This window comes from Anas platyrhynchos, chromosome 18 (genome assembly GCF_047663525.1).
Source record: "Anas platyrhynchos isolate ZD024472 breed Pekin duck chromosome 18, IASCAAS_PekinDuck_T2T, whole genome shotgun sequence".
NCBI lineage: Eukaryota > Metazoa > Chordata > Aves > Anseriformes > Anatidae > Anas > Anas platyrhynchos.
In genome coordinates, this window is record NC_092604.1 from 914,143 (window position 1) to 986,231 (window position 72,089).

The 72,089-nt window shown below is 45.1% G+C and overlaps 1 protein-coding gene and 1 long non-coding RNA gene across 2 annotated transcripts; both read right to left on the reverse strand.

Moving 5' to 3' along the window:
- Window positions 1-33,142: 33,142 nt before the first annotated feature.
- LOC139999020 (uncharacterized) lies at window positions 33,143-41,572 on the reverse strand. The gene is made up of 2 exons (XR_011803992.1): window positions 38,068-41,572; window positions 33,143-36,064 (listed from the first exon to the last, which is right to left on the reverse strand). It is a non-coding gene; the product is annotated as an uncharacterized lncRNA (long non-coding RNA).
- A 7,878-nt stretch (window positions 41,573-49,450) lies between these two features.
- Window positions 49,451-52,949, reverse strand: LOC113841765 (peptidyl-prolyl cis-trans isomerase-like). Its single transcript, XM_072025283.1, has 2 exons — window positions 52,666-52,949; window positions 49,451-50,024 (listed from the first exon to the last, which is right to left on the reverse strand). The coding sequence occupies exons 1-2, from the start codon at window positions 52,738-52,740 to the stop codon at window positions 49,704-49,706; spliced, it is 396 nt and encodes a 131-aa protein (XP_071881384.1). The 5' UTR covers window positions 52,741-52,949; the 3' UTR covers window positions 49,451-49,703.
- Between the last annotated feature and the right edge of the window lie 19,140 nt (window positions 52,950-72,089).

A 72,089-nucleotide genomic window follows, 5' to 3' on the forward strand; every position in this document is an offset into this window, starting at 1 on the left:
ATAGGACCTAAGCAATAGGACCTCAGCATTGTGACCTCAGCAATAGGGCCTCAGAAATAGGACCTCATCTTTGTGACCTCAGCAATAGGACCTCAGCAATAGGACCTCAGCATTGTGACCTCAGCAATAGGACCTCAGCAATAGGTCCTCAGCAATAGGACCTCAGCATTGTGACATCACCAATAAGACCTCAGCATTGTGACCTCAGCAATAGGACCTCAGCATTGTGACCTCAGCAATAGGACGTCAGCAACTAGACCTCAGCATTGTGACATCAGCTATAAGACCTCAGCATTGTGACCTCAGCATTGTGACCTCAGCATTGTGACCTCAGCAATACGACCTCAGCATTGTGACCTCAGCAATAGGACGTCAGCAATAAGACCTCAGCAATAGGACCTCAGCAATAGTACCTCAGCATTGTGACCTCAGCAATAGGACCTCAGCAATAGGACCTCAGCATTGTAACCTCAGCAATATTACCTCAGCAATTGGACCTCATCATTGTGACCTCAGCCATAGGACCTCAGCATTGTGACCTCAGAAATAGGACCTCAGCAATACGACCTCAGCAATAGGACCTCAACAATAGTACCTCAGCATTGTGACCTCAGCAATAGGACCTCAGCAATAGGACCTCAGCATTGTGACCTCAGCAATAGGACGTCAGCAATAAGACCTCAGCAATAGGACCTCAGCAATAGTACCTCAGCATTGTGACCTCAGCAATAGGACCTCAGCAATAGGACCTCAGCATTTTGACCTCAGCAATTTTACCTCAGCAATTGGATCTCATCATTGTGACCTCAGCAATAGGACCTCAGCATTGTGACCTCAGAAATAGGACCTCAGCAATACGACCTCAGCAATAGGACCTCAGCAATAGTACCTCAGCATTGTGACCTCAGCAATAGGACCTCAGCAATAGGACCTCAGCATTGTGACCTCAGCAATTTTACCTCAGCAATTGGACCTCATCATTGTGACCTCAGCAATAGGACCTCAGCATTGTGATCTCAGCATTGTGACCTCAGCAATAGGACCTAAGCATTGTGACCTCAGCAATAGGACCTCAGCAATAGGACCTCAGCATTGTGACCACATCATTGTGACCTCAGCAATAGGACCTCAGCATTGTGATCTCAGCATTGTGACCGCAGCAATAGGACCTAAGCATTGTGACCTCAGCAATAGGACCTCAGCATTGTGACCACATCATTGTGACCTCAGCAATAGGACCTCAGCATTGTGATCTCAGCATTGTGACCGCAGCAATAGGACCTAAGCATTGTGACCTCAGCAATAGGACCTAAGCTATAGGACCTCAGCATTGTTACCTCAGCAATAGGACGTCAGTATTGTGAAATTAACATTGTGACCTCAGCAATAGGATCTCAGCTATAGGACCTCACCATTGTGACCTCAGCAATAGGGCCGCAGAAATAGGACCTCAGCAATAGGACCTCAGCAATAGGACCTCAGCCATAGGACCTCAGCAAAAGGACCTCAGCAATGTGACCTCAGCACTGTGACCTCAGCTATAGGACCTCAGCAATAGGACCTCAGCATTGTGACCTCAGCATTGTGACCGCAGCAATAGGACCTAAGCATTGTGACCTCAGCAATAGGACCTCAGCAATAGGACCTCAGCTTTGTGACCTCAGCAATAGTACCTCAGGAATAGGACCTCAGCAATAAAACATCAGCATTGTGACCTCAGTAATAGGACCTCAATAATGGGACCTCAGCATTGTGACATCAGCAATAAGACCTGAGCATTGTTACCTCAGCAATAGGACCTCAGCATTTTGACCTCATCAATAGGACCTCAGCAATAGGAACTCAGCTATAGGACCTCAGCATTGTGACCTCAGCATTTTTACCTCAGGAATAGGACCTCAGCATTGTGAACTCAATATTGTGACCACAGCAGTAGGACCCGAGCAATAGGACCGCAGCAATAGTACCTCAGCATTGTGACCTCAGCAATAGGACCTCAGCATACTGATCTCAGCATTGTGACCTCAGCAGTAGGACCTCAGCATTGTGACCTCAGCAATAGGACCTCAGGAACAGGACCTCAGGAATAGGACCTCAGAATTGTGACCTATGCATTGTGACCTCAGCAATAGGACCTCGCAATAGGACCTCAGCAAGAGGATCTCAGCAATAGGACCTCAGTAATAGGACCTCAGCATTGTGACCTCAGCAATAGGACCTCATCAATAGGACCTCAGCAATAGGACCTCTGCATTGTAACCTCAGCAATAGGACCTCATTATTAAGACCTCAGCATTGTGACATAAGCAATAGGACATCAGCAATAGGACCTCAGCAATAGGACGTCAGCATTGTGACCTCAGCAATAGGACCTCAGCAATAGGACCTCAGCCTTGTGACCTCAGCAATAGGACCTCAGCAATAGGACCTCAGCATCGTGATCTCAGCATTGTGACCTCAGCAATAGGACCTCAGCATTGTGACCTCAGCATTGTGACCTCAGCAATAGGACATCAGCAATAGGACCTCAGCAATAGGACGTCAGCATTGTGACCTCAGCAATAGGACCTAAGCAATAGGACCTCAGCAACAGGACCTCAGCATTGTGACCTCTGCATTGTGACCTCAGCAATAGGACCTCAGCACTGTGACCTCAGCAATAGGACCTAAGCATTGTGACCTCAGCAATAGGACCTCAGCAATAGGACCTCAGCAATAGGACCTCAGCAATTGGACCTCAGCATTGTGACCTCAGCAATAGGACCTCAGCAATAGGACCTCAGCATTGTAACCTCAGCATTTTTACCTCAGGAATAGGACCTCAGCATTGTGAACTCAATATTGTGACCTCAGCAATAGGACCTCAGCAATAGGACCGCAGCAACAGGACCGCAGCAATAGTACCTCAGCATTGTGACCTCAGCAATAGGACCTCAGCATTGTGATCTCAGCAGTAGGACCTCAGCATTGTGACCTTAGCAACAGGACCTCAGGAATAGGACCTCAGAATTGTGACCTATGCATTGTGACCTCAGCAATAGGACCTAAACAATAGGACCTCAGCATTGTGACCTCAGCAATAGGACCTCGCAATAGGACCTCAGCAAGAGGATCTCAGCAATAGGACCTCAGCAATAGGACCTCAGTAATAGGACCTCAGCATTGTGACCTCAGCAATAGGACCTCATCAATAGGACCTCAGCAATAGGACCTCTGCATTGTGACCTCAGCAATAGGACCTCAGCATTAAGACCTAAGCATTGTGACATCAGTAATAGGACATCAGCATTTTGACCTCAGCAATAGGACCTCAGCATTGTGACCTCAGCAATAGGACCTCAGCAATAGGACCTCAGCCTTGTGACCTCAGCAATAGGACCTCAGCCATAGGACCTCAGCATCGTGATCTCAGCATTGTGACCTCAGCAATAGGACCTAAGCAACAGGACCTCAGCATTGTGACCTCAGCATTGTGACCTCAGCAATAGGACCTCAGCATTGTGACTTAAGCAATAGGACGTCAGCATTGTGACCTCAGCAATAGGACCTAAGCAATAGGACCTCAGCATTGTGACCTCAGCAACAGGACCTCAGCATAGTGACATCTGCATTGTGACCTCAGCAATAGGACCTCAGCAGTGTGACCTCAGCAATAGGACCTAAGCATTGTGACCTCAGTAATAGGACCTCAGCAATAGGACCTCAGCAATAGGACCTCAGCAATAGGACCTCAGCAATAGGACCTCAGAAATAGGACCTCAGAAATAGGACCTCAGAAATAGGACCTCAGCATTGTGACCTCAGCAATAGGACATCAGCAATAGGACCTCAGCATTGTGACCTCAGCAATAGGACCTCAGCATTTTGACCTCAGCAATAGGAACTCAGCAATAAGACCTCAGCATTGTGACCTCAGCAATAGGACCTCAGCATTTTGACCTCAGCAATAGGACCTCAGAAATACGACCTCAGCATTGTGACCTCAGCATTGTGACCTCAGCAATAGGACCTCAGCAATGGGACCTCAGCATTGTGACCTCAGCAATAGGACCTCAGCCATAGGACCTCAGCAATAGGACCTTAGCATTGTGACCTCAGCATTGTGACCTCAGCAATAGGACCTCAGCAATAGGACCTCAGAAAGAAAACCTCAGCATTGTGACCTCAGCATTGTGACCTCAGCATTGTGACCTCAGCAATAGGACCTAAGTGTTGTGACCGCAGCAATAGGACCTTAGCAATAGGACCTCAACATTGTAACCTCAGCAATAGGACCTCAGCAATAGGACCTCAGCAATAGGACCTCAGCAATAGGACCTCAGGATTGTGACCTCAGCAATAGCACCACAGCATTGTGACCTCAGCAATAGGACCTCAGCAATAAAACCTCAGCAATACGACCTCAGCATTGTGACCTCAGAAATAGGACCTCTGCAATAGGACCTCAGTAATAGGACCTCAGCATTGTGACCTCAGCAATAGGACATCAGCAATAGGACCTCAGCATTGTGACCTCAGCAATAGGACCTCAGCAATAGGACCTCAGCAATAGGACCTCAGCAATAGGACCTCAGCATTGTGACCTCAGCAATAGGACCTCAGCAATAGGACCTCAGCAATAGGACCTCAGCAATAGGACCTCAGCAATAGGACCTCAGCATTGTGACCTCAGCATTGTGACCTCAGCAATAGGACATCAGCAATAGGACCTCAGCAATAGGACCTCAGAATTGTGACCTCTGCATTGTGACCTCAGCAATAGGACCTAAGCAATAGGACCTCAGCATTGTGACCTCAGCAATAGGACCTCAGCAATAGGACCTCCGCATTGTGACCTCAGCAATAGGACCTCAGCAATAGGACCTCAGCAATAGGACCTCAGCATTGTGACCTCAGCAATAAGACCTCAGCATTGTGACCTCAGCAATAGGACCTCAGCATTGTGACCTCAGCAATAGGACCTCAGCAACAGGACCTCAGCATTGTGACATCAGCAATAAGACCTCAGCATTGTGACCTCAGCATTGTGACCTCAGCAATAGGACCTCAGCATTGTGACCTCAGCAATAGGACGTCAGCAATAAGACCTCAGCATTGTGACCTCAGAAATAGGACCTCAGCAATACGACCTCAGCAATAGGACCTCAGCAATAGTACCTCAGCATTGTGACCTCAGCAATAGGACCTCAGCAATAGGACCTCAGCATTGTGACCTCAGCCTTGTGACCTCAGCAATTTTACCTCAGCAATAGGACCTCATCATTGTGACCTCAGCAATAGGACCTCAGCATTGTGACCTCAGCATTGTGACCTCAGCAATAGGACCTCAGCATTGTGACCTCAGCAATAGGACCTCAGCAATAGGACCTCAGCAATAGGACCTCAGCATTATGACCACATCATTGTGACCTCAGCAATAGGACCTATGCAATAGGACCTCAGCATTGTGATCTCAGCATTGTGACCGCAGCAATAGGACCTAAGCATTGTGACCTCAGCAATAGGACCTCAGCCATAGGACCTCAGCATTGTGACCTCAGCAATAGGACCTCAGCAACATGATCACAGCAATAGGACCTCAGCAATAAGACCTCAGCAATAAGACCTCAGCAATAGGACTTCAGCATTGTGACCTCAGCAATAGGAACTAAGCAATAGGACCTCAGCATTGTTACCTCAGCAATAGGACCTCAGTATTGTGAAATCAACATTGTGACCTCAGCAATAGGATCTCAGCTATAGGACCTCAGCATTGTGACCTCAGCAATAGGGCCGCAGAAATAGGACCTCAGCAATAGGACCTCAGCAATAGGACCTCAGCCTTGTGACCTCAGCAATAGGACCTCAGCCATAGGACCTCAGCCATAAGACCTCAGCATTGTGACTTCAGCAATAGGACCTCAGGAATAGGACATCAGCATTGTGACCTCAGCAATAGGACCTCAGCATTGTGACCTCAGCAATAGGACCTCAGCAATAGGACCTCAGCAATAGGACCTCAGAATTGTGACCTCTGCATTGTGACCTCAGCAATAGGACCTAAGCAATAGGACCTCAGCATTGTGACCTCAGCAATAGGGCCTCAGAAATAGGACCTCATCTTTGTGACCTCAGCAATAGGACCTCAGCAATAGGACCTCAGCATTGTGACCTCAGCAATAGGACCTCAGCAATAGGTCCTCAGCAATAGGACCTCAGCATTGTGACATCACCAATAAGACCTCAGCAATAGGACCTCAGCATTGTGACCACATCATTGTGACCTCAGCAATAGGACCTCAGCATTGTGATCTCAGCATTGTGACCGCAGCAATAGGACCTAAGCATTGTGACCTCAGCAATAGGACCTCAGCATTGTGACCACATCATTGTGACCTCAGCAATAGGACCTCAGCATTGTGATCTCAGCATTGTGACCGCAGCAATAGGACCTAAGCATTGTGACCTCAGCAATAGGACCTAAGCTATAGGACCTCAGCATTGTTACCTCAGCAATAGGACGTCAGTATTGTGAAATTAACATTGTGACCTCAGCAATAGGATCTCAGCTATAGGACCTCACCATTGTGACCTCAGCAATAGGGCCGCAGAAATAGGACCTCAGCAATAGGACCTCAGCAATAGGACCTCAGCCATAGGACCTCAGCAAAAGGACCTCAGCAATGTGACCTCAGCACTGTGACCTCAGCTATAGGACCTCAGCAATAGGACCTCAGCATTGTGACCTCAGCATTGTGACCGCAGCAATAGGACCTAAGCATTGTGACCTCAGCAATAGGACCTCAGCAATAGGACCTCAGCTTTGTGACCTCAGCAATAGTACCTCAGGAATAGGACCTCAGCAATAAAACATCAGCATTGTGACCTCAGTAATAGGACCTCAATAATGGGACCTCAGCATTGTGACATCAGCAATAAGACCTGAGCATTGTTACCTCAGCAATAGGACCTCAGCATTTTGACCTCATCAATAGGACCTCAGCAATAGGAACTCAGCTATAGGACCTCAGCATTGTGACCTCAGCATTTTTACCTCAGGAATAGGACCTCAGCATTGTGAACTCAATATTGTGACCACAGCAGTAGGACCCGAGCAATAGGACCGCAGCAATAGTACCTCAGCATTGTGACCTCAGCAATAGGACCTCAGCATACTGATCTCAGCATTGTGACCTCAGCAGTAGGACCTCAGCATTGTGACCTCAGCAATAGGACCTCAGGAACAGGACCTCAGGAATAGGACCTCAGAATTGTGACCTATGCATTGTGACCTCAGCAATAGGACCTCGCAATAGGACCTCAGCAAGAGGATCTCAGCAATAGGACCTCAGTAATAGGACCTCAGCATTGTGACCTCAGCAATAGGACCTCATCAATAGGACCTCAGCAATAGGACCTCTGCATTGTAACCTCAGCAATAGGACCTCATTATTAAGACCTCAGCATTGTGACATAAGCAATAGGACATCAGCAATAGGACCTCAGCAATAGGACGTCAGCATTGTGACCTCAGCAATAGGACCTCAGCAATAGGACCTCAGCCTTGTGACCTCAGCAATAGGACCTCAGCAATAGGACCTCAGCATCGTGATCTCAGCATTGTGACCTCAGCAATAGGACCTCAGCATTGTGACCTCAGCATTGTGACCTCAGCAATAGGACATCAGCAATAGGACCTCAGCAATAGGACGTCAGCATTGTGACCTCAGCAATAGGACCTAAGCAATAGGACCTCAGCAACAGGACCTCAGCATTGTGACCTCTGCATTGTGACCTCAGCAATAGGACCTCAGCACTGTGACCTCAGCAATAGGACCTAAGCATTGTGACCTCAGCAATAGGACCTCAGCAATAGGACCTCAGCAATAGGACCTCAGCAATTGGACCTCAGCATTGTGACCTCAGCAATAGGACCTCAGCAATAGGACCTCAGCATTGTAACCTCAGCATTTTTACCTCAGGAATAGGACCTCAGCATTGTGAACTCAATATTGTGACCTCAGCAATAGGACCTCAGCAATAGGACCGCAGCAACAGGACCGCAGCAATAGTACCTCAGCATTGTGACCTCAGCAATAGGACCTCAGCATTGTGATCTCAGCAGTAGGACCTCAGCATTGTGACCTTAGCAACAGGACCTCAGGAATAGGACCTCAGAATTGTGACCTATGCATTGTGACCTCAGCAATAGGACCTAAACAATAGGACCTCAGCATTGTGACCTCAGCAATAGGACCTCGCAATAGGACCTCAGCAAGAGGATCTCAGCAATAGGACCTCAGCAATAGGACCTCAGTAATAGGACCTCAGCATTGTGACCTCAGCAATAGGACCTCATCAATAGGACCTCAGCAATAGGACCTCTGCATTGTGACCTCAGCAATAGGACCTCAGCATTAAGACCTAAGCATTGTGACATCAGTAATAGGACATCAGCATTTTGACCTCAGCAATAGGACCTCAGCATTGTGACCTCAGCAATAGGACCTCAGCAATAGGACCTCAGCCTTGTGACCTCAGCAATAGGACCTCAGCCATAGGACCTCAGCATCGTGATCTCAGCATTGTGACCTCAGCAATAGGACCTAAGCAACAGGACCTCAGCATTGTGACCTCAGCATTGTGACCTCAGCAATAGGACCTCAGCATTGTGACTTAAGCAATAGGACGTCAGCATTGTGACCTCAGCAATAGGACCTAAGCAATAGGACCTCAGCATTGTGACCTCAGCAACAGGACCTCAGCATAGTGACATCTGCATTGTGACCTCAGCAATAGGACCTCAGCAGTGTGACCTCAGCAATAGGACCTAAGCATTGTGACCTCAGTAATAGGACCTCAGCAATAGGACCTCAGCAATAGGACCTCAGCAATAGGACCTCAGCAATAGGACCTCAGAAATAGGACCTCAGAAATAGGACCTCAGAAATAGGACCTCAGCATTGTGACCTCAGCAATAGGACATCAGCAATAGGACCTCAGCATTGTGACCTCAGCAATAGGACCTCAGCATTTTGACCTCAGCAATAGGAACTCAGCAATAAGACCTCAGCATTGTGACCTCAGCAATAGGACCTCAGCATTTTGACCTCAGCAATAGGACCTCAGAAATACGACCTCAGCATTGTGACCTCAGCATTGTGACCTCAGCAATAGGACCTCAGCAATGGGACCTCAGCATTGTGACCTCAGCAATAGGACCTCAGCCATAGGACCTCAGCAATAGGACCTTAGCATTGTGACCTCAGCATTGTGACCTCAGCAATAGGACCTCAGCAATAGGACCTCAGAAAGAAAACCTCAGCATTGTGACCTCAGCATTGTGACCTCAGCATTGTGACCTCAGCAATAGGACCTAAGTGTTGTGACCGCAGCAATAGGACCTTAGCAATAGGACCTCAACATTGTAACCTCAGCAATAGGACCTCAGCAATAGGACCTCAGCAATAGGACCTCAGCAATAGGACCTCAGGATTGTGACCTCAGCAATAGCACCACAGCATTGTGACCTCAGCAATAGGACCTCAGCAATAAAACCTCAGCAATACGACCTCAGCATTGTGACCTCAGAAATAGGACCTCTGCAATAGGACCTCAGTAATAGGACCTCAGCATTGTGACCTCAGCAATAGGACATCAGCAATAGGACCTCAGCATTGTGACCTCAGCAATAGGACCTCAGCAATAGGACCTCAGCAATAGGACCTCAGCAATAGGACCTCAGCATTGTGACCTCAGCAATAGGACCTCAGCAATAGGACCTCAGCAATAGGACCTCAGCAATAGGACCTCAGCAATAGGACCTCAGCATTGTGACCTCAGCATTGTGACCTCAGCAATAGGACATCAGCAATAGGACCTCAGCAATAGGACCTCAGAATTGTGACCTCTGCATTGTGACCTCAGCAATAGGACCTAAGCAATAGGACCTCAGCATTGTGACCTCAGCAATAGGACCTCAGCAATAGGACCTCCGCATTGTGACCTCAGCAATAGGACCTCAGCAATAGGACCTCAGCAATAGGACCTCAGCATTGTGACCTCAGCAATAAGACCTCAGCATTGTGACCTCAGCAATAGGACCTCAGCATTGTGACCTCAGCAATAGGACCTCAGCAACAGGACCTCAGCATTGTGACATCAGCAATAAGACCTCAGCATTGTGACCTCAGCATTGTGACCTCAGCAATAGGACCTCAGCATTGTGACCTCAGCAATAGGACGTCAGCAATAAGACCTCAGCATTGTGACCTCAGAAATAGGACCTCAGCAATACGACCTCAGCAATAGGACCTCAGCAATAGTACCTCAGCATTGTGACCTCAGCAATAGGACCTCAGCAATAGGACCTCAGCATTGTGACCTCAGCCTTGTGACCTCAGCAATTTTACCTCAGCAATAGGACCTCATCATTGTGACCTCAGCAATAGGACCTCAGCATTGTGACCTCAGCATTGTGACCTCAGCAATAGGACCTCAGCATTGTGACCTCAGCAATAGGACCTCAGCAATAGGACCTCAGCAATAGGACCTCAGCATTATGACCACATCATTGTGACCTCAGCAATAGGACCTATGCAATAGGACCTCAGCATTGTGATCTCAGCATTGTGACCGCAGCAATAGGACCTAAGCATTGTGACCTCAGCAATAGGACCTCAGCCATAGGACCTCAGCATTGTGACCTCAGCAATAGGACCTCAGCAACATGATCACAGCAATAGGACCTCAGCAATAAGACCTCAGCAATAAGACCTCAGCAATAGGACTTCAGCATTGTGACCTCAGCAATAGGAACTAAGCAATAGGACCTCAGCATTGTTACCTCAGCAATAGGACCTCAGTATTGTGAAATCAACATTGTGACCTCAGCAATAGGATCTCAGCTATAGGACCTCAGCATTGTGACCTCAGCAATAGGGCCGCAGAAATAGGACCTCAGCAATAGGACCTCAGCAATAGGACCTCAGCCTTGTGACCTCAGCAATAGGACCTCAGCCATAGGACCTCAGCCATAAGACCTCAGCATTGTGACTTCAGCAATAGGACCTCAGGAATAGGACATCAGCATTGTGACCTCAGCAATAGGACCTCAGCATTGTGACCTCAGCAATAGGACCTCAGCAATAGGACCTCAGCAATAGGACCTCAGAATTGTGACCTCTGCATTGTGACCTCAGCAATAGGACCTAAGCAATAGGACCTCAGCATTGTGACCTCAGCAATAGGGCCTCAGAAATAGGACCTCATCTTTGTGACCTCAGCAATAGGACCTCAGCAATAGGACCTCAGCATTGTGACCTCAGCAATAGGACCTCAGCAATAGGTCCTCAGCAATAGGACCTCAGCATTGTGACATCACCAATAAGACCTCAGCATTGTGACCTCAGCAATAGGACCTCAGCATTGTGACCTCAGCAATAGGACGTCAGCAACTGGACCTCAGCATTGTGACATCAGCTATAAGACCTCAGCATTGTGACCTCAGCATTGTGACCTCAGCATTGTGACCTCAGCAATACGACCTCAGCATTGTGACCTCAGCAATAGGACGTCAGCAATAAGACCTCAGCAATAGGACCTCAGCAATAGTACCTCAACATTGTGACCTCAGCAATAGGACCTCAGCAATAGGACCTCAGCATTGTGACCTCAGCAATTTTACCTCAGCAATTGGACCTCAACATTGTGACCTCAGCAATAGGACCTCAGCATTGTGACCTCAGAAATAGGACCTCAGCAATACGACCTCAGCAATAGGACCTCAGCAATAGGACCTCAGCATTGTGACCTCAGCAATCGGACCTCAGCAATAGGACCTCAGCATTGTGACCTCAGCAATTTTACCTCAGCAATTGGACCTCATCATTGTGACCTCAGCAATAGGACCTCAGCATTGTGATCTCAGCATTGTGACCTCAGCAATAGGACCTCAGCATTGTGACCTCAGCAATAGGACCTCAGCAATAGGACCTCAGCATTGTGACCACATCATTGTGACCTCAGCAATAGGACCTCAGCATTGTGATCTCAGCATTGTGACCGCAGCAATATGACCTAAGCATTGTGACCTCAGCAATAGGACCTCAGCCATAGGACCTCAGCATTGTGACCTCAGCAATAGGACCTCAGCAACAGGACCACAGCAATAGGACCTCAGCTATAAGACCTCAGCAATAAGACCTCAGCAATAGGACTTCAGCATTGTGACCTCAGCAATAGGACCTAAGCTATAGGACCTCAGCATTGTTACCTCAGCAATAGGACGTCAGTATTGTGAAATTAACATTGTGACCTCAGCAATAGGATCTCAGCTATAGGACCTCACCATTGTGACCTCAGCAATAGGGCCGCAGAAATAGGACCTCAGCAATAGGACCTCAGCAATAGGACCTCAGCATTGTGAATTCAGCAATAGGACCTCAGGAATAGGACATCAGCAATAGGACCTCAGAATTGTGACCTTAGCATTGTGTCCTCAGCAATAGGACCTCAGCATTGTGACATCAGCAATAAGACCTCAGCATTATGACCTCAGCAATAGGACCTAAGTAATAGGAACTCAGCAATAGGACCTCAGCATTGTGACCTCAGCATTGTGACCTCAGCATTGTGACCTCAGCAATAGGACCTCAGCAATAAGACCTCAGCCTTGTGACCTCAGCAATAGGACCTCAGCCATAGGACCTCAGCATTGTAACCTCAGCAATAGGACCTCAGCAATAGGACCTCAGCAATAGGACCTCAGCAATAGGACCTCAGAATTGTGACCTTAGCATTGTGTCCTCAGCAATAGGACCTCAGCATTGTGACATCAGCAATAATACCTCAGCATTATGACCTCAGCAATAGGACCTAAGTAATAGGAACTCAGCAATAGGACCTCAGCATTGTGACCTCAGCATTGTGACCTCAGCTTTGTGACCTCAGCATTGTGACCTCAGCAATAGGACCTAAGTAATAGGACCTCAGCAATAGGACCTCAGCAATAGGACCTCAGCAATAGGACCTCAGCAATAGGACCTCAGCAATAGGATCTCAGCTATAGGACCTCAGCAATAGGACCTCAGCATTGTGACTTCAGCAATAGGACCTCAGCAATAGGACCTCAGCCTTGTGACCTCAGCAATAGGACTTCAGCATTGTGACCTCAGCAATAAGACCTCAGCAATAGGACCTCAGCAACAGGACCTAAGCATTGTGACATCAGCAATAAGACCTCAGCATTGTGACCTTATCAATAGGACCTCAGCATTGTGACCTCAGCAATAGGACCTCAGCATTGTGACCTCAGCAATAGGACCTCAGCAATAGGACCTCGGCAATAGGACCTCAGCAATCGTACCTCAGTAATAGGACCTCAGCATTGTGACCTCAGCAATAAGACCTCAGCAATAAGATCTCAGCATTGTGACCTCAGCAATAGGACCTCAGCAATAGAACCTCAGCATTGTGACCTCAGCAATAGGACCTCAGCAATAGGACCTCAGCAATAGGACCTCAGCATTGTGACCTGAGTAAAAGGACCTCAGCAATAGGACCTCAGCATTGTGACCTCAGTAAAAGGACCTCAGCAATAGGACCTCAGCATTGTGACATCAGCAATAAGACCTTAGCATTGGTACCTCAGCAATAGGACCTCAGCAATAGGACCTCAGCAATAGGACCTCAGCAAAGGACCTCAGCAATAGGACCTCAGCAATAGGACATCAGCATTGTGACCTCAGTAATAGGACCTCAGCAATAGGACCTCAGCATTGTGACATCAGCAATAAGACCTCAGCATTGTTACCTCAGCATTGTGACCTCAGCATTTTGACCTCATCAATAGGACCTCAGCAATAGGAACTCAGCTATAGGACCTCAGCATTGTGACCTCAGAATGTTTACCTCAGGAATAGGACCTCAGCATTGTGAACTCAATATTGTGACCTCAGCAATAGGACCTCAGCAATAGGACCGCAGCAATCGTACCTAAACAATAGGACCTCAGCATTGTGACCTCAGCAATAGGACCTGAGCAATAAGACCTCAGCAGTAGGACCTCAGCATTGTGACCTCAGCAATAGGACCTCAGGAATAGGACCTCAGGAATAGGACCTCAGCATTGGGACCTATGCATTGTGACCTCAGAAATAGGACCTCAGCAATAGGACCTCAGCAATAGGACCTCAGCATTGTGACCTCAGCAATAGGCCCTCAGCAATAGGACCTCAGCAAGAGTATCTCAGCAATAGGACCTCAGTAATAGGACCTCAGCATTGTGACCTCAGCAATAGGACCTCATCAATAGGACCTCAGCAATAGGACCTCAGCAATAGGACCTCAGCAATAGGACCTCAGCCTTGTGACATAAGCAATTGCACCTCAGCAATAGGACCTCAGCATTGTGACCTCAGCAATAGGACCTCAGCATTGTGACCACAGAATTGTGACCTCAGGAATAGGACCTAAGCATTGTGACCTCAGCTATAAGACCTCAGCATTGTGACCTCAGCTATAGGACCTCAGCATTGTCACCTCAGCAATAGGACCACAGCAATGGGACCTCAGCATTGTTACCTCAGCAATAGGACCTCAGAAATAGGACCTCAGCAAGACCATCTCAGCAATAGGACCTCAGAAATAGGACCTCAGCAATATGACCTCAGCAATAAGACCTCAGCATTGTGAGCTCAGAAATACGACCTCAGAATTGTGACCTCAGCATTGTGACCTCAGCAATAGGACCTCAGCAATGGGACCTCAGCATTGTGACCTCAGCAATAGGACCTCAGCCATAGGACCTCAGCAATAGGACCTTAGCATTGTGACCTCAGCATTGTGACCTCAGCAATAGGACCTCAGCAATAGGACCTCAGAAAGAAAACCTCAGCATTGTGACCTCAGCATTGTGACCTCAGCATTGTGACCTCAGCAATAGGACCTAAGTGTTGTGACCGCAGCAATAGGACCTTAGCAATAGGACCTCAACATTGTAACCTCAGCAATAGGACCTCAGCAATAGGACCTCAGCAATAGGACCTCAGCAATAGGACCTCAGGATTGTGACCTCAGCAATAGCACCACAGCATTGTGACCTCAGCAATAGGACCTCAGCAATAAAACCTCAGCAATACGACCTCAGCATTGTGACCTCAGCAATAGGACATCAGCAATAGGACCTCAGCATTGTGACCTCAGCAATAGGACCTCAGCAATAGGACCTCAGCAATAGGACCTCAGCAATAGGACCTCAGCAATAGGACCTCAGCATTGTGACCTCAGCAATAGGACCTCAGCAATAGGACCTCAGCAATAGGACCTCAGCAATAGGACCTCAGCATTGTGACCTCAGCATTGTGACCTCAGCAATAGGACATCAGCAATAGGACCTCAGCAATAGGACCTCAGAATTGTGACCTCTGCATTGTGACCTCAGCAATAGGACCTAAGCAATAGGACCTCAGCATTGTGACCTCAGCAATAGGGCCTCAGAAATAGGACCTCAGCATTGTGACCTCAGCAATAGGACCTCAGCAATAGGACCTCAGCAATAGGACCTCAGCATTGTGACCTCAGCAATAAGACCTCAGCATTGTGACCTCAGCAATAGGACCTCAGCATTGTGACCTCAGCAATAGGACCTCAGCAACAGGACCTCAGCATTGTGACATCAGCAATAAGACCTCAGCATTGTGACCTCAGCATTGTGACCTCAGCAATAGGACCTCAGCATTGTGACCTCAGCAATAGGACGTCAGCAATAAGACCTCAGCATTGTGACCTCAGAAATAGGACCTCAGCAATACGACCTCAGCAATAGGACCTCAGCAATAGTACCTCAGCATTGTGACCTCAGCAATAGGACCTCAGCAATAGGACCTCAGCATTGTGACCTCAGCCTTGTGACCTCAGCAATTTTACCTCAGCAATAGGACCTCATCATTGTGACCTCAGCAATAGGACCTCAGCATTGTGACCTCAGCATTGTGACCTCAGCAATAGGACCTCAGCATTGTGACCTCAGCAATAGGACCTCAGCAATAGGACCTCAGCAATAGGACCTCAGCATTGTGACCACATCATTGTGACCTCAGCAATAGGACCTATGCAATAGGACCTCAGCATTGTGATCTCAGCATTGTGACCGCAGCAATAGGACCTAAGCATTGTGACCTCAGCAATAGGACCTCAGCCATACGACCTCAGCATTGTGACCTCAGCAATAGGACCTCAGCAACATGACCACAGCAATAGGACCTCAGCAATAAGACCTCAGCAATAAGACCTCAGCAATAGGACTTCAGCATTGTGACCTCAGCAATAGGAACTAAGCAATAGGACCTCAGCATTGTTACCTCAGCAATAGGACCTCAGTATTGTGAAATCAACATTGTGACCTCAGCAATAGGATCTCAGCTATAGGACCTCAGCATTGTGACCTCAGCAATAGGGCCGCAGAAATAGGACCTCAGCAATAGGACCTCAGCAATAGGACCTCAGGCTTGTGACCTCAGCAATAGGACCTCAGCCATAGGACCTCAGCCATAAGACCTCAGCATTGTGACTTCAGCAATAGGACCTCAGGAATAGGACATCAGCATTGTGACCTCAGCAATAGGACCTCAGCATTGTGACCTCAGCAATAGGACCTCAGCAATAGGACCTCAGCAATAGGACCTCAGAATTGTGACCTCTGCATTGTGACCTCAGCAATAGGACCTAAGCAATAGGACCTCAGCATTGTGACCTCAGCAATAGGGCCTCAGAAATAGGACCTCATCTTTGTGACCTCAGCAATAGGACCTCAGCAATAGGACCTCAGCATTGTGACCTCAGCAATAGGACCTCAGCAATAGGTCCTCAGCAATAGGACCTCAGCATTGTGACATCACCAATAAGACCTCAGCATTGTGACCTCAGCAATAGGACCTCAGCATTGTGACCTCAGCAATAGGACGTCAGCAACTGGACCTCAGCATTGTGACATCAGCTATAAGACCTCAGCATTGTGACCTCAGCATTGTGACCTCAGCATTGTGACCTCAGCAATACGACCTCAGCATTGTGACCTCAGCAATAGGACGTCAGCAATAAGACCTCAGCAATAGGACCTCAGCAATAGTACCTCAGCATTGTGACCTCAGCAATAGGACCTCAGCAATAGGACCTCAGCATTGTGACCTCAGCAATTTTACCTCAGCAATTGGACCTCAACATTGTGACCTCAGCAATAGGACCTCAGCATTGTGACCTCAGAAATAGGACCTCAGCAATAGGACCTCAGCAATAGGACCTCAGCAATAGGACCTCAGCATTGTGACCTCAGCAATAGGACCTCAGCAATAGGACCTCAGCATTGTGACCTCAGCAATTTTACCTCAGCAATTGGACCTCATCATTGTGACCTCAGCAATAGGACCTCAGCATTGTGATCTGAGCATTGTGACCTCAGCAATAGGACCTCAGCATTGTGACCTCAGCAATAGGACCTCAGCAATAGGACCTCAGCATTGTGACCACATCATTGTGACCTCAGCAATAGGACCTCAGCATTGTGATCTCAGCATTGTGACCGCAGCAATAGGACCTAAGCATTGTGACCTCAGCAATAGGACCTCAGCCATAGGACCTCAGCATTGTGACCTCAGCAATAGGACCTCAGCAACAGGACCACAGCAATAGGACCTCAGCAATAAGACCTCAGCAATAAGACCTCAGCAATAGGACTTCAGCATTGTGACCTCAGCAATAGGACCTAAGCTATAGGACCTCAGCATTGTTACCTCAGCAATAGGACGTCAGTATTGTGAAATTAACATTGTGACCTCAGCAATAGGATCTCAGCTATAGGACCTCACCATTGTGACCTCAGCAATAGGGCCGCAGAAATAGGACCTCAGCAATAGGACCTCAGCAATAGGACCTCAGCATTGTGACTTCAGCAATAGGACCTCAGGAATAGGACATCAGCAATAGGACCTCAGAATTGTGACCTTAGCATTGTGTCCTCAGCAATAGGACCTCAGCATTGTGACATCAGCAATAAGACCTCAGCATTATGACCTCAGCAATAGGACCTAAGTAATAGGAACTCAGCAATAGGACCTCAGCATTGTGACCTCAGCATTGTGACCTCAGCATTGTGACCTCAGCATTGTGACCTCAGCAATAGGACCTCAGCAATAAGACCTCAGCCTTGTGACCTCAGCAATAGGACCTCAGCCATAGGACCTCAGCATTGTAACCTCAGCAATAGGACCTCAGCAATAGGACCTCAGCAATAGGACCTCAGCAATAGGACCTCAGAATTGTGACCTTAGCATTGTGTCCTCAGCAATAGGACCTCAGCATTGTGACATCAGCAATAATACCTCAGCAGTATGACCTCAGCAATAGGACCTAAGTAATAGGAACTCAGCAATAGGACCTCAGCATTGTGACCTCAGCATTGTGACCTCAGCAATAGGACCTAAGTAATAGGACCTCAGCAATAGGACCTCAGCAATAGGACCTCAGCAATAGGACCTCAGCAATAGGATCTCAGCTATAGGACCTCAGCAATAGGACCTCAGCATTGTGACTTCAGCAATAGGACCTCAGCAATAGGACCTCAGCCTTGTGACCTCAGCAATAGGACTTCAGCATTGTGACCTCAGCAATAAGACCTCAGCAATAGGACCTCAGCAACAGGACCTCAGCATTGTGACATCAGCAATAAGACCTCAGCATTGTGACCTTATCTTTAGGACCTCAGCATTGTGACCTCAGCAATAGGACCTCAGCATTGTGACCTCAGCAATAGGACCTCAGCAATAGGACCTCGGCAATAGGACCTCAGCAATCGTACCTCAGTAATAGGACCTCAGCATTGTGACCTCAGCAATAAGACCTCAGCAATAAGATCTCAGCATTGTGACCTCAGCAATAGGACCTCAGCAATAGAACCTCAGCATTGTGACCTCAGCAATAGGACCTCAGCAATAGGACCTCAGCAATAGGACCTCAGCATTGTGACCTCAGTAAAAGGACCTCAGCAATAGGACCTCAGCATTGTGACCTCAGTAAAAGGACCTCAGCAATAGGACCTCAGCATTGTGACATCAGCAATAAGACCTTAGCATTGGTACCTCAGCAATAGGACCTCAGCAATAGGACCTCAGCAATAGGACCTCAGCAATAGGACCTCAGCAAAGGACCTCAGCAATAGGACCTCAGCAATAGGACATCAGCATTGTGACCTCAGTAATAGGACCTCAGCAATAGGACCTCAGCATTGTGACATCAGCAATAAGACCTCAGCATTGTTACCTCAGCATTGTGACCTCAGCATTTTGACCTCATCAATAGGACCTCAGCAATAGGAACTCAGCTATAGGACCTCAGCATTGTGACCTCAGAATGTTTACCTCAGGAATAGGACCTCAGCATTGTGAACTCAATATTGTGACCTCAGCAATAGGACCTCAGCAATAGGACCGCAGCAATCGTACCTAAACAATAGGACCTCAGCATTGTGACCTCAGCAATAGGACCTGAGCAATAAGACCTCAGCAGTAGGACCTCAGCATTGTGACCTCAGCAATAGGACCTCAGGAATAGGACCTCAGGAATTGGACCTCAGCATTGGGACCTATGCATTGTGACCTCAGAATTAGGACCTCAGCAATAGGACCTCAGCAATAGGACCTCAGCATTGTGACCTCAGCAATAGGCCCTCAGCAATAGGACCTCAGCAAGAGTATCTCAGCAATAGGACCTCAGTAATAGGACCTCAGCATTGTGACCTCAGCAATAGGACCTCATCAATAGGACCTCAGCAATAGGACCTCAGCAATAGGACCTCAGCAATAGGACCTCAGCCTTGTGACATAAGCAATTGCACCTCAGCAATAGGACCTCAGCATTGTGACCTCAGCAATAGGACCTCAGCATTGTGACCACAGAATTGTGACCTCAGGAATAGGACCTAAGCATTGTGACCTCAGCTATAAGACCTCAGCATTGTGACCTCAGCTATAGGACCTCAGCATTGTCACCTCAGCAATAGGACCACAGCAATAGGACCTCAGCATTGTTACCTCAGCAATAGGACCTCAGAAATAGGACCTCAGCAAGACCATCTCAGCAATAGGACCTCAGAAATAGGACCTCAGCAATATGACCTCAGCAATAAGACCTCAGCATTGTGAGCTCAGCAATAGGACCTCAGCATTTTGACCTCAGCATTGTGACCTCAGCATTGTGACCTCAGCAATAGGACCTCAGTATTGTGAAATCAGCATTGTGACCTCAGCAATAGGATCACAGCTATAGGACCTCAGCAATAGGACCTCAGCATTGTGACTTCAGCAATAGGACCTCAGCATTGTGACCTCAGCAATAGGACCTCAGCATTTTGACCTCAGCATTGTGACCTCAGCATTGTGACCTCAGCAATAGGACCTCAGTATTGTGAAATCAGCATTGTGACCACAGCAATAGGATCTGAGCTATAGGACCTCAGCAATAGGACATCAGCATTGTAACCTCAGCAATAGGACCTCAGCATTGTGACCTCAGCATTGTGACTTCAGCAATAGGACCTCAGCAATAGTACCTCAGCAATAGGACCTCAGCATTAGGACCGCAGCATTAGGACCTCAGCATTAGGACCTCAGAAATAGAACCTCAGCATTAGGACCTCAGCAATAGGACCTCAGCAATAGGACCTCAGCATTGTGACCTCAGCATTGTGACCTCAGCAATAGGACCTCAGCCATAGGACCTCAGCATTGTGACCTCAGAAATAGGACCTCAGCCATAGGACCTCAGCATTGTGACCTCAGCAATAGGACCTCAGTATTGTGAAATCAGCATTGTGACCTCAGCAATAGGATCTCAGGTACAGGACCTCTGCCATAGGACCTCAGCATTGTGACTTCAGCAATAGGACCTCAGCAATAGGACCTCTGCATTGTGACCTCAGCAATAGGACATCAGCATTGTGACCTCAGCAATAGGACCTTAGCATTGTGACCTCAGCATTGTGACTTCAGCAATAGGACCTCAGCAATAGGACCTCAGCAATAGGACCTCAGCATTGTGACCTCAGCAATAGGACCTCAGCATTGTGACCTCAGCATTGTGACCTCAGCATTGTGACCTCAGCAATAGTACCTCAGAAATAGGACCTCAGCATTGTGACCTCAGCAATAGGCCCTCAGCAATAGGACCTCAGCATTGTGACCTCAGCAATAGGACCTCAGCATTGTGACCTCCGCAATAGGACCTCAGCCATAGGACCTCAGCAATAGGTCCTCTGCATTGTGACCTCTGCATTGTGACCTCAGAAATAGGACCTCAGCAATAGGACCTAAGCATTGTAACCTCAGCAATAGGACCTCAGGAATAAGACCTCAGCATTGTGACCTCAGCATTGTGACCTCAGTAATAGGACCTCAGCATTGTGACCTCAGCAATAGTACCTCAGAAATAGGACCTCAGCATTGTGACCTCCGCAATAGGCCCTCAGCAATAGGACCTCAGCAGTAGGACCTCAGCAGTAGGACCTCAGCATCGTAATCTCAGCCTTGTGACCTCAGCAATTGTACCTCAGCAATAGGTCCTCAGCATTGTGACCACAGCATTTTGACCTCAGCAATAGGACCTCAGCAATAGGACCTCAGCAAGACCATCTCAGCAATAGGACCTCAGCAATAGGACCTCAGCAATAGGACCTCAAAATTGTGACCTCAGCATTGTGACCTCAGCAATAGGACCTCAGCAATAGGACCTCAGGAATAAGACCTCAGCATTTTGACCTCAGCATTGTGACCTCAGCAATAGGACCTCAGCAATAGGACCTCAGCATTGTGACCTCAGCATTAGTACCTCAGAAATAGGACCTCAGCATTATGACCTCAGCAATAGGCCCTCAGCAATAGGACCTCAGCAGTAGGACCTCAGCAATAGGACCTCAGCAGTAGGACCTCAGCAGTAGGACCTCAGCATCGTAATCTCAGCCTTGTGACCTCAGCAATTGTACCTCAGCATTGTGACCTCAGCAATAGGACCTCAGCATTGTGATCTCAGCATTGTGACCTCAGCAATAGGACGTAAGCATTGTGACCTCAGCAACAGGACATCAGCCATAGGACCTCAGCCATAAGACCTCAGCATTGTGACCTCAATGTTGTGACTTCAGCAATAGGACCTCAGGAATAGGACATCAGCAATAGGACCTCAGCATTGTGACCTCAGCAATAGGACCTCAGCATTGTGACCTCAGCATTGTGACCTCAGCATTGTGACCTCAGCATTGTGACCTCAGCAATAGGACCTCAGCAATAGGACCTCAGCAATAGGACCTCAGAATTGTGACCTTAGCATTGTTACCTCAGCAATAGGACCTCAGCTATAGGACCTCAGCATTGTGACCTCACCACAGCAATAGTACCTCAGCAATAGGACCTCAGCAATAGGACCTCAGCATTGTGACCTCAGCAATAGGACCTCAGCAATAGGACCTCAGCATTGTGACCTCAGCATTGTGACCTCAGCCATAGGATCTCAGCAATAGGACCTCAGCATTGTGACCTCAGCATTTTGTCCTCAGCAATAGGCCCTCAACATTTTGACCTCAGCATTGTGACCTCAGCAATAGGACCTCAGCACTGTGACCTCAGCAATAGGACCTCAGCAATAGGACCTCAACATTGTGACCTCAGCCTTGTGACCTCAGCCTTGTGACCTCAGCAATTGCACCTCAGCATTGTGACCTCAGCAATAGGACCTCAGCATTGTGATCTCAGCATTGTGACCTCAGCAATAGGACCTAAGCATTGTGACCTCAGCAATAGGACCTCAGCAATAGGACCTCATCATTGTGACCACAGCATTGTGACCTCAGCAATAGGACCTCAGCATTGTCACCTCAGCAATAGGACCACAGCAATAGGACCTTAGCAATAGGACCTCAGCATTGTTACCTCAGCAATAGGACCTCAGAAATAGGACCTCAGCAAGACAATCTCAGCAATAGGACCTCAGAAATAGGACCTCAGCAATATGACCTCAGCAATAAGACCTCAGCATTGTGACCTCAGCAACAGGACTTCAGCATTGTGACCTCAGCAATAGGACCTCAGCAGTAGGACCTCAGCAATAGGACCTCAGTATTGTGAAATCAGCATTGTGACCTCAGCAATAGGATCTCAGCTATAGGACCTCAGCAATACGACCTCAGCATTGTGACTTCAGCAATAGGACCTCAGAAATAGGACCTCAGGAATAGGACATCAGCATTGTGACCTCAGCAATAGGACCTCAGCATTGTGACTTCAGCAATAGGACCTCAGCAATAGGACCTCAGCATTAGGACCTCAGCAATAGGACCTCAGCATTGTGACCTCAGCAATAGGACCTCAGCAATAGGACCTCAGCATTGTGACCTCAGGAATAGGACATCAGCAATAGGACCTCAGCATTGTGACCTCAGCAATAGGACCTCAGCATTGTGACCTCCGCAATAGGACCTCAGGCATAGGACCTCAGCAATAGGTCCTCAGCATTGTGACCTCTGCATTGTGACCTCAGAAATAGGACTTCAGCAAAAGGACCTCAGCATTGTGACCTCAGCAATAGGACCTCAGCATTGTGACCTCAGCAATAAGACCTAAGCATTGTGACCTCAGCAATAGGACCTCAGGAATAAGACCTCATCATTGTGACCTCAGCATTGTGACCTCAGAAATAGGACCTCAGCATTGTGACCTCAGCAATAGGCCCTCAGCAATAGGACCTCAGCAGTAGGACCTCAGCAGTAGGACCTCAGCATCGTAATCTCAGCCTTGTGACCTCAGCAATTGTACCTCAGCAATAGGACCTCAGCATTGTGACCTCAGCCATAGGACGTAAGCATTGTGACCTCAGCAATAGGACCTCAGCAATAGCACCTCAGCATTGTGACCACAGCATTGTGACCTCAGCAATAGGACCTCAGCAAGACCATCTCAGGAATAGGACCTCAGCAATAGGACCTCAGCAAAAGGACCTCAACATTGTGACCTCAGCAATAGGACCTCAGTATTGTGAAATCAGCATTGTGACCTCAGCAATAGGATCTCAGGTATAGGACCTCAGCAATAGGACCTCAGCATTGTGACTTCAGCAATAGGACCTCAGCAATAGGACCTCAGCAATAGGAGCTCTGCATTGTGACCTCAGCAATAGGACCTCAGCATTGTGACTTCAGCAATAGGACCTCATCAATAGGACCTCAGCAATAGGACCTTAGCAATAGGACCTCAGCATTGTGACCTCAGCAGTAGGACCTCAGCATCGTAACCTCAGCCTTGTGACCTCAGCAATAGGACCTCAGCAATAGGACCTCAGCATTTTGATCTCAGCATTGTGACCACAGCATTGTGACCTCAGCAATAGGACCTCAGCAATAGGACCTCAGCAATAGGACCTCAGGAATAGGACCTCAGAAATAGAACCTAAGCAATAGGACCTCAGAAATAGGACCTCAACATTGTGACCTCAGCAATAGGACCTCAGTATTGTGAAATCAGCATTGTGACCTCAGCAATAGGATCTCAGGTATAGGACCTCAGCAATAGGACGTCAGCATTGTGACTTCAGCAACAGGACCTCAGCAATAGGACCTCAGCAATAGGACCTCTGCATTGTGACCTCAGCAATAGGACATCAGCATTGTGACCTCAGCAATAGGACCTCAGCATTGTGACTTCAGCAATAGGACCTCAGCAATAGGACCTCAGCAATAGGACCTCAGCATTGTGACCTCAGCAATAGGACCTCAGCAATAGGACTTCAGCATTGTGACCTCAGCAATAGGACCTCAGTATTGTGAAATCAGCATTGTAACCTCAGCAATAGGATCTCAGCTATAGGACCTCAGCAATAGGACCTCAGCATTGTGACTTCAGCAATAGGACCTCAGCAATAGGACCTTAGCAATAGTACCTCACCAATAGGACCTCAGCATTAGGACCTCAGCAATAGGACCTCAGCATTGTAACCTCAGCAATAGGACCTCAGGAATAGGACATCAGCAATAGGACATCAGCATTGTGACCTCAGCAATAGGACCTCAGCCTTGTGACCTCCGCAATAGGACCTCAGCATTGTGACCTCAGCATTGTGACCTCAGCAATAGGACCTCAGCATTGTGACCTCAGCATTGTGACCTCAGCAATAGGACCTCAGCAATAGGACCTCAGCATTGCGACCTCAGCAATAGTACCTCAGAAATAGGACCTCAGCATTGCGACCTCAGCAATAGTACCTCAGAAATAGGACCTCAGCCTTGTGACCTCAGCAATTGTACCTCAGCAATAGGACCTCAGCATTGTGACCTCAGGAATAGGACCTAAGCATTTTGATCTCAGCATTGTGACCTCAGCAATAGGACGTAAGCATTGTGACCTCAGCAATAGGACCTCAGCAATAGGACCTCAGGAATAGGACCTCAGCTATAGGACCTCAGCTATAGGACCTCAGCTATAGGACCTCAGCATTGTGACCTCAGGAATAGGACCTCTGCATTGTGACCTCTGCATTGGGACCTCTGCATTGGGACCTCAGCAATAGGACCTCAGTGTTATAAATGTCTCAGGATTCAAATTAGGATTAAATAAAATAATAGGATTTATTAAAAGAATATAAAGGAATAGAGGTAAGCCAACAGCGCTGGGTGCACCGGGAGTCTCTGCTCCACCAGGACGCACACCAGTTACATCAAGCAGCTGATTTTCATGTGCCTAGACTAATACATATTCATTACTACTTCTAAAAAAATAGATTATTATAATTAGCTTCCGGGGTCCAGTTCCTCCTACTGGAGCATGCGCATCAGTCTCCTCTGGGGGTCTCTAGGGGTCTTTCATGCTGAAGGCTCGTAGTCTTCCTCTCACCCTTTGTACTTACTCGGCACTATTCCAAGTTTATGGAACACTCTCTGTACACTCTCCGCAGGTCTTGTCTCCCAACCGTCCTTCAGCTTCTTTTTTCTTCCTCTGAATCTCTTGGCCCCCCTGGCCAGATACCAAGGATCCTCATAGTATCCCATAACAGTCACTAGTTGTTATCAGTTGTTCTGAAACTCCCAGACATCAAACACAAACAGCTTTCTTATTTGATGCTTCACGAGTAATTAAAACTTTCTTCCCCAGCCATTCACAGACACATCTATAGCAGTGTTAAGTTAATCTCGAAGAAGACAGGAAAAAAAGGCTGTAACTGTTAGAAATAGAAGTCCGGAATAACAAAAGCAAACAGGTTCATAAATTTAGGGAGTGTTTTCTGAAGACGTGATAAATTGACTGGAATGAGGGGGAGACTGGGATACACTGCATCTGTGGTTCAAGAATTAAATTGCCAGTGCAGGGCCCAGAGGCAGACAGGATTCAAACAGAATTGTTCTTTATGGACACGAATTGGAATTGTTAAAACATTCCTCACAATCCCTTATCTTCTTTTTACTATCCCCAATTCGTGTCTCTTCTGTTATTAATAATTGGATTTCATCAGTTTGTTCTTGGAGGGTCCAATCCTTAAGCATCATAATTGACATATTCCCTTCCTTTTTTAATGAAGTTATTACCAATGTACTATTTATCACCCGGTGTATTGATAATGTAAGACAAGGTATCATACAAGGTATAGACAATAACATCTTTACACCACATAACAATAAAAATAACACTCTTTTAACCCATGGTCCACCAGGCAGCCATGAAAATAAATCCCATTCCATATCCTTCCAGGTTTGTGTTTGCTCGCTCACCTCCCCCCTCTCCTTCTCTGGGATGGGAGAGAGAAATGGGAAAGTGAAGCCTGTGAGTTGAGATAACAAGAAAATAATAATAATAATAACAATAATAATGATGATAATATTACTACTAGTAATAATGTATACGAAACAAGTGATGCACAATGCAATTGCTCACCACCTGCTGTCCGATGCCCAACCCAACCCCGAGCAGTCCGGCCCTCCTCCCAGCCTGCCTGCTGGCAGGACAGTGAGAAGCTGAATTTGGCTTGGTCCTTGGCTTGGTGGAAGCACTGCTCTGTAACAATTCAAAACAATTAAAACATCAGCATATTATTAACATTCTTCTCATCCTAAACCAGAGCATAACATTCTATCAGCTACTAGGAAGAAACACCCTTTTTATCAATCTTTAAACAGCAATTACTAAAGCTAAATTTTCCACAGACTTCTCCTTCTTGTGCTAGTAAATAATCCAAAGCTAGGCAATTTTGATACAAAGCAGTTCTCATCATTTATAACTATTTCTATTACAGCTAATAACCTAATTATTCTATTAAGTATATATACTGGGGTCCTATAGTCCCACGATCTGTCTTCTGCCCACGTATCTGGATAATAATAGGCAAACACCTTCAGGGTTGATTCAGGCTTGTGTTACCGTTCGGCCTGTCAGGGTGATCCAGCTCCTGGAAAACGAATCACAAATTTATATAGGTTAAAATAAAGGTTCTTATGTTATTTTCTCAGGACAACCTAACCTTAGTGTGGGAGAAGTCCAGTCGAGGCCCTCTCACTCGGCAGTCAATACCCATAGGGGTTGCCTCCCTCGGTAGACCATACACACCACAGTGGAGGGTCCTGCCCTGGTCTTGCCTTCTCCCTTTCCTCACTTCAAGCTTGTCCCCTTTATTTGGCATCCTTAATTCATGCAGAGCCTCGTTGCCAGAATATTAGTTCTTCCTTAGCTTGAGTTTCAGTTTCCCAGGAGCGGACTCAACCCTCCAAGTTTCAGTAGTTACTGGTCCTTTTATTCTGGATGCATGGGTCCCTTTCTGCGGTTCTCACAGCTGTTTCAGTAGTCAGTAAAACAAGGTACAGTCCCTCACACCGAGGGTTCAGTGATTCTTCCCTCCCGTGGCTGCTTGTTGAAACACTTTCTTTTTTATCTTCTGACAAGTTAAATAACAGTTATCTAGTTTGCTTTGCCGTATGGCCCTTTCCAGGTTCCTGTAGCAGGATTCATCTGATAGCCTTTCAGGTTGATACAGATTTGACTACAGATACCAGGGTTTTGGCATTCATCACTAACTCCACAGTTTCCCAGCTGGACAGTCACATTCATTTATGTTGCATTCCTTCAGGGGCTTATCACTCCAGTCCTTGCAGTCTCTCTGCTGGTTACACACTTTATTGATATCTATGCATTCTCCACTTCTGCACTTGAATTTGCCAGGTCCAGAGCATTGAATAACATTGTTACAGTTTGCTTCATCAGTGCCATCCAGACAGTCTCTCACACCATTGCACTGCCTACTCCCATGGACACAGTTCCCATCTTCACATCTGAACTGGTCTGGTCCACAGGTCCAAGAAGGGCAGTTAATTTCATCACTTCCATCCTTGCAATCAGGATCTCTGTCACATCACCACTTCTTGTGGATACATTCACCTGAGCCGCACTGCACCTCACTCACAGAACACTTCACCGGAGGTGCAGGCTGGCGGCCACACTGCTCCAAAGATTCATCCGAGTGGTCGGAGCAGTCACCTTGACCATTGCAGACAAAATTTTTTTGTCTGCATTGCTTTTGGAAATACATTGTCCACTACTGCATGTGAACTCTGCTGCACTACAAGTCACATTGCCACAATTCTCTTCATCCTCTCCACTGTCACAGTCTCTTTCACCATCACATTTCCATGACACTGTTCTCATATGACACAGCTCAGCACTTTTGTCAGACCCATCTTCACAATCCAGATCCCCATCACACTGCCATCTGTTTAGCACACACTGACCACTGTTGCACACAAAATCAGATTCAGCACACATCTTTTTCACATATCTTCTTCACACAAGCACTCTCATCACTGCCATCTGAGCAGTCTTCACATTTTACTCTAGCACCGTTGGCAGCAGTGCACAGTCAGGCGAAGGCGAGCAGCAGGCAGAGCACCCAGCACCCCGCACCGTCACCTGTGTCACTTATACTACTCCTATTACCCATGCTGTTAGTGTCAGTGGCATCCTCCTTGTACCGTTTCTGTCTTTGCCTCCCCCCTTTTCTTTTTGCCACTGACCATTCACCACAAATGGATGAGACACATGATTACTAGTTAGGAAAGAGAGTGGAACGTCTGCTATACGGCTGCAGGCAGTGCCAGCTGCAACCTTAGGTTTGTGAAAGAGCCTGCCGGTGGTCATTTGGCAGTGTGATCTGCGTCTCTGCACTCCTGCCCTGCAATAGAGCTAAGTCGTCATTAGTAATAGTTATAACACCGATCTGGGGACGAATAGTCTTTTTTGCATTGCAAGATAAACCTTTTATAAAAAGAATGCTAGAGTGAAGCAGCACAGCCGCTGCTGCCGCTGCCTCCATGGTTATGTCAGACAGGCTGCAGGGTCCTGATGTCCGCCCCTCTGCTCTGTGCCGACTCGCCTCACGGTGAGGGTCAGCTACCGGTGTCCACTGACGCCTCTGGTCTCCCGTAGCAACTCGATCTCGGATGTTCCGCAATTACTTCAATTTCCCCGCGTTTTGCAGCTTCTGTCAGGTCTATTCTGTGTCTCTCAGAGCCGTCCGTGGCTCCGCAGCGTCTCTCAGGGCTCTCTCCGTCCAGCGGTAGTCCCTCCGTAGTGTCTCGGCTCTCCCAGCACTGCTCTGGTCTCGGCCTGTTCAGGTCTCAGCGAATCCAGGTCTCGGCCTGTGCGGGCCTCATATGTTGCAGGAAGCATGTCATGTCATGCTCCTGCCTTTTTCTTGTCACAGTCAAAACATTTAAGAGCAAAAATAGGATACACAAGATACACCGGGCCCATATATTAGGCACCACCACTCAAAACTTGGATAAAACAGCACTTCTTTTCAGTCTGTCAAGCACTTCGTTCGTCTCTGCCCACTCCCCTTGCGGAGAGTACGGAACAACGGATCGGAACTCTGCACTCGCTTTGCAGCAACGCTGCGTCTCACTCACACAGCACCATCGCACACGGAGGCCTCCAGCACATCTCATTCATACCACAGGAATATAATTTAGAATGATAACCAACCAAACAAGTATTGTCTCTGACTGTGTTCTTCGTGAAGTGACTTGTAACACTTTGTTTCAAACCCTTACATTTACACAAATACTTTCAACACAAAATACATACATAAAAACACATACAATTATTAACACTCCAGTTAGTATCCCTCCAGCAGCCGAAAACATACCGTTTGTCTGCAGTTTCAGGAGTTTCTTTGCTCCTGCGGTGAGCAGCTGAGAGTGGAGTCCCCTCCGAGCAAAAACGCTCAGGGTGCACCTAGGGGCGTCCACGCTGCAGCCGATCCCGCAGCCGAGCAGAGTGTCTCCTGCCTGGCTCACCAAAATGACTCTCAGAAAGCTGACTCCACAGTCAGTAGGATTGTAAAGTAGGTATGTTTACTCAGTGCCGTGCAGCACGGGGCGGGTAGTCCCCCCCATCTCATAACAGTCACCAGTTATTATCAGTTGTTCTGAAACTCCCAAACAGGTTGACGACTCATGAGCAATTAAAACATTCTTTCCCAGCTATTTACAGTCATCTACATAACATCTATAGCAGTGTTAAATCAATCTCGAAGAAGACAGAAAAAAAACCTGTAACTGTTAGAACTAGAAGTCAGGAATAACAAAAGCAAACAGGTTCATAAATTTAAGGAGTGTTTTCTGAAGACGTGATAAATTGACTGGAATGAGGGGGAGACTGGGACACACTGCATCTGTGGTTCAAGAACTAAATTGCCAGTGCAGGGCCCAGAGGCAGACAGGATTCAAACAGAATTATTCTTTATGGACACGAATTGGAATTGTTAAAACATTCCTCACATCAAGAACTATGCTTTCTCTTGACTAAATGGTATTTACATGTAGTACAGTGGAAGATCAAGGAAAACCTGTAAAAAGATTTCCCCAGTGAGAAGCAAGATTTCAGAAACAGGATGTGTACAGAAAATCCACAATAACATCGAGGCAAATACAGTAATGAACTACTACAAAACCAAGGATAAAAAAATTAAAGAATATTTCAAGGTTCATTTCTTAAGATTTATGGCACCACCTGTGAGGTTGTCTTTTAATTAAACAAATTAAAAAATCTGGATTTCTGAGTACACCTTTAGTTTATTTCCAATGAAAAATATGATTTAAATTAGAGTATTTTACAGGAAGTTTTTTGTTGTTGTTGTTGTTTTTTTTTTTCCCCCAGAGTTCAATTTTGTTCCTAAGAAAAATCAAACAAAACCCTCAGTTTTGTAAATAACTAACTCTAATGTAAGCAACAGTTTAGTGTAAATACCTGCTTTTATAAATGAAACAATCCCATTAAATAATGCACATCAACGGAACTCAGCAGCATTCTACCACTGACATGCTGAAGCTCTTTGTTATAATAAATTAGTAACCAGTAAGCAACAGAAACCTATTCTGTAAAGGTTAACATTCCCCCAAAGTCTTAAATGGCTCAAGACTTTAAACCGTGTGTTGTTTTTTTGTTTGTTTTGTTTGTTTGTTTTGATAGAGATGAAAATTGACAAAACTGAAATTTAAGTCACATACAAAACAATTTTCAGAGGACATTTTTACCAAGTAACTCAGTAAAACCGAAGGTCGGGGGAAGAAAAGAAGGGTTTTCTTCTAAGCATTCTCGTCATCTAAATAAATGAGGAATATATGTTCTTTAGGCTAGTTATTTTTTAGTTCATATTCTGAACTACACAGATATATAGGCAAATTGAGAGATTCATCTTACATATCTGTGACAAACATTTTAAACATAATTGCTAACAATGAAAGTCCAGCATTATTTGTATTGGAGCAAATGAACGTCAAAACAGAGATGCGCTTTTAAAAAAAGAGAAAGGTCCCCAAGTTCAGTGATCTAATGGCAATTAACAGAAAAACGGTAGTAAAGGATTACTTTATTTCGGAGAGTTTCTGTAATATAAAACAAATCCTTTCCAAAATCGAAATGTCTAGCTCGCGATTCTGAAGCAATGCAGCCAAAGTATGGAAAAAGCGTTCATTACTGCAGTCTTCCAGGAAAATCTTTAAGTAAACTGTAAAAGAAAATAGTTAAAAAGTTTAATCACAGCACTTGGCTCATGGAAAACTAAATCATTGATTTATAGCTTTTGAGGGTTTTATATGCGCCTCATGCTGTGCAACCATGAGAACAATGTACTAACTGGGTATATTCTAGGCATGTGATGCAAAAATCAGGTAAAACCGCGAACAAAACTCACCCAAGTTCCTAAGAATTCTGATATTACCAGCACTTGTGGTATTAAAACAAGGCCTATTCCCTTGAGAACAAAGGAAAACAGGACACTGAGCAATTTTAAACTCAGATAAAAAAATCTCATCTTCAACATGTTTATTCAATGCTCCTTTTCTTATGATGACATGAGGAGAACACTAAGCTATGCTAAAAAAACTGACAAGGAAATATTTTAAGCTGCTGCAAAATGACGTACGGAAATAGTACATGTAGACACTGATGACTAGACAGCTTTTCATTATCAAAACTGTCACCGTACCGTTTCAAGACAGGCAGAATCGTAATTGAGAGGTCAGAGTTGGATAAGAACACCTGAATATCAAAACAATTCCTGTAAAATGCTGGATAATTTTTAAACATGGCCATATAGTATAATCTTTTCTATTTATCCTGCTCCCCAAAACTTAGTCAATTCAGAATAAAGTGAAATCTGTTCCCTTGTGTTATTTCACTCTTGATTCTAATAGTACAGACTGATTTAGAGCAACACCATAAAGAACATAAGTACCGATTTAATAGGTCACAGAACTGAACACATTTGTTAGGAATCCAACAAAACAAGTCACTATTCACTGCACTCTGCCCTTAGCGTATAAACACACTTGGTATGCCCCAGGATATAGTTACTTCGAATATGCCATTAAATTAATAGTTATTGTAATATTATTCTACTTTTACTGTAGAAGAAGGAGGTCCTACAATTTATTCCTATAAATATCCTTAAATATCTAAAAATGCCTTAAATTCCTTTTTGTAGGTGTAAACAAATACCATATTCTGCTTACTTGGCCATTTCTTTGCTGGCTTGTTCTTACTGGTCTCAATAATACTGTATTATTTTATTATTAAAAATACCAGTCTTAAGGTATCTTAAGAAAACTTTATTAATATATATACACACACATATACATACAGATACACTGTAAAATGTTTTAACTGTGAGGTTTATAAAACAATATAAAAAATACGCTGAGGGAATTTTACCATAAAGCAGAAGAGCCAAAGTGGAAATAATACCTCAAGTTTCACAAAGTTCAATCACATGAAAGCAAACTGATAAAGACATGCATTTAAAGAGATTTTTCCTACATTGTTTATCTATTCATTTTATATATTCATTTCAAATAAGCTTTTGCAGAATAGATTTTAAATCATCACAAATGTACAAAATAAGCATATAATTTAAATGCCTGTCTATCTGATGAACTAGAAGAATAAAAACTGTGTATTTTTACATATTTTTCTGCATCATCTCTGCACAGATTTTGTTTTTATTAACTACTGTAGAAAAACTAACTTGGAATCTATCCGGTCAGGATTTGACACAATTTTAAATAATCTGCAAAAGCCTCCCATAGGAGCCATAAAAAATTGCAGCATTTGGTAGTTACATTAACTTAACTTCATTGGTAGACTGTAATGAACAATGAGCAATTTATCACTGTTGACAGAACTCATCTGAAATTTACCCTCAAAGTGATCAGTCACTCACAGCATCAAGTCTCACCAGCTATTGTCATTCAGAAATTTCTGTTTTATAGCTAAAGCTCTGTCACCTCAGAAAATGAAGACTGTCAGGAACACCAGCTTGAAGTTCATGTTTTAACAAATTAACCATTACGGTTTTGCCTCGTTTCTAATTGCATGTGGATCTGCCAGGAGAGCGGACCAACCCAACAGAGTGATGGAGAGTTAGCTCGTGGAAAAGTTACATAAGGACCACAGAAAAAGAACCAGTAACTACACTGAACAGCTTGCTGATGAGCTGCTGTCTCTTACACAGTCACTGGCAAGATTGGAACCATTTGCTGAGTTTAACTGATTCTCGTCGTCAACAGCTGGGCCTGCTAAGAGCCAGTGGTTATAGCACAACGGAGGGCAGGCGAGGTAACAGTCAGTGCAAGGCCCCTCGAGTGTGGATGCCTTCGTGGGTGACCACGAGTTAAGAGAGCCCAAGGACAGGTCCAGCCCATCACCCAGTACATGTTGACCTCAGGATGGTATCAATTGTTCTTCAGCTTCCTAGATGTGCAAGACCTTCACGCAGCTATGACACAGGATGTACGGGAGGCCACCATCATTCTTAAATGACCATCACAAACATACACACACAAAAAAAAGCAATAAAAAAGGTTAAAAATAGAACAGGATTCCTTATGTCACAGAACTAAGTTGGACTGAACAGAAGTTTACAAAGATCAGAAAAGACCAGAACAAAAACCTACACCTTGGAGGCCAGGAACTACCTTTATAACAAGACAGACTGACAGGATTCTGGATGTGAAACACCTGAACCAAACAGGGATGGGGTACATGAAAAGCTGCGTGCCAGTAAAGATGAACAGCAATAAGACTATTAATTCTAATTTGTCATTAAGATACTACGTATAGATAGGAAACAGATGGTACCAATACCTGAACGGTTACATTTGACATGCAACAAGGTTACAAGCAACATGGCAAAATGTGAACTTGTCACAATTTATCTCCATTATTCTTCCAAATCTAGGCATCCAGCAGATCGAAATGACTACTACTAGATAACAGAACATGTACTGTTAGTGGAATTTTTCTTCAAAGTAATGTCAGATACCATCAACCCTGCTTAGGTTTTTCTTTCCCAGTTACTATACCGATCAAAATTATGATGATTAGAAATACTTTAGTGTAAAAAAAATAAATAGATAAACTAACCACACGGTCTTAAAAAGGATGAAAACAACATCAGGTAAATCTTTCTGCCACTTATCTCACTACAAAATGCCTTCTAACTCAACGTTGTTCCATCCCAAGTCAAACACGCTTTCTGTTTTTGCCCCTATAGTACATGGTAACAAAATACCCCAAGCCAACAATATACATTTCACAAATAGCAGCAGTCCCTTCTCCTTCCCTTTTCTGTTCCAAAAAACAATGAATACTTTTTATTTTAAGAAAATTAACAAGGATTGTTCCACACGACACTGGAATGGCTCACTACTTGTGTGTTCATCCAGATTGTTATCAACTGATTCTTTGCCTGTGTCACCTGGAAAACCACTGTGAAGGAGACTATTAACCCTTTTATAGGACCACACCACAGTACAACTCATTGAAACATAACCATCCCTTACAGATGTGCCATTTCCAATTACTTTAAAGTGAAAAATGGCTAGGGGTGAGCTGTTCACATTAGGGGGGTAAAAAAAGATAAAAGTTTATTTATTTATTTATTTATTTATTTTATCTCCACCTGCTAACAGGATTTCATGAAATGGCTGCCCTGGCACAGCCTTACTTCAAAAGAAAATTACTCATTGGCAAAACATCAGCAAGGTAAACCAGTGGAATAAACAGAAAAGCTAAACTAAACATCAAAAAAAAATCACACCACTAAGAAAGCAACCAGGACAAGATGTAAAGCTTGGATGCTGACAGTGAGAAGAGACGGACAATTCAGAAACATACTTTATATCTCTAATGAATTTAAATGACACAAATGAATGCTAATGCTAGATCAGGTTATTTATAGAGAAGCAGCACGTTATTTTTGATTTGGTATTTATGCTTACCTCACCTACTTTCATCATAACTTTGTATGTATTTTTTTCAATTACTCACTTTTATCGTTGTTCATGGCCATCTCAACTAATGCATTAAGTGCAATAAAAAGGAGACTTTTTTGGATATAGTTAAGTGGCTTAGTATGATAGGCACACATCGGTATTGCAAAAATAAGATCTTTCCTTCATCTGTCTTCAAGTCCACGCAAAGGGAACGAAATGCCTGAGTCAGGTAATTCACTGAAAGATAACAGAAAACAGGGAATAAAAATTATGTAATCACAGTTCCATTAGATGATCACAAATACATGAATATTTATCCTAAGAGTTACTGTTGCAGATATATACTAATTATAAAAAAAAAAAATTAAATGGCTGAAAATATTAATTTACTTATTTGTTTAAATGCATCTTCTGCCTATTTTTATTCCTTACAAAAATTGTTGTGAGTGGAAAAAAAGACAAGTTACAACTCACAAATTGAGCAAAATATATTTGCAAATATAACACCTTTCTAATCGCTTCCTTAAGAGAGAAAAGAAATCACAAGCTGCATAGTTTGGGACTATATTGGTTTCAACACCTGGGAAGCCTCTAATAAAGGAGTAAAAGGCTCATTCATCTGAATAACTGCAATTACTGTCATGACAGCAACTATTCACATTCCTTTCCATAAAAAGCTGTAGTTTAAGTTATATATGCATCCACGTTATATATGCATCCACGTTATATATGCATCCATTTTGGAGAACACTAAATTATTCAGAGAATTTAGATTAAGTGAATCAATTCAGTTTTCTTAATTTCATGATGTCAAATCTTCCTCAATATCTTGGAATAGCATTGATCATCTGGAGCACAGAAAATTAAGAGTAAGGGAAAAATTTATCACATAGCAAAAGTTTAATTACAGTGCCATCTGCTGGATATTAGCATCTTGAAGGGAACAGGATATATATGTTTAAACTGAATGTGCTGCTTTGTCATCGCTAGATCATTAGACATGTGGTCAGTGATGAAAATTCATACACGGTAAGTTTCAACATAAATTTAACAGGTAATTTTTTTCCATGTTCTATAGGCTCGCAGTAAAAACCGACCATGAGAAGCTAAACTGATTCATTCTGATCAACAGCTTTCATCTGCTTATAGTTAATCTCTGCAATAAGTACTTTTTTTGTATTGTAATTCATTTGCATCATTTTCATCAAACATTTCTAGAAATGTGAGTTTCAATTTCAGGGTAATCATGCTTCACCAAAATATTCTGACTGAAACTATATGATACTGAAATTGAAAATACACTGATTCTTCCCTCCAACAGCTGAAATACTGTATTTGTTTATTAATGGTGACAGGGTGGTCTTCCAGAATGTTTAAATCCTACTTATTCTAAGTACTACCAGTATAAATACTGCACAGGTCAGTATTTTTGTCATCACTTCAAAGAAAACGTTTTTTGTCTTTTCAGGCCCTGTTTGTTTTTAAAGAAACTGCTGCTGAGAAGAGATACTACGGCATCCTGGAAATTGCACAAGTGGAGTAACTCTCATGAACTGAAGCAAAAGTCACTAAGAACTGCGATATCTCCAGACAAGTACGACCTCGTTTGCTTTTGCCTGTTAACAAAATACATTACTATACTGCATCAGCATATGGTAGCATTCTTCAATGCTGATAATGTTTATGGGTAGCCACTTGCAGTGACAGACTTGGTAGGAGAAAAGGGGAGACAGCAGAGAGGTAAGAGCTAGATAGAGTATGAGCTTTACATTAAACTTTGACAAAGCAATGAAATTCTAGAACTGTTCTGAATTTGCTACTGATTTCAGTTTACTGAGGAGCAATTAGCTGTACCATTATATGCAGTGCAGATCTTGACAAACAAATCACTGCTACGGTGATCGCTTGAGAGAATTACCAACATCTCTTTTCCCCTTTGTCACAAAATACGTTGATCTCACTGACATAAATAAAGCATATTAAAATGGCCACACAAATTATGACATGAATAATAGCAAGGTTCATACTTGCTTCCCTATATTATGCTTCATCAGGTGGTAAAATTCAAATAAAACATCCTTTACTACTAAAGCATTACAGATGCTACAGTATCATTGAACTGCTGCATTTTGTACATTTGTTTTTTTGTCCGGGCACATACCTGAAAATAAGATTTAAAAAAAAAAAAAAGAAAAAGAAAAAGATAATTTAAAAAAGACATAATAAAAACCAGAACTTACTTCGTTTTGCTGTTCTAAGCACAACTAAAGTTGACAGAAACCTCAAAGGCATAGAGGAGCTTTTAAAGAAATGTGCAGCTTTTGGTTTACTCCGTGTAGACTTTTTAGTCCATTTTTGCATGCTTCCCTTTTGTACTGCGCCTTTGAGAATAACTTCTGCAAGTCTCTCCATTGTTGCTGTCATGCTTGCATCCTGTTTCAAACAACGTGCACATTTAGCGTAAACATTAAAATACATGAAAATCATGTCTGCTAAGTACGTATGTTCCCCTAAGGATTAAATATTAAATAGCAGATGTCGTGACCGTGTATTGCAATATAGTCTGTACATGGGATACTACTTTGCGTTCCACAAGCAGTTGAACAACATTAGCACAGGGCCTAGTCAACACACACTTCACAAAGAAACAAGGTAGTCAGGGCCCCTGATATGCTGACATTATTTAATTTGCCTCTGGTTCCAGAATAAAGTCAGTTCAGACTCAGCTTTAATCAGTGCTGCCTACTACACTACCCTCTTTTGTGAAGATGCCTGAAGCTAGGTCCTACAAAAGCGTTTACAGAACTAAGGTCTAAACATGACCCTTAAGAATACTGTACAGGTAAGATGTATTGGACTTTTCAAAAACCGGTGCAGAAATATTACTTCAGAATCAAACTTAATAACAAGCTCATTTAAAATACGTTCTCATTAGCACTGGAACCACCAGCTTAGTTCTATTCAGTTAGACACTGAGTAGAGAACAAAGAAATCAAAATACCGTTGCTACTTTGCCACACGTTGCCATCAATTTCAACAAATCTCATGCATAAAGCGAACAAAAATATATTTCTTTTCCTAGTTCACAAGTTTTGTAAGCACATATGGAAAATACCATTTCTGAGATGCTACACACTACTGCAACAAAGATCACATATGTGTGCAAAAATATGTTTACAGACACGGTGCAAAATATTACAACGAATGTGAGAAAGTTAATTTGGTGAGAATTAGTTTTTCATTTGCTATGTATCTGTGGTAGGCATTTATGCTTTGCAAAGACAGCAAAGTTTCTTTTATATATACTCCCTGAAAATATCTACTTTTCATACTCATTTATAATGCAAAATATCTCTTGGGAATTTACCTGACTACCAGTGTCTATCTGCCTTAGAGACCAGTAGATAAATTGAATCACAGACATATGTAGTTTAGGATCCACAAATGGCATCCACTGGAGCTGTCCAGTGACCATAGGCAAAAGCTGTAAAAATACAGAATGGCAAAGTTACGTGCAGTATACGAACTTACAGTACAAGCTAACCACAAGTAAAAAGCAAACTAAGCAAAACTAAACCAAACTAAAATCAACGTATTCCTGGAGTTTAACAGACTACATGTACAAATACTCACTGGGCAGATCTGGTACAGGTAACAGAATTATATACTGAATTTACATTTTACACAGGTTTACACAAAAAGTGGAAAGACATTGTGTGAGCTCAAGCTCTGAAGTCTAATACCAAGGGCTACAAATTTTAGATAGAATAATAATTAAACAAACAAACAAACAGAAAAAGCAGATTTCCTGAACGCTTCACTGATTTCCAAGCCTCGGTATCCCAAAAAAGCGTTACAAGTATAGCACGGTATCATCTTTTATAAGACATAACTTGAACTTTTAATACCTAGTATCAGCACTAAAATACTTTAAATTAGACGTGTGTATCTCCTTAGGAAAAAGGAATTACATACTGTATTACAGATAAAACACGAGATAAATTATCAGCTGAGAAAAGTGACTTAAAATAGAAAGACAGGTGGAATCTCAAGGTCAGACTGCACACTACACATTTCCTTAAAAATGATCTGTATAAATATCTGTATGAAAAATTATCTATTACATCTCACTGTTGGAATTAATACTGATGGATTAACTGCTGTTTTCTTTTAATTCATGTATTCAAAGCGTGTGTAAAACAGGCAGACCTGTTACACTCAGAAATAATACAAAGAATCTTAACATTTCAACCTAAACAAATTCAAATGCCTTTACCTTCATACAATTTTCTAGAGTGTAGTTTTCTTTAGCACACTGAGGTTTCTCACTGCCCTCTCTCTCTTCTTGTATTTCTATTTTGCTAAGGTGTTGGTCTGAGATCCAGTCCATAAGAATAGTTAAGGGGTCGTAAACTTTTGAAATCCGTAGTAACTGTAACACATCCACAACATCAGTTATTTCAGTTTTCAAGTCTATGATTTTCTAAACCACAATACCAATAGACTAAAATATACGAGTACATTAGTAATACGCACATGCTTTATTTTGTGCTTAAACAAATGTTTATGAAAGCCTTGGGAAGAGATTTTCACATACAAAATCACTCTATTTTATAATTCTAACTAAATGGATCATAGGAGAAAGAAAATATTTAATGATCTGTGCATGATCCTCATTTTAATACATTTAATACACTCCTTTGCTTTATTTCATACAATCTACTTATGCTAAATTTTAACTGTGTAACTAGCATTGTTGGAAGAATAAAGATTTCGTGAAATTGTCATTCTGTCCCTCTGCTACAACTGTACAGAAAAGCTCTGTGAAAGGTATCCAGACGTTCCTGAAGACAAACTACACGAACATCTCTCTAAAACCTTCACAAGTTTTCTTGTATCTACCTTCAGACAACTGTTCTTCTCTTCACTCAGAATTCTAACTACTGATACTGCTCATATATCACTTGCGACTGTGAGAAAAGAATATGGGGCAAACTATAACCGCCATTTAAATATAAGTAGCATACTCTATGGATACAACAAGCATCCTAATCATCATGTAAGTCCTCTATGAATACTTCAGTTTGCACAAAAGAGAAAGAGAAAGAAAGATTTTACTGAGACTAGGAAGCAGATGATTTTAATCATACTCAAGAGCATCAGAACTGCAATTCACTGAAGGAGCAACGGTCAAAAGAGTTTAGGCAGCAATTGCTTGTCAGCATTTAGGTCAGATTTAAGTCAAGTTAGAAGAAAACTTTAACTTTGTATTCTTGTGAACCACTGTCTCAGCGTGCCTTTAAGAACAGAGAAAATACTCCTTTAATTAACACTTTCAAAAATAACTAACTCTAAAGTCTTTAATACTGCAAAAGCTCTGAGAGACTAAATTTCATGTACTAGAAAACGAAGCAGAAAGTATTTACAACCATTCACACAATTCTTGTCTTAAAGAAACAAAATCAGCAATTTTGCAAACAACTTGTTCAAACATTTAAAATTGTTGACTGTAACTTGCAAAGCTACTTATAAACTTGACTGTACTGCTTGACTACTTGACTGTAACTCGTAAAGCTAGTAACAGGAAATAATTAATCTTGCCTGGGTTTTTAGCAATTCGTTATTTTCCCTCAGAGAGTTAAGCGATGACCTCAGTTCGTTATTTTCATCAGTCATTTTTCTCAAGGTTTCTCTCAGTTGGCTCATTTTTGTCTCATGCTGCTAGAGAAATATCAAATTTTAAAACGTGATTAACAAGAGAGTCTTTTTAGAAATAATTCTCAACTAAGTTCCATTTCAGTGTTAAAAAATAGGACAAACTTTCAAAGATCAAATTTGTAATTCTTCATGGTCCAATCTGCACATACCACCAGTAGTGAAGAAAGCAACATCCACACCACATATTAAGAAGAAATATAAAGAAAATGGGAGCCATGGTGTACAGCCTATGGATCTTTTTTTTTTTTTCCAGAAAATACCTAGATCTTCTCATTGATCCTCTTATACATTCCTCAGTTAAGTCAGGTGTGGGAAAGAATTGTGAATGAAAACAAATGTCAAAGCTTTTGTTTACACTTAGCTCTTTTTTTTTTTTAGCATCCATTTTAACCACAAATATGCCCAATTCTCCCTTTTTTGAATCTTTCAAATATTCTAACTATTCACTGCTGATAGTTAAGACGCTTTAGTTCACCTGTACTTAAACATCTGTCCTGCAATGTCCAGGAATGTATCCAATACGTGCTACATTTCATCGAATTGGAAAAAAATAATTGTGAAACTCAAGATAGTAATCTTTTAATATTTGTTATTATTATTAGTCCACAATATAATTTAATACCAGTACATACCATTAAAATATAAGCAAAAACAGACAAAAGAAACCGCAAAGGAAAATTGAAGTGACAATTACTTGTAACAGTCAAAAACCTGCGTGCCTTGAAAAAGAAACCAAGGAATATGTCTTTTTTCCCCTTCACTGGAAATTTGAAATATAATTAAATATTTTCCAGCAGATTCTGGAAAAAAAAAACCAACACTGAGGCTTTGAAGCCGAGTATAAAACAAATGTTTTCAGAAAATAACATTCCATTTCTCAGAAACCGTGAGAATCTTCTACGTGAAAATAGCTTTTTGTTCAGAAGTGTTGTCTTCTGCACTAGGAATTCAACCATCCACTACATTTTCTTAAGCCTCACTCTCAGACTGTTATCATGCTGCAAAAAGGACTTAAGCGGTAAATATAGAAATGATCTCATCAACAAAGAAAATGCTACAGATAGGCTCCAAACGGAGTGCTCAATTACTTCCATTGAAAAGGCCAAACCTTTAGAGTTAACCAAGCCTAGGAAAAGCTTGCCCAGCTTGGGATGGAACAGGAGCAAGGTGGCTTGAAATTGACCATAAACTTTCAAAACAGTCAGGGACAGCAGAATTATAAGTGAAAGGTTTTGAGAGGAAAAAAAAAAGAATTAATATTCTCAATTTCTCCAAACCACATTACACAATGCTTTATAAGGCTTGCATATTTGGGGTTTTGACAATAATTTCACAGTTCTTCAGGGATTTGGCAATAATTTCACAGACCACAGGGCTGTTGTAGGTGGTGCCAGGATGTCTAAACCATCCAATTCCATTATCAAATCGGGTACCATCTGTATCATAATAAAGTGCATCACTTCATTCCTGCCAAATGTTTGTCTAGTCTGTTCCGAAGACCTGCAAATACTGGAAGCACCAGTCTTACTGACCTCTCTAACCCAGTGGTTAACTGCTTCATTTTAATCTAGTTTTCCCAAATTTCAACAGTAATCTGTACCTACACATCCCACAATTCATTGCACCATTCTGAACTGGAAACCACACCAAACTCACTAACAACAGTTTGGCACTTTTGATGCTAAATCTTTCATTTGGGGGTTTCAAACACTTTAAAGAAATAAGCATTATATCCAGCAAACATATGATGGCTTAAGAAAACTACAAGCAAGTTAAAATGTATGGGGAGCAATAAGAATCACTAAGTAAGTTATTGTACTTTTTTCATAGTTCCAAGTACTGCCTAAACATCTTCATCAGCATCTTTTATTGCAGCGAAAGCTGCTTCACATCTGTGAAGCAATTCTTCTCGCTCAACTAGAGCACGTTCTCGTCTCTCAAGTTCCAGTGCATATTTCTCCTGTGCTGAACGCTCCCTCTATACCAAGGAAAAAAAATGTTGAAACGCCTTCGAAACACATGAAATTACCGATTTATAGTGAACTAGAATTCTTTCCTCTGCAGATATGCTTAGGTTTTGTTTTTAATTATAGTGTTACACAATAGCTGACTAATTAGAAGTATCCTAATGGCCATCTACATTCAATTGGATTTGCGGCAGGACTGCTTGGCCTTCCAAAATGCAGAATTCAACTCTGCATGGCTGTTCAAGTAACAGCATAGACAATTAAAAGTAGGATTTTGTTTCCAGAAGTTTTGGATAATGCTATTATCTGTAAGACAAAAGAGTCCAGTGCCCTAAACACTAGATTGCTGTATTGTTTCTTCAGTTAGTGGAAAGCACCTCTAGGAAAGCGGTGAGAAAAAAGATACGCACAATTCTTTTCATCTTGGATGGTGCAAAAGACAGTCCCAGCAGGAAATCTAGCAGAAGCACAGAAGCTGTTACAGAATAAAACCAATGCAGGTTTGGGAGCTCTTTAGTTAGTGGCCCAAGCCTGCTGGTGGATAAACTATTGGGAGTCACCAGCAGCAGAAAAGTAAAGGCAGAAGGGATGGTCTTCACAGAAGATCAAGTCAAGAGGGCAAGTGCTCTTGAATGCCCAGAGTGAAGAGCATAGTTTCAGGTGCTGTCAGGAAAAGCAGTGCTTGCAGGTGTTTCTCTCCATGCCAACGCCGCATCACAAGACACAACTCTTGGAATAATAGCACTGTGTTCAAACTCCCTTCAGCAGAGCAAATATCTGATCTAACCACTACCCATGTCATTACCAAGTCAGTGAACTAATTTAGGGGAAGAGGTGGATGATGACAGTGATATAGTTAGTAATTTCTGAATTCTCTGTCAAAAGTGAGAATCTTTGTAACATTACTGATCATTACAAAATGTCTGAGGCCATTACAGTTCCTACCTGGAGATTCTGACGGGCGACTTGCAGTTCGCTATTACTCTGACTTTTACCCAAATGGGATGGTAAGGTGTTATCTGTGGAGAAAAAGAACACACTTTACATTAAAAATATAGTCTTAAATAAATAAAGACTGCTTATCCAAACCAGCGAAAGTGTATTTTAAGCGTTTACAGCGACCAGCATAAAGCAAGACATATTGAAATGAAAAAGTAATCTCCTAAAGAATTACGGAGAAATGCTCAAAGTTTTGTTCCATGACTTGTTTGAATCAATCTATGCACGGACTGAAACATGAGGTAGCCAAAGTTTCCTTTTTGTTATGGCTTCAGGAAAGTGATTAACTGCTGAATAGACCCGGACCTCTCCTATTTCCCGTTGAGTGAAACACTTCAGAACTGCAATTTAACAAATTGCTACCGAGTAAATTAAGAGGAATTTATTTGTATACAATGAGAATTGATGTACAATAGTCACAGTTTCTCTGTTAAGAATCTAGTTTAGAATAAAGAGAACCCAGTCCACCATTTAGGGAACCTGAGCACTTTCATTTCTGATAAAGGCTGCCTCACACTCGACTCTAAAAATACTAATAGATACGCCTCTTGCTCGAATATTTAGTCCTACCTAACCGACTACATTAGCAATGAGCGTGAGCACCCATATAGCCCCAATGCAAATTCCTTTTTGTCATTCCTGGTCCTCCCTTGTTCTGTCTTGAAGACCCAAGTGTACATCTTTGGCACAAATGACGATAACACAAACATTACTGCCCATTGTTCCAAACCAGTATTAGTCCGACACTGCCATTATTACAGAGCTGAATTCATTCTTAGGTGGTTAGAAACATATTCGGAGCCTATATTCATAGGTCACATAGGAAGACAGACCTGCCTTCCCATTGACGCTTACCGATGTCCAAACACAAAGAGCTAAACAGGCAGCAGCAAATGAAAATGGATCAGAACAGACTAGAGAACACAGAAAGGATAGAAGTAGGGAAGTATGTGACAGATTCTTAAGAACCAAGCATAACAATACTGCTTCTCAGCAACATGTTACAGCATAAATTGAAACTCCTTACATATTCACTCCTCTTTTGGAGTGATTAGGGCCATACTAGCTGTTCAGTGTTGCTATCTGTCTCTTACTGCAATACGAAGTATTTCTAGAAGAACCTCTGGTACAGACAGTCATGTTTATGCTGAGTTTCAGAGAGTAACGCCTCTTACCAACACCATATTTATGAAGTTCCGCTAGCGATGGTGCTTTACAATCCAGCAACTGCTCCTATTGAACATGAAGGCAACGCATTAATATTTCATCTTGCATGTGGGCCTTTTCAACAACTACATTAACAGACAACTCTTGCCTCCACCACACAAACTACATTACTTAAACTATTAAAGCTGAAAAGCTTCCAGTTATTACGAAGCTTAATGAAACACTCAAACATTTCAAATAGGGAAAAAAAATCAGAATTTGTCTCTTATGGATGGCATGTTCAGCTTGTGAAACCATTTGGTTCAAAGGCAGCATACCCTGCCACAGAATAGCCTGTCTAAAACAAACATCTTAAGACTAAGTGTCATTGCTGCTGTGTTACACAAAACTAATACCTGTGCAAAAGTCAGACTGTGCGACTGAAGGCTTTTACGCAGCAATCGAGAGTTAGAGCATTCCTTACTTTCTGCTCTATTTAATCCAAATTTAGAAAACAAACAAGCAGCATAGAGGGCAAGGAAGTCTGAGTTCTCAGGCCTGATACCTTCCTGCCAGTCACACAATAAATAGAGAACTGCCTACCTAGTCTTAACTTCTTGGATGTGACTACTAACATGATTTTCCTGCATTTTTGAAGACTGTCAACCCTGAAACCTTGACAAGTGTACGAAAGCCTGCAGTTGCAGTTTTCTTGAAAGCTAGACCGAAGTGTCAAATGGCAGAGAAATTAACATTTCTTTAAATAGAAGAATAGGAAATCTAGAAAAATAGAATAAATTCTAGAAGAATTACATCTAAAGAATATTAATTCCACTAGATTTAATACTCAAGATTCTAAAATAATTTAGCCAGGAAGTTTTACAGAAGATGACACGGGAAAAGTGCTCCTCCAGTCAGACGCTAGAAGCTTCTGAACGTCACAGAACAGAGGTTGGAAATTGGCATTTACCTTCAACTTGTAAACAGCAGGGCTTCCAGGAAACAACTTAGCAGATTTTTCAACCCAGTATTTTGCTCTTTCATCAGTGACGGCATTATTGCACAGTAACTCCGCTATCTTCAGTACTAGATCTTTCTGCATTGGGTTCAACTCCACAGAACGCTAGTTTTCCCCATGCACGCACACTGGAAAAAAAGGCAGGAAAAAAAAGGTAACCTGATCTTGCAATCCACACAGAATGGGAAAGAAAATTATAACAGTCATTGAAAAGACACAGGTATTCAAATTAGACAGATCTATTAGTAAATACTTTTTGAATGAGTTAAGAAAGACCTCAGTTGCTAAATGCATCACTAGTCTACAGCACCCAGATACATCTGCTGCAACTCAAAAGAGCAAAAATTCAGAAAAGAAAGAATTTCCAAGGGAAAAAACGCAGAAGCCAGCTACTCTGCCCCCACCACCAGCTATACGCAGGCAGCTGGACTCTTACGTACCTTTAGTCTAACTCCATATAGACATTTTTGAAGAAATATATAATTAAGTCACACCCTACGACAAGCTGGGATGTATTGGCAGCAAAACTTTTGAGCACATCCTCTCCCTCCCCAAAACCTGAACAAAGGCATTCTGATGGTGAATTTTTCATTGGGCAATCATACAAATAAATGTCAATTATGTTCGCCCTGCCCCATCTCACACCCCCCCAAACAAAACCCCCCAAAAAAGCAATAAATACGAACAACTAGAAAACACCCTAGGTCTAGTCTTCCAGTAGCAACTAGATTACTGCTGTCACCTGAGCCCTTGCTAAGAATCTGTCACTGCTGTCAAATTCCCTAATCCAAAGGGCAATGTAAGATATGGAAAGAATTTAGTAGCAGCTAGCACAAAGACCCAGTCTAGGTCACAAAAGAATCATCTTAAAAAAAAATACTGATGAAGCAAAACACATCAAATGAAGAATCCCCTCTGCAGTACGTCATATACACCTTTGGCAACAGAAAGCATACATATTACACTTTTTCCACAAACATGTTTTCTTCTATGCATTTAAGAAAAGTCCAGAACAGAATGATTTTAAAAGTCCCTTTACAATGGATTAAAGCAGGACATCGGAGGTCGGTGGAGTACTTACCCTGTAACATCCAAAAGCTTCTTCTATGTTGTCCTCAGCTTCATAAATTTGTCCAAGAAATCTGTGTGCTCTCGCATCTCTCTTTTGCACACTGAGGTATGTAGATATATACCTATGGAGCAGGAAAAAAAGGATCAATATTCCTCAATAATACGAGTCCCTCTGTCCTCCCCCGCCCCCCCCCAGTGTCCACGGAAGCAGGGCAGGAATTTAACATGTGATACAGGAAATGCAGTCATGGTTGGTTCCAGATACCTGGTCTGGACCTTAAAGTACAGAACAACATTATTTTTACATGTACAGACGCTACTTATTTGCCACCAAGTATTGGTATTTACTAAAAAAAAAAAAAAAAAGAGAAAGAAACTGTAACTGTAATTACTTCATAATACAATGGAATAAAAGCCTAACTAATTATTAGTTAATAATTATTATCTAAGTTGCTGTTTTATAAAGATTTAAACAGCACTTGATACCCACATCTACTGCTACTGTAAAGCAGCATGATAGTGATCTTGATTTCTCCAGTCTACTTCATATTCACTTAGCTTTTCTAAAGTACTTTAGAGAACAGAATAGCAGAATACAGCAACGCGTATTACCTTTTAGCAAGTTCATACTCCTTTACTTCAAAATACAGCTTAGCGAACTGGAATCCTTTCAACGATTTCTGAACGGAAAACACACAACAAGCACATTTTAGATGTACAACACTTTCAAAGTAATTGCATAGGAAGACCCTTCTGATACTTTTTGAGAGACTGAATTTGATAACTAGTTATCAGCTCCAGTCCGCTCCTCATACCCAAAGTTTTGTTTCTGAAAGATGTGGGATTTGGAAAACAATGCTTTTCCAGTAACTGGCCAAGGCTACCAACGTGAAATCGAGGCGGCCGCTGCGCTGAGGGACCGGGGCGGGCGGAGGGGGTTAACGGGAACAACGGCGGGGCCTCGTCCCGTGCTGTGGAGCTGAAACGGGGACGGGGACGAGCAGGGGAGAGGCTCGCTGTTGGGTTACAGCTCCGTGTAACGCAGGCACGGGTCGAATCTGTGCGCTAGGGGCGTGCAGGGTAATGCTTGTGTAAGCAGCGTTCCCTGGAGAGGCTGAGGGAAGGGTTGCTCTCGCTAGCCTCAGAAGTAAAGCATGATATGAAGATATAGCGCGTGACAGAAACATGTGATGTCTATAGTCATCTCTAACTGCATATATGAACAGCAAGTCGGCTGTTCTGAAAAAAATACTGATAGTCCTGGCGCCGAGCTGTAAGAGAGAAGTTAAAAAGAACTTACCCATGCACGTTCCCCCTCTGCACCACAGCTTCCCAGATAACACTCCAGGAGATGGTTGTCACGAAAAGTTACCAGCCACTTTAACATACCATGTACAAAAACAACGTGGGTCTGGAAGGTAATCTCCCGAGCAAGTATGAACTAAATCCTGTGGCAGACTGCACATAAGAACTGCTCTTTACCTTTCAAAGTCCTCAAGTGCCCAAGAGCCTGCAGACAGCACAAAACAGCATCCACCTGACCAGCACCTGCCCAGCTGCCTCAGCTTCCTCACTGCTCATCAGAGGAAGAATGACATTTCAAAGGCCTTCAGTCTACTGACCATCAACATCAATTAGCATGTTCAAAATAAGTACACAACGCGATGCAAATTGCTCTTCAGCAAGCCAAAGTGAAGACAATAGTTATTTTGACAAGACTAAGATTTAATTTGTAAAATTTGACATTCCATACAAATATGTCATAACACAAATACACCCAAAATATGCCAGTGTCTGAACTTATTTAACATGCAAAAAAAATCAATTAGAACACATAAAAAACAACCATAAGCTGCAATTTTACATTTATACATCAGAAGTGTCCTTTTTAAGGAAGTGGAAATAATTAATCAATAACATCTAAATACTGATTTATACTGCTAGAACATCTGTATACTCAAAAGCCAGAATTCTCTATTTGCCCACAGTCTGTAATGACAACTCTTCCACTTACTAACCCGTTGGGAGAACCAAAGGATTCGAGCTTTTTCACAACATCCGTTCCATCTGTCACAAAACCAAACACCACGTGTTTAAAGTCCAAGGCTTCTACTGTTTTGAGTGTTGTGAAGAACTGAGAGTTATTCGTAGCCCGACCCCTATTTGCCATCGACAGCAATCCAGGACCCGTGTGCTTCACTTCAAAGCTCTCTTCTTCAAATGCATCTCCATAAATTGACCGTCCACCTGTTCCATCATGGTTAGTTACATCACCTCCCTTAAAAAAAAAGCACAGCGTTTACTTTCAAGTCCCAAAGAACAAGATCATCGTGAACATCGTGATGTTCAAGAACATCGACCAATAGCACAGTTACATTCTTTCCAAAATAAGAGGTTTTGTTCAAAAAACACAGGTAAAACCTCATTCTTAGTTATCACAAGTACTATAGTTACTTGGATATAAGGCTTTCCACCTTCAGCAGATTTGCTCGTGGTAACAAAGCATTACTGGAATGTTCCTCGTTTATCCTGAACACAGCATTTTATCTTTGTTCCACATGGCAACTACTCTAAGCGGGTCATTCCCACTTTCTGCTTCCTGCTTCACTCGGCCCTTACAACTGGCAACCACGATTATCTCTATTCTCACTTAGTCCCTGCAGGCACAAAACTGACCACCCAGAAAAAGTCATGGTACCACTGATCAGAACTTTCCTGCTTTTGTGCAGAAAGTTTAAAGAAAAGAACAAGGAGAGTCATACTTCAGATTCACTTAATACCCAGTCAAGACTGGAGAGTTTTTCACTCTGATGACAAGCCATTTGTATATTGCTATCCATTTCTGAATTTGGAAACGATTGTGCCCTGCCTTGAGGGATGTAGCATTATGCAAAAGCATTCTTGTAGCATGTAAGGAATTCAGTTTATTTTACCTGTTTTAAGTCATTATACCTCCTACTGAATATTTGGAAGACTTTTAGGAACGAAGGGAAGGTATACGTGAGCAGATACCGATCTCCTATGCCTTCAGAAATTATGGGGATACTTTTTGAGAGACTGAATTTGATAACTAGTTATCAGCTCCAGTCCGCTCCTCATAACCAAAGTTTTGTTTTTGAAAGATGTGGGATTTGGAAAACAATGCTTTTCCTGTAACTGGCCAAGGCTACAAACGTGAAATTGAGGTTACTGGTGAAGCAAGCAACAAGCCTTAATACTTGTGACATTTCACAACCACTTCTTACTGAAGAGTGTAGAAGAAGTAGAAGAAGAGAGTCTGCTACATTTAAAGTACAGCCTGTTTTTTTCCCCCAATGTAACAATGTTGCAAAAAGAACCCCTAAAATCTGACAGAGTAAACAAAAAAGATGGTACTTAGTCCTGGTCTAGTACATATCACTCACAACTGTTTCAAGATAGGTAAAATGTTTTCTTCCCACCTAAGAAATCCCACCTACTCTCAGTTTATATACAAAATGCATCAATACAGTAATTTATTTCTGATGTCATCAGTCTGAGATAGCTTGAACACACTTGTTCTGGGGATGAAAGACGAAAGGTATTTAAGGAGGAATAAAACAAGGAAACGAAAGCGAGAAAAAGCAAAACAGAAAACTGAGCAAGCAAGAGGGCAAGATGGGAGAAGCACGGGCAGGAGGAAATGAGTCAAAGGAAAGAGCTAGAGAACTACAAAGTCACAAGCAAAAACTTCAAGGTAGAAGCTATTTTTAAATATGTATTTAAAATCCGAGCTCCCAACATCGGATCAAAAAGCAGGTTTTGTCTGTGAACTCCAAACTACTGGAGGTAGTTAGGCCCAATGACGCAAAACATGAATCAACGGTCTGCATTCGAAATACACTCAAATTGCTACTCCCCACCCCCAAGTGATCTATGTAAAACTTTAAGTGAATTTCAATGAAAACAGGCCTCTGCGTTTTCGGTCCATCTTTTCAGGTATCACTGACACGCCAGAGCGGACTCACGCTTGACACCTTGCGGACAGGGATGAAAAGCAACCTCAAAAGAAACGCTTGCAGCCTTGGCAGACCCTTCCCTCCGAAATCAACACAACAAGGAAACCAGTAACTATTCCCTCGGTGGACTGTGCTACACAGTCAGCTGTAAGCATCGCTCGAAAGTCAAAACTAAACGCGTCCGGTGGCCTTGAGCACAAGAAGAGGAGAGGAAATATTTTGTGTCGAGGCCACCGGGGAGTATCAACACTGTGGGAACGTATCTGTGCACCTGGCGGCGATGCACTTGACGCTGTCTAGCCCAAACAGTGCCCAAGTCGAACCCACAAAGTCACAGGACAGCTTTGCTGCTGCTGCTGCTGCTGGGAAAGGCACCAACCAAAGGCACAGCCCCTGCACGCAGTCCCTACCGGATCACGCTTAGCTCGGGCACATTCACGCCGCTTCAAAGCAACTCCGAGCGGCAGGCCGGGATCTTTCAGGATTAGGGCCCGCTGAATCGCATCAGGCGGCTGAGCGTTTCCCAGCTAAAATGGGCACGGGTGGCGTTTGTCACCCCCGGGCCCGCTGGCTGACAGGGAGCGGAGCTGTGCGCCCCCAGCCCCCCTCGCTCGGCGCTGTCGCTTCAGCGAGCGGCCGGCCAGAAACCTCCACGGCGCCGCACGGAAAGGACACTGAAACTTGAAGGCGGCGCGGTGCTTCGTTTGTGAAGGAAAGTACCTCTCCCTCGCTCCGGCCCCGAGGAAAGCCCTGCTATAAAACCCCTCCTGTCCGTGAGGCGCCGCGGGGCAGGGGCAGGGGCAGGGGCAGCCCCAACCCTCCCCTCACGACGCCGGCCACCCCCCTAGCCCCCCACCCCACCCGGGACCCCACCGGGACCCCACCGGGACCCCCTCCGCCTCCCCCCCCGCCGGCCAAGGGTAGCGGCGAGGCCTCGCTCACCTCTCTCCGAGAAGCCGCAGAGGCCTGCACGGAGGCGACACAGCGCTCCACCTCGGCCTTGCTGCGCCTCAACATGGCGACCGCAGCAGCGCCGAGCCCGGCCGGGCTCCGCTCCGCTCCCGTGCCGCGCCGCGCCGCCGCAGCGGCACAAACAAACAGCTCCAGGCGGGGCACCGGCCGCGCCCTAGGAACGCCGCGCACGCAGCGCGCTACGCACACTGCGCACACTGCGCACACTGCGCACGCCCCCGCTGAATGCGCAGGAGCCGTTGCCACAGTGCGGGGAGGGGAGGGGCGAGGCTGTGACGCATGCGCGGGGCGGCCGCTGGGGCTCCCTGACAGGGCTTTAGGAACTGAGGTTGCAAAGGGTCCCTCAGAAAGTAGCTGGGAGCAGCCCTGAAGACGCGCAGGCTGCAGAGTTTGAGACACGAGCTGTAACTTATTCTTTTGGATTGATTGATTTAATTTTGTAAGCCGTAAGGCGGTTGCCCCGCGGCTTGCTGGAGGTGTGCCCCTCTCGCTTTTCTGCAAGTTCCAGGCACTTTGGTCAAATGGAGGCCACTGGGCTGTCCCCAAACGGTGTGATATCTCTGTGGACAGGCTGCGTTAAAAATTCATCCCCTCCTCAGTCTCTAGCGTCCCACTGACATGCACAAGTTTCCTGCTGGACCTAAGCACTACCCACATCTCCACAACTCCTCCCGCCTTTATAAAAAAAAAAAAATAATAATAAAGTATTGATTCAAAGATCGAAGCCGAAATTCCTTTAAGTGGTATATTCTTTATTGCAGCGCTGGATGCACGGGGGATCTCTCCACCTATCGTGCATACCCAAAGCGGAAAGCAGTCTTGAATTTATACAATCAATCTATCAATATTCTACAAGCGCCTATACATATGCATTACCTATCCCCCCCTTCCCTCGCTTCTCATGCTAATTAGCCTTTTGGCACCTTGCGCCTGCGTAGAGCCTCCCAAGAATTGTGGGCAGGGGTCTTTGGGACGTGGGCAGGGGTCTTTGGGAGGAAGACCCCGAGTCTTCCTCACAGTGTACTTTTCACCTTTGGTCAGGAATCTGCTGAATTGGCACGTTTCTTAATTGCGAGAGCTGGTTGTTGCCAATTCTTCCGTTTGTTGTATCTTTATAATGAATTCCAATGTCCAATTTTGAGATTTATAGTCCTTCCATTTGTTTCTCTGTCCGTCTGCCGCTTCCTTATCATGAGTTGCAGCGTCTTGTTTCGAGATATACAGTCCTTGTCTGGGGATTGTCCTTGCCTCCCCAATGCCTCCCCAATACCTCCTTAATCAGTATCCACCTTGTTTCTGTAAGCAGCAGCCACCTGACACCCTGCCGGAGTTAACCCTCTGTTTTATTATTTGCCCTATTAATGGGGATTTCTTTACACATTGGCTTTAATTCCATAAGAAGAAACAGCATTTTTTTCCCCTCTTCTTTTTAAATGACGAGGATTACAAAGTTTGTCAACACCTGCCAGGCTGAGGATTAAAAGTCTTAGCGCTGGTGCAGAGGAGAACCTGAGAGCTGGCTCGGGAGTCACTGGAGGAAATCTTTGCTTTTCGTGATGTGAAATTGCCTTCATGCAGACCAGGTCAAGCGCCTTGACGCTGGTCAGCATCTCTGTGGAACTGGCACCGTGTTGTCCCCAGTGGTTGCAGCACCAGGAGGGTAGCCCGCCCGGCAGGACAGCAGTTGACCATATTCATTGCTAACCTTACAACCAGACCACACTCAGCTTGGCTCACTACATGTTTTGATACCTTGGTGGGAACTGAGCTCAGGATTTGCCGCTGCTGGAGGCAGGAAGGCTTTAGGCTCAGCTCCTTCCCCCTACAGCTACATCCATTGGGCTTTCTGAAGCGCTCCCTACTGTTATTCTAAGCAGGAGCTTCAAAAGGAATCTCTCTTCCTCGTGCATGATTGATCCCATGCAGTAATGTCGTGGTTTAACCCGGCCGGCAGTTAAACACCACGCAGCCGTTCGCTCACCCTCCCCCCTCCCTCTCTGGGACGGGGGAGAGAAATGGAAAGTGAAGCCCGTGAGTTGAGATAAAGACAGTTTAATAAGACAGGAAAATAATAATAACAAAATAATAATAAAATAATAACAATAATAATACAATGGTGATAATAGGAAAGTAATAATAGTATGTACAAACAAGTGATGCACAATGCAATTGCTCACCACTCGCTGACCGATGCCCAGCCTCACCCCGAGCAGTCCGGCCCCCTCCCCCCGGCTAGCCACCCCTATATATTGTTTAGCATGACGTCAGATGGTATGGAATACCCCTTTGGCTAGTTTGGGTCACCTGTCCTGGGTCTGTCCCCTCCCAGCTCTTACTGCACCCCCAGCCTGCCCGTTGGCAGGACAGAGCAAAAGGCTGAGATGTCCTTGGCTTAGTATAAACACTGCTCTGCAACAATTAAAGCATCGGGGTGTTATCAGCACTCTTCTCATCCTAAGCCAAAACACAGCATTCCACCAGCTACTAGGAAGAAAATTAATTCTGTTCTAACTGAAACCAGGACATCTATCCACCCCTTATTCCATACCATTTATGTCATGCTCAGGTTACACTCTTTTCCATACATTCTAATTAGTCACCTATAGTAATCATGGTAGTGATAACATACAGTATAATATACTATTTAACATGGTACAATTCAGTTCATGGGCTATTCTCACCCAGTATTAAATCTCCTTGAGGTACACACCGGACCTCTCCGTTCTTTTGCATCACCCACCAAGTGTATCCCGGTCCCTGAGCGAAAACAATTCCACGAATAGGTTTGCCTTTTCCTGAGGCAGGAGTAGCCCAGACTGTTTTACCCAGCATATTTTTTACATGCACTACAGGCACTTTATCCCCATCTACAGTACGTAACAGGTTTGATTGGGCAGGTCCAGCTCGGTTGGTAGATCCCCTAGTATTGACTAACCAGGTGGCCTTTGCCAAATGCGTATCCCAGTTTTTGAACGTCCCAGCGCCCATTGCTTTCAAGGTAGTCTTTAACAGGCCATTGTATCGTTCAACTTTCCCGGAGGCTGGTGCATGATAGGGGATGTGATACACCCATTCAATACCATGTTCTTTGGCCCAAGTGTCTATAAGGTTGTTTCGGAAGTGAGTCCCATTGTCTGACTCTATTCTTTCTGGGGTGCCATGTTGCCATAGGACTTGCTTTTCAAGGCCCAGGATGGTGTTCCGGGCGGTGGCATGAGGCACAGGATATGTTTCCAGCCATCCGGTGGTTGCTTCCACCATTGTAAGTACGTGGCGCTTGCCATTGCGAGTTTGAGGGAGTGTGATGTAATCAATCTGCCAGGCCTCTCCATATTTATATTTCAGCCACCGTCCTCCATACCAAAGAGGCTTTGACCGTTTGGCTTGCTTGATTGCAGCACATGTTTCACAGTCATGAATAACCTGTGCTATAGCGTCCATGGTCAGGTCCACCCCTCGATCACGAGCCCATCTGTATGTTGCGTCTCTACCTTGATGGCCTGAGGTGTCATGGGCCCATCGGGCTATAAATAATTCACCTTTATGCTGCCAATCCAGGTCCACCTGAGCTACTTCAATCTTAGCAGCCTGATCCACCTGCTGGTTGTTTTGATGTTCTTCAGTAGCCCGATTCTTGGGCACATGAGCATCTACGTGGCGTACTTTCACAGCCAGGTTCTCTACGCGAGCAGCAATATCTTGCCACAATGCAGCAGCCCAGATGGGTTTGCCCCTACGCTGCCAGTTGTTTTGCTTCCATTGCTGTAACCATCCCCACAGGGCATTTGCTACCATCCATGAATCGGTGTAGAGATAGAGAACTGGCCATTTTTCTCGTTCAGCAATGTCTAAAGCCAGCTGAATGGCTTTCACTTCTGCAAACTGACTCGATTCACCTTCTCCCTCAGCAGCTTCTGCAACTCGTCGCGTAGGACTCCATACAGCAGCCTTCCATCTCCGATGCTTCCCCACAATACGACAGGACCCATCAGTGAACAGGGCATATTTCTTTTCATTCTCTGGTAACTGGTTGTACAGCGGGGCTTCTTCAGCACGACCCACCTCCTCCTCTGATGATATCCCAAAGTATTTGCCTTCTGGCCAGTCCATGATCACTTCCAATATTCCTGGGCGACTGGGGTTTCCTATTCGAGCCCGCTGAGTAATCAGTGCAACCCACTTGCTCCATGTAGCATCAGTTGCATGATGCGTAGAGGGGACCCTTCCCTTGAACATCCAGCCTAGTACTGGCAATCGGGGTGCTAGGAGGAGCTGCGCTTCAGTACCGACCACCTCCGAAGCAGATCGAACTCCTTCATATGCTGCCAATATCTCCTTTTCAGTTGGAGTATAGCGGGCCTCAGATCCTCTGTATCCCCGACTCCAAAACCCCAGAGGCCGACCTCGAGTTTCCCCAGGTTCTTTCTGCCAGAGGCTCCAGGTGGGGCCATTCTCCCCGGCTGCAGTGTAGAGCACATTCTTTACATCTGGTCCTGTTCGAACTGGCCCAAGGGCTACTGCATGGACTATTTCCTGCTTGATTTGTTCAAAGGCTTGTCGTTGTTCAGGGCCCCATTCAAACTCATTCTTCTTACGGGTTACTTGGTAGAGCGGGTTTACAATCAGACTGTAATTTGGGATGTGCATTCTCCAAAACCCCACAACACCTAGAAAAGTCTGTGTTTCTTTTTTGTTAGTTGGTGGAGACATAGCTGTTATTTTGTTGATCACATCCATTGGGATTTGACGACGTCCATCTTGCCATTTTATTCCTAAAAACTGGATCTCTCGTGCAGGTCCTTTGACTTTATTTTGTTTTATGGCAAAACCGGCTTTCAGAAGGATTTGGACTATTTTCTTCCCTTTCTCGAAAACTTCCTCTGCTGTGTCACCCCACACAATAATGTCATCGATGTACTGCAGGTGTTCAGGAGCTTCCCCCTGCTCTAGCGCAGACTGGATCAGCCCATGGCAAATGATAGGGCTGTGTTTCCACCCCTGGGGCAGCCGATTCCAAGTATATTGGACTCCCCTCCAAGTGAAGGCAAATTGTGGCCTGCACTCTGCTGCTAGAGGGATGGAGAAAAATGCATTAGCGATATCAATTGTGGCGTACCACTTGGCTGCCTTCGACTCAAGTTCGTACTGAAGTTCCAGCATGTCCGGCACTGCAGCACTCAGTGGTGGCGTCACTTCGTTCAGGCCACGATAGTCCACTGTTAGTCTCCACTCGCCATTAGACTTTCGCACTGGCCATATGGGACTATTGAAAGGTGAATGGGTCTTGCTGATCACTCCTTGGCTCTCCAATTGACGAATTAGCTTATGGATGGGAATCAGGGAGTCTCGGTTAGTGCGATATTGCCGCCGGTGCACAGTTGTGGTAGCGATTGGCATTTGCTGTTCTTCGACCCTCAGCAACCCCACAACAGAAGGGTCCTCTGAGAGACCAGGCAAGGTAGATAATTGTTTAATGCCCTCTGTCTCTAAGGCAGCTATACCAAAAGCCCACCGGAACCCTTTTGGGTCCTTGCAATATCCTCTTCTAAGATAGTCTATGCCAAGGATACATGGAGCCTCCGGGCCAGTCACAATGCGGTGCTTTTCCCACTCATTCCCAGTCAGACTCACTTCAGCCTCCAATACAGTCAACTGCTGAGATCCCCCTGTCACTCCACAAATATAGATGGGCTCTGGTCCTTTATAGCTTGATGGCATTATAGTACATTGTGCACCGGTGTCTACTAAAGCCTTATACTTCTGTGCGTGTGACGTGCCAGGCCATCGAATCCACACAGTCCAATAAACTCGATTGTCCCTTTCCTCCCCCTGGCTGGAGGCAGGGCCCCCCTAATCCTGGTCAGAATCTTCTTCGTTTCTGTGTTTGAAGGACTGTCTGCTGGAAGTTGGAGCAGCAAACTTTTCAGAGAATCCCTTTTTCCTGATTGTTTTCTTTTGCAACTCACGTACCCGTGCCTCTAGGGTCGCGGTAGAATTTCCATCCCATTTTCTCATGTCCTCTCCATGGTCTCGTAAGTAAAACCACAGGGTGGCACGGGGTGAGTACCCACCATACCGTCTTCCTTGTGTAGATGAACGCCTACCCCTGATAGCTGAGACACTGCTCTGTACAGGTACAGAGGAGAATAATCTCTCTTCAAGTTGGTGAACCTTTTCAGAAAGTGTTTTCTCCCAGGTGTTCTCTTTCGGTCGTTGGACACTGGTTGGTTCAGGTGGGGAGGAAGATAGATTCTCTTCAAGTTGGTGAACCTTTTCAGAAAGTTTCTCCACAGCTGAGACGCAGGCCTGTAAGGAAGAGGAGAGACTTTCTTCGTACTGCCGGAGTTGTTTAGCCACTTCATCCACTGTGGGTTCCTCATCCTCTTTCCAGGCCATTATTGCCAATGAGCTGGCATATGATGATGGTGCACTCCGTACAAACTTCCGCCACATGGGTCGTGTACACTTGACTTCATCTGGATCTTTGGATGTTTGTCTGAGGTCTGGATCCTCATAAATCACTTCCCGTACGGCTAATTCCCTCAGGTACTGGATTCCCTTCTCCATAGTGGTCCACTTGCCTGGTAGACATAAAAGTTCTTCCTTGAAGGGATACCTTTCCCTCACAGCTGAGAGGAGACGCCTCCAGAGGCTGGTGGATTGTGCTCCATCTGCAATTGCTTTGTCAATGCCGGCGTCTCGAGCAAGGGATCCCAGCCGCTTGGCTTCCCTGCCGTCTAATTCCACACAATTGGCTCCAGAGTCCCAGCACCGGAGCAGCCAGGTGACAAGCTGCTCACCTATACAGTGACCAAAATCTTTTCGCGCATCTCGTAGCTCGCGCTCGTTTAGGCTTCGGGTAGTTACTGTTGATTTTTCGACATCCTCATCTTCCTCCTCCTGAATCCTTGATGGCCCAGCATCGTCGTCATCCTCGTCATCTCTATACCTAGTTTTGGCAGAAGCCTTACCTGGATTGGCAGAAGACTCTCTGCGTTCTAAACGACTTGAATTTCTATACCATATTTTCACCTTCTCTACAGGGGCAGCTTGCACTGCTACTGCTCGTTTCTCTGACTTTGTTACAGGGTCTGCCACAGAGGTTGGAATACCCTCTGCAGGGTCAACTTGCACTGCTACAGCTCGTTTCTCTGACACAGCCACAGGAGCTGGAGCGGCTGCAGGAGCTGGAGCAGTTGCAGGAACCGGAGCTGTAGCGGCTTCAGGAGCTGGAGCTGGAGCAGTTGCAGGAGCTGGAGCTGGAGCAGCTGCAGGAGCTGGAGCAGTTGCAGGAGCTGGAGCTGGAGCGGCTGCAGGAGCTGGGACTGGAGCAGCTGCAGAGTCCACCGTAGGGGTCACAGTGGCCGTTGGATCTGTCACAGGGCTTGGAGTGGCCGCAGGGTCTGTCACTAAGTTGATAGCAGTATCAATGGCAGCTCGATAGGCATGAGCCAGGCCCCAGCACGTTACAATGATTTGTGTTACTTTGGAACTGCCAGAATCATGACACCTTTTTTTCAAGCATTCTGCCAGTTTTTGAGGATTTTGCCATTGTTCAGGGGTGAATTTCCAACACACTGGGGGTGCCAACTGCTCTAGATGCCTGCCCATATCCACCCATACTCCCTGCCACCCACAACTATCCTGCCTCCGGGCAGATCTCCGGATGAGCTTCCTAAGTAATTGTTTAACTTTAAGCAGAACCTGAAGTGCATTCAGGAGGCAGAACAACAAGACTATGGTGGTCTGAGTATCCCAAGAATATTCAGTATCTTGGAGAGCTATTGTGACAAGCTCAGGGGATAAGAGGGTGGTGAAGGAGGAAGGCAGAGTGATCCAGGAGGATACAGGGGTGGTGAAGGAGAAAGGGAGAGTAAGCAAGTAAGGAAAAATATCCTCCCCTTTCCCCTCCACAGATTGACTCCCTAATGGAAAAAAACAATAGGAATAATTGCTAATAGTTTCCAAGATACAGTTTCCAAAGTACAGAGTCGACGATGTTACTGAATACAAATAAAGAGTTAGAGTCATGACCAGATATCTTATCGTCTCATAAGCCATTGCTACAACACACAGTACCATAATGATCTGAAACCAGGGCCCGGAGAGGATAAACAACACGACAGAGAGCAAATACGGAAAATAATGTACTATAATACTCAATTTGGAAAACAGGCGCAGCAGAGTTGAGATTAAAGAAATCAGCATTATGACAAGTGACTATTAAGCAGGTCTAATCCTTACACCAATTTTAGTTTAACACACTCTGGTCAGATCTGCCGTTATCTCAACCTTTCGGGCCCCACGTTGGGCGCCAAAAAGACTGTCGTGGTTTAACCCGGCCGGCAGCTAAACACCACGCAGCCGTTCGCTCACCCTCCCCCCTCCCTCTCTGGGACGGGGGAGAGAAATGGAAAGTGAAGCCCGTGAGTTGAGATAAAGACAGTTTAATAAGACGGAAAATAATAATAACAATAATAATAATAATAATAATAATAATAATAATAATAATAATAATAATAATAATAATAATAATACAATAGTGATAATACGAAAGTAATAATAGTATGTACAAACAACTGATGCACAATGCAATTGCTCACCACCCGCTGACCGATGCCCAGCCTAACCCCGAGCAGTCCGGCCACCTCCCCCCGGCTAGCCACCCCTATATATTGTTTAGCATGACGTCAGATGGTATGGAATACCCCTTTGGCTAGTTTGGGTCACCTGTCCTGGGTCTGTCCCCTCCCAGCTCTTACTGCACCCCCAGCCTGCCCGTTGGCAGGACAGAGCAAAAGGCTGAAATGTCCTTGGCTTAGTATAAGCACTGCTCTGCAACAATTAAAGCATCGGGGTGTTATCAGCACTCTTCTCATCCTAAGCAAAAACACAGCATTCCACCAGCTACTATGAAAAAAAATAATTCTGTTCTAACTGAAACCAGGACACCTCAGCAATAGGACCTCAGCAATAGGACCTCAGCATTGTGACCTCAGCAATAGGACCTCAGCAATAGGACCTCAGCAATAGGACCTCAGCATTGTGACCTAAGCATTGTGACCTCAGCAATAGGACCTCAGCATTGTGACCTCCGCAATAGGACCACAGCAATAGGACCTCAGCATTGTGATCTCTGCATTCTGACCTCAGCAATAGCACCTCAGCATTGTGACCACAGCATTGTGACCTCAGCAATAGGACCTCAGCATTGTGACCTCAGCAATAGGACCTCAGCAATACGACCTCAGCATTGTGACCTCAGCCTTGTGATCTCAGCAATAGGACCACAGCAATAGGACCTAAGCATTGTGACCTCAGCATTGTGACCTCAGCAATAGGACCTCAGCAATAGGACCTCAGCAATAGGACCTCAGCATTGTGACCTCAGCAATAGGACCTCAGCAATAAGTCCTCATCAATAGGACCTCAGCATTGTGACCTCAGCCTTGTGACCTCAGCAATAGGACCTCAGCAACAGGACTTCAGCAATAGGACCTGAGCATTGTGACCTCAGCAATAGGACCTCAGCAATAGGACCTCATCATTGTGACCTCAGCAATAGGACCTCAGCAATAGGACCTCAGCAATAGGACCTAAGCATTTTGACCTCAGTAATAGGACCTCAGCAATAGGACCTCAGCAATAAGACCTCAGCATTGTGACCTCAGCAATAGGACCTAAGCATTGTGACCTCAGCAATAGGACCTCATCAATAGGACATCAGCAATAGGACCTCAGCATTGTGACCTCAGCAATAGGACCTCAGCATTGTGACCTCAGTATTGTGACCTCAGCAATAGGACCTCAGCAATAGGACTACAGCAATAGGACCTCAGCATTGTGACCTGAGCAATAGGACCTCAGCAATAGGACCTCAGCTATAGGACCTAAGCATTTTGACCTCAGTAACAGGACCTCAGCAATAGGACCTCAGCAATAGGACCTCAGCATTGTGACCTCAGCAATAGGACATCAGCATTGTGACCTCAGCATTGTGACCTCAGAAATAGGACCTCAGCAATAGGACCTCAGCAATAGGACCTCAGCATTGTGACCTAAGCATTGTGACCTCAGCAATAGGACGTCAACAATAGGACCTCAGCAACAGGACCTCAGCATTGTGACCTCAGCAATAGGACCTCAGCAATAGGACCTCAGCAATAGGACCTAAGCAATAGGACCTCAGCAATAGGACCTCAGCAACAGGACCTCAGCATTGTGACCTCAGCAATAGGACCTCTCAATAGGACCTCAGCAATAGGACCTCATCATTGTGAACTCAGCAACAGGACCTCAGCAATAGGACCTCAGCAATAGGACCTCAGCAATAGGACCTCAGCAATAGGACCTCAGCATTGTGACCTCAGCAATAGGACCTCAGCAATAGGACCTCAGCAATAGGACCTCAGCAAAAGGACCTCAGCATTGTGACCTCAGCAATAGGACCTCAGCATTGTGACCTAAGCATTGTGACCTCAGCAATAGGACGTCAACAATAGGACCTCAGCAACAGGACCTCAGCATTGTGACCTCAGCAATAGCACCTCAGCAATAGGACCTCAGCAATAGGACCTAAGCAATAGGATCTCAGCAATAGGACCTCAGCAACAGGACCTCAGCATTGTGACCTCAGCAATAGGACCTCTCAATCGGACCTCAGCAATAGGACCTCATCATTGTGAACTCAGCAATAGGACCTCAGCAATAGGACCTCTGCATTGTGACCTCAGCAATAGGGCCTCATCATTGTGACCTTAGCAATAGGACGTCAACAATAGGACCTCAGCAACAGGACCTCAGCATTGTGACCTCAGCAATAGGACCTCAGCAATAGGACCTCAGCAATAGGACCTAAGCAATAGGACCTCAGCAATAGGACCTCAGCAACAGGACCTCAGCATTGTGACCTCAGCAATAGGACCTCAGCAATAGGACCTCAGCAATAGGACCTCAGCAATGGGACCTCAGCAATAGGACCTCAGCAATAGGAGCTCAGCAATAGGACCTCAGCATTGTGACCTCAGCAATAGGACCTCAGCATTGTGACCTCAGCAATAGGACCTCAGCAATAGGACCTCAGCATTGTGACCTAAGCAATAGGACCACAGCAATAGGACCTCAGCAATAGGACCTCAGCAATAGGACCTCAGCATTGTGATCTCTGCATTGTGACCTCAGCAATAGGACCTCAGAATTGTGACCACAGCATTGTGACCTCAGCAATAGGACCTCAGCATTGTGACCTCAGCAATAGGACCTCAGCAATAGGACCTCAGCAATAGGACCTCAGCATTGTGACCTCAGCAATAGGACCTCAGCAATAGGACCTCAGCAATAGGACCTCAGCATTGTGACCTCAGCAATAGGACCTCAGCATTGTGACCTCAGAAATAAGACCTCAGCAATAGGACCTCAGCATTGTGACCACAGCATTGTGACCTCAGCAATAGGACCTCAGCATTGTGACCTCAGCAATAGGACCTCAGCAATAGGACCTCAGCAATAGGACCTCAGCATTGTGACCTCAGCCTTGTGATCTCAGCAATAGGACCACAAAAATAGGACCTCAGCATTGTGACCTCAGCATTGTGACCTCAGCAATAGGACCTCAGCAATAGGACCTCAGCATTGTGACCTCAGCATTGTGACCTCAGCAATAGGACCTCAGCAATAGGACCTCAGCATTGTGACCTCAGCAATAGGACCTCAGCAATAGGACCTCAGCAATAGGACCTCAGCATTGTGACCTCAGCATTGTGACCTCACCAATAGGACCTCAGCAACAGGACTTCAGCAATAGGACCTCAGCATTGTGACCTCAGCAATAGGACCTCAGCAATAGGACGTCAGCATTTTGACCACAGTAATAGGACCTCAGCAATAGGACCTCAGCAATAGGACCTCAGCATTGTGACCTCAGCAATAGGACCTCTCAATAAGACCTCAGCAATAGGACCTCATCATTGTGACCTCAGCATTGTGACCTCAGCAATAGGACCTCAGCAATAGGACCTCAGCAACAGGACCTCTGCATTGTGACCTCAGCAATGGGACCTCAGCATTGTGACCTCAGCAATAGGACCTCAGCAATAGGGCCTCAGAAATAGGACCTCAGCATTGTGACCTAAGCAATAGGACCACAGCCATAGGACCTCAGCAATAGGACCTCATCATTGTGAACTCAGCAATAGGACCTCAGCAATAGGACCTCTGCATTGTGACCTCAGCAATAGGACCTCAGCACTGTGACCTCAGCAATAGGACCTCAGCAATAGGACCTCAGCAATAGGACCTCAGCAATGGGACCTCAGCAATACAACCTCAGCAATAGGAGCTCAGCAATAGGACCTCAGCATTGTGACCTCAGCAATAGGACCTCAGCATTGTGACCTCAGCAATAGGACCTCAGCAATAGGACCTCAGCAATAGGACCTCAGCATTGTGACCTAAGCAATAGGACCACAGCAATAGGACCTCAGCAATAGGACCTCAGCAATAGGACCTCAGCATTGTGATCTCTGCATTGTGACCTCAGCAATAGGACCTCAGCATTGTGACCTCAGCAATAGGACCTCAGCAATAGGACCTCAGCATTGTGACCTCAGCCTTGTGATCTCAGCAATAGGACCACAGCAATAGGACCTCAGCATTGTGACCTCAGCCTTGTGATCTCAGCATTGTGACCTCAGCAATAGGACCTCAGCATTGTGACCACAGCATTGTGACCTCAGCAATAGGACCTCAGCATTGTGACCTCAGCAATAGGACCTCAGCAATAGGACCTCAGCATTGTGACCTCAGCCTTGTGATCTCAGCAATAGGACCACAGCAATAGGACCTCAGCATTGTGACCTCAGCATTGTGACGTCCGCAATAGGACCTCAGCAATAGGACCTCAGCATTGTGACCTCAGCATTGTGACCTCAGCAATAGGACCTCAGCAATAGGACCTCAGCATTGTGACCTCAGCAATAGGACCTCAGCAATAGGACCTCAGCAATAGGACCTCAGCAATACGACGTCAGCATTTTGACCTCAGTAATAGGACCTCAGCAATAGGACCTCAGCAATAGGACCTCAGCATTGTGACCTCAGCAATAGGACCTCTCAATAGGACCTCAGCAATAGAACCTCATCATTGTGACCTCAGCATTGTGACCTCAGCAATAGGACCTCTCAATAGGACCTCAGCAATAGAACCTCATCATTGTGACCTCAGCATTGTGACCTCAGCAATAGGACCTCAGCAATAGGACCTCAGCAATAGGACCTCTGCATTGTGACCTCAGCAATAGGACCTCAGCAATAGGACCTAAGCAATAGGACCTCAGCAATAGGACCTCAGCAACAGGACCTCAGCATTGTGACCTCAGCAATAGGACCTCAGCAATAGGACCTCAGCAATAGGACCTCAGCAATGGGACCTCAGCAATAGGACCTCAGCAATAGGAGCTCAGCAATAGGACCTCAGCATTGTGACCTCAGCAATAGGACCTCAGCATTGTGACCTCAGCAATAGGACCTCAGCAATAGGACCTCAGCAATAGGACCTCAGCATTGTGACCTAAGCAATAGGACCACAGCAATAGGACCTCAGCAATAGGACCTCAGCATTGTGACCTCAGCATTGTGATCTCTGCATTGTGACCTCAGCAATAGGACCTCAGAATTGTGACCACAGCATTGTGACCTCAGCAATAGGACCTCAGCATTGTGACCTCAGCAATAGGACCTCAGCAATAGGACCTCAGCAATAGGACCTCAGCATTGTGACCTCAGCAATAGGACCTCAGCAATAGGACCTCAGCAATAGGACCTCAGCAATAGGACCTCAGCATTGTGACCTCAGCAATAGGACCTCAGCATTGTGACCTCAGAAATAAGACCTCAGCAATAGGACCTCAGCATTGTGACCACAGCATTGTGACCTCAGCAATAGGACCTCAGCATTGTGACCTCAGCAATAGGACCTCAGCAATAGGACCTCAGCAATAGGACCTCAGCATTGTGACCTCAGCGTTGTGATCTCAGCAATAGGACCACAAAAATAGGACCTCAGCATTGTGACCTCAGCATTGTGACCTCAGCAATAGGACCTCAGCAATAGGACCTCAGCATTGTGACCTCAGCATTGTGACCTCAGCAATAGGACCTCAGCAATAGGACCTCAGCATTGTGACCTCAGCAATAGGACCTCAGCAATAGGACCTCAGCAATAGGACCTCAGCATTGTGACCTCAGCATTGTGACCTCACCAATAGGACCTCAGCAACAGGACTTCAGCAATAGGACCTCAGCATTGTGACCTCAGCAATAGGACCTCAGCAATAGGACGTCAGCATTTTGACCACAGTAATAGGACCTCAGCAATAGGACCTCAGCAATAGGACCTCAGCATTGTGACCTCAGCAATAGGACCTCTCAATAAGACCTCAGCAATAGGACCTCATCATTGTGACCTCAGCATTGTGACCTCAGCAATAGGACCTCAGCAATAGGACGTCAGCAACAGGACCTCTGCATTGTGACCTCAGCAATAGGACCTCAGCATTGTGACCTCAGCAATAGGACCTCAGCAATAGGGCCTCAGAAATAGGACCTCAGCATTGTGACCTAAGCAATAGGACCACAGCCATAGGACCTCAGCAATAGGACCTCATCATTATGAACTCAGCAAAAGGACCTCAGCAATAGGACCTCTGCATTGTGACCTCAGCAATAGGACCTCAGCACTGTGACCTCAGCAATAGGACCTCAGCAATAGGACCTCAGCAATAGGACCTCAGCAATGGGACCTCAGCAATACGACCTCAGCAATAGGAGCTCAGCAATAGGACCTCAGCATTGTGACCTCAGCAATCGGACCTCAGCATTGTGACCTCAGCAATAGGACCTCAGCAATAGGACCTCAGCAATAGGACCTCAGCATTGTGACCTAAGCAATAGGACCACAGCAATAGGACCTCAGCAATAGGACCTCAGCAATAGGACCTCAGCATTGTGATCTCTGCATTGTGACCTCAGCAATAGGACCTCAGCATTGTGACCTCAGCAATAGGACCTCAGCAATAGGACCTCAGCATTGTGACCTCAGCCTTGTGATCTCAGCAATAGGACCACAGCAATAGGACCTCAGCATTGTGACCTCAGCCTTGTGATCTCAGCATTGTGACCTCAGCAATAGGACCTCAGCATTGTGACCACAGCATTGTGACCTCAGCAATAGGACCTCAGCATTGTGACCTCAGCAATAGGACCTCAGCAATAGGACCTCAGCATTGTGACCTCAGCAATAGGACCTCAGCAATAGGACCACAGCAATAGGACCTCAGCATTGTGACCTCAGCATTGTGACGTCCGCAATAGGACCTCAGCAATAGGACCTCAGCATTGTGACCTCAGCATTGTGACCTCAGCAATAGGACCTCAGCAATAGGACCTCAGCATTGTGACCTCAGCAATAGGACCTCAGCAATAGGACCTCAGCAATAGGACCTCAGCAATACGACGTCAGCATTTTGACCTCAGTAATAGGACCTCAGCAATAGGACCTCAGCAATAGGACCACAGCATTGTGACCTCAGCAATAGGACCTCTCAATAGGACCTCAGCAATAGAACCTCATCATTGTGACCTCAGCATTGTGACCTCAGCAATAGGACCTCTCAATAGGACCTCAGCAATAGAACCTCATCATTGTGACCTCAGCATTGTGACCTCAGCAATAGGACCTCAGCAATAGGACCTCAGCAATAGGACCTCTGCATTGTGACCTCAGCAATAGGACCTCAGCATTGTGACCTCAGCAATAGGACCTCAGCAATAGGGCCTCAGCAATAGGACCTCAGCATTGTGACCTAAGCAATAGGACCACAGCCATAGGACCTCAGCAATAGGACCTCAGCATTGTGATCTCTGCATTGTGACCTCAGCAACAGGACATCAGCAATAGGACCTCAGCAATAGGACCTCTGCATTGTGACCTCAGCATTAGGACCTCAGCATTGTCACCACAGCATTGTGACCTCAGCAAGAGGACCTCAGCATTGTGACCTCAGCAATAGGACCTCAGCAATAGGACCTCAGCATTGTGACCTCAGCATTGTGACCTCAGCAATAGGACCACAGCAATAGGACCTCAGCATTGTGACCTCAGCATTGTGACCTCAGCAATAGGACCACAGCAATAGGACCTCAGCATTGTGACCTCAGCATTGTGACCTCAGCAATAGGACCTCAGCAATAGGACCTCAGCATTGTGACCTCAGCAATAGGACCTAAGCAATAGGTCCTCAGCAATAGGACCTCAGCATTGTGACCTCAGCAATACGGCCTCAGCAATAGGACCTCATCATTGTGACCTCAGCAATAGGACCTCAGCAATAGGACCTCAGCATTGTGACCTCCGCAATAGGACCTCAGCAATAGGACCTCAGCAATAGGACCTCAGCAATAGGACCTCAGCATTGTGACCTCAGCAATAGGACCTCAGCAATAGGACCTCAGCATTGTGACCTCAGCAATAGGACCTCAGCAATAGGACTTCAGGAATGGGACCTCAGCATTGTGACCTCAGCAATATGACCTCAGCAATAGGACCTCAGCATTGTGACCTCAGCATTGTGACCTCAGCAATAGAACCTCAGCAATAGGACATCAGCAATAGCACCTCAGCAATAGGACCTCGGCAATAGGACCTAAGCATTTTGTCCTCAGCAATAGGACCGCAGCAATAGGACCTCAGCATTGTGACCTCAGCAATAGGACCTCAGCAATAGGACTTCAGCAATGGGACCTCAGCATTGTGACCTCAGCAATAGGACCTCAGCAATAGGACCTCAGCATTGTGACCTCAGCATTGTGACCTCAGCAATAGAACCTCAGCAATAGGACATCAGCAATAGCACCTCAGCAATAGGACCTCAGCAATAGGACGTCAGCATTTTGACCACAGTAATAGGACCTCAGCAATAGGACCTCAGCAATAGGACCTCAGCATTGTGACCTCAGCAATAGGACCTCTCAATAAGACCTCAGCAATAGGACCTCATCATTGTGACCTCAGCATTGTGACCTCAGCAATAGGACCTCAGCAATAGGACCTCAGCAATAGGACCTCAGCAATAGGACCTCAGCATTGTGACCTCAGCAATAGGACCTCAGCAATAGGACCTCAGCAATAGGACCTCAGCAAAAGGACCTCAGCATTGTGACCTCAGCAATAGGACCTCAGCATTGTGTCCTAAGCATTGTGACCTCAGCAATAGGACGTCAACAATAGGACCTCAGCAACAGGACCTCAGCATTGTGACCTCAGCAATAGCACCTCAGCAATAGGACCTCAGCAATAGGACCTAAGCAATAGGACCTCAGCAATAGGACCTCAGCAACAGGACCTCAGCATTGTGACCTCAGCAATAGGACCTCTCAATCGGACCTCAGCAATAGGACCTCATCATTGTGAACTCAGCAATAGGACCTCAGCAATAGGACCTCTGCATTGTGACCTCAGCAATAGGGCCTCATCATTGTGACCTTAGCAATAGGACGTCAACAATAGGACCTCAGCAACAGGACCTCAGCATTGTGACCTCAGCAATAGGACCTCAGCAATAGGACCTCAGCAATAGGACCTAAGCAATAGGACCTCAGCAATAGGACCTCAGCAACAGGACCTCAGCATTGTGACCTCAGCAATAGGACCTCAGCAATAGGACCTCAGCAATAGGACCTCAGCAATGGGACCTCAGCAATAGGACCTCAGCAATAGGAGCTCAGCAATAGGACCTCAGCATTGTGACCTCAGCAATAGGACCTCAGCATTGTGACCTCAGCAATAGGACCTCAGCAATAGGACCTCAGCAATAGGACCTCAGCATTGTGACCTAAGCAATAGGACCACAGCAATAGGACCTCAGCAATAGGACCTCAGCAATAGGACCTCCACATTGTGATCTCTGCATTGTGACCTCAGCAATAGGACCTCAGAATTGTGACCACAGCATTGTGACCTCAGCAATAGGACCTCAGCATTGTGACCTCAGCAATAGGACCTCAGCAATAGGACCTCAGCAATAGGACCTCAGCATTGTGACCTCAGCAATAGGACCTCAGCAATAGGACCTCAGCAATAGGACCTCAGCATTGTGACCTCAGCAATAGGACCTCAGCATTGTGACCTCAGAAATAAGACCTCAGCAATAGGACCTCAGCATTGTGACCTCAGCAATAGGACCTCAGCATTGTGACCACAGCATTGTGACCTCAGCAATAGGACCTCAGCATTGTGACCTCAGCAATAGGACCTCAGCAATAGGACCTCAGCAATAGGACCTCAGCATTGTGACCTCAGCGTTGTGATCTCAGCAATAGGACCACAAAAATAGGACCTCAGCATTGTGACCTCAGCATTGTGACCTCAGCAATAGGACCTCAGCAATAGGACCTCAGCATTGTGACCTCAGCATTGTGACCTCAGCAATAGGACCTCAGCAATAGGACCTCAGCATTGTGACCTCAGCAATAGGACCTCAGCAATAGGACCTCAGCAATAGGACCTCAGCATTGTGACCTCAGCATTGTGACCTCACCAATAGGACCTCAGCAACAGGACTTCAGCAATAGGACCTCAGCATTGTGACCTCAGCAATAGGACCTCAGCAATAGGACGTCAGCATTTTGACCACAGTAATAGGACCTCAGCAATAGGACCTCAGCAATAGGACCTCAGCATTGTGACCTCAGCATTGTGACCTCAGCAATAGGACCTCAGCAATAGGACTTCAGCAATGGGACCTCAGCATTGTGACCTCAGCAATAGGACCTCAGCAATAGGACCTCAGCAACAGGACCTCTGCATTGTGACCTCAGCAATAGGACCTCAGCATTGTGACCTCAGCAATAGGACCTCAGCAATAGGGCCTCAGAAATAGGACCTCAGCATTGTGACCTAAGCAATAGGACCACAGCCATAGGACCTCAGCAATAGGACCTCATCATTGTGAACTCAGCAATAGGACCTCAGCAATAGGACCTCTGCATTGTGACCTCAGCAATAGGACCTCAGCACTGTGACCTCAGCAATAGGACCTCAGCAATAGGACCTCAGCAATAGGACCTCAGCAATGGGACCTCAGCAGTACGACCTCAGCAATAGGAGCTCAGCATTGTGACCTCAGCATTGTGACCTCAGCAATAGGACCTCAGCATTGTGACCTCAGCAATAGGACCTCAGCAATAGGACCTCAGCAATAGGACCTCAGCATTGTGACCTAAGCAATAGGACCACAGCAATAGGACCTCAGCAATAGGACCTCAGCAATAGGACCTCAGCATTGTGATCTCTGCATTGTGACCTCAGCAACAGGACCTCAGCATTGTGACCTCAGCAA

Bases quoted from the DNA above. Each gene is read 5' to 3' on its own strand.
- LOC113841765 (XM_072025283.1), bottom strand. From the start codon at position 52,740: ATGTTGAGGCGCAGCAAGGCCGAGGTGGAGCGCTGTGTCGCCTCCGTG. The intron at 50,025-52,665 runs GTGAGCGAGGCC...TTTTTTTTTAAG, and splicing joins CTGCGGCTTCTCGGAGAGAG to GGAGGTGATGTAACTAACCA.